This window comes from Silene latifolia, chromosome X (genome assembly GCF_048544455.1).
Source record: "Silene latifolia isolate original U9 population chromosome X, ASM4854445v1, whole genome shotgun sequence".
Taxonomy (NCBI): Eukaryota; Viridiplantae; Streptophyta; class Magnoliopsida; order Caryophyllales; family Caryophyllaceae; genus Silene; species Silene latifolia.
This window is the reverse complement of record NC_133537.1, coordinates 13,782,387-13,854,475: the sequence shown is the minus strand read 5'-3', so window position 1 is coordinate 13,854,475 and position 72,089 is coordinate 13,782,387. Positions and strand designations below refer to the sequence as shown.

At 39.7% G+C, this 72,089-nt stretch overlaps 4 protein-coding genes and 1 long non-coding RNA gene across 5 annotated transcripts in view; 3 read left to right on the top strand and 2 right to left on the bottom strand.

The window, feature by feature from the left end:
• The first annotated feature begins 25,809 nt into the window (after positions 1–25,809).
• LOC141621231 (xyloglucan galactosyltransferase KATAMARI1 homolog) lies at positions 25,810–27,840 on the top strand. The gene has a single exon (XM_074437883.1). It carries the CDS (start codon positions 25,810–25,812, stop codon positions 27,838–27,840), a length of 2,031 nt encoding a protein of 676 aa, XP_074293984.1.
• A 4,831-nt stretch (positions 27,841–32,671) lies between these two features.
• LOC141622948 (multifunctional methyltransferase subunit TRM112 homolog A-like) lies at positions 32,672–34,826 on the bottom strand. The gene is made up of 2 exons (XM_074438976.1): positions 34,738–34,826; positions 32,672–33,267 (listed from the first exon to the last, which is right to left on the bottom strand). Exon 2 carries the CDS (start codon positions 33,215–33,217, stop codon positions 32,849–32,851), a length of 369 nt encoding a protein of 122 aa, XP_074295077.1. The 5' UTR covers positions 33,218–33,267; positions 34,738–34,826; the 3' UTR covers positions 32,672–32,848.
• A 17,201-nt stretch (positions 34,827–52,027) lies between these two features.
• Positions 52,028–55,036, bottom strand: LOC141622947 (uncharacterized). Its single transcript, XM_074438975.1, has 4 exons — positions 54,264–55,036; positions 53,532–53,635; positions 52,459–52,588; positions 52,028–52,336 (listed from the first exon to the last, which is right to left on the bottom strand). The coding sequence occupies exons 1-4, from the start codon at positions 54,372–54,374 to the stop codon at positions 52,298–52,300; spliced, it is 384 nt and encodes a 127-aa protein (XP_074295076.1). The 5' UTR covers positions 54,375–55,036; the 3' UTR covers positions 52,028–52,297.
• A 4,911-nt stretch (positions 55,037–59,947) lies between these two features.
• LOC141622946 (oxysterol-binding protein-related protein 3C-like) lies at positions 59,948–65,950 on the top strand. Its single transcript, XM_074438974.1, has 11 exons — positions 59,948–60,322; positions 61,261–61,354; positions 62,010–62,126; positions 62,224–62,296; positions 62,379–62,497; positions 62,675–62,796; positions 63,452–63,628; positions 63,865–64,009; positions 64,453–64,631; positions 64,872–65,128; positions 65,507–65,950. Exons 1-10 carry the CDS (start codon positions 60,222–60,224, stop codon positions 65,116–65,118), a joined length of 1,374 nt encoding a protein of 457 aa, XP_074295075.1. The 5' UTR covers positions 59,948–60,221; the 3' UTR covers positions 65,119–65,128; positions 65,507–65,950.
• A 4,901-nt stretch (positions 65,951–70,851) lies between these two features.
• The window catches only part of LOC141622945 (uncharacterized), a 2,763-nt gene continuing 1,525 nt past the window's right edge, over positions 70,852–72,089 (top strand). Inside the window, exons 1-2 of the long non-coding RNA XR_012533146.1 lie at positions 70,852–71,301; positions 72,084–72,089. The exon at positions 72,084–72,089 is cut by the window's right edge and continues 83 nt beyond it. This is a non-coding gene — a long non-coding RNA (uncharacterized LOC141622945). The remainder of the gene's footprint in view (positions 71,302–72,083) is intronic.

Here is a 72,089-nt window from a genome sequence, read left to right as displayed (position 1 = left end):
GTAACAATCTCTAACTCTCCATCATCTCCAAGCCACTCCCTTGCCTCTTCATACCCCCCACTCACACCTCAGATGCTAACAAAGTAAAGCTTTATTATCTTCATTCCCATCACCTTTGATGGGCTCCTTTCAACAGCACCATCTTGATGGCGCCATTTTTTGCACGACCAGAGCTGTCACGGGATGTCCTAACTTCCCCATATTTTGCATGTCAAGTTTAGGAGCGATTGGAAGGTTCCGAGCTCATTCTGTGTTGTACGTATAATTTGGCCCTGAAAACTATATTATGTGGCTTTGGATTGGTATGTGTGCCGATAATTAGCCTTTTTCAATTAATAAATACAAATTTGAATTAACTAAATAATGGTGCTTTAATAATGGCGCTGAAATAAATTTTCGGTGCCGTTTAGAGTTAGAGCATTTTAGACCAGTTTTCTGAATTAAATTTTATCGGAAGTGTTGTCTTTAAACTGAATTAGAATTGGTGATTGGTCTGATGCCTTGAATTTGCGTGTGAGAATTTTTTTTTTCTTTTTTTTTTTAAAAAAAAAAATTAATGAGGCTGCAATAAATTTTTAGTGTTGTTTAGAGCTATAGCAGTTTAGACCGCTTTTGTGAATTAAAGTTTATCAGGAGTGTTGTCTTTATATTGAATTAGAATTTGTGTTTGGTTTGGTGCCTTGAATTTGTGTTTAGCTATTGATTACTCAGAGGCGTGTTGTGGTTTCAGTTTTAATCTGAAATTGATATCATAATATAATTAGTTTGGGTCTGCAATTTACAATTTTGAAGAGTTCAGTTTCAGAGGGTTTTATGGATTACAGTTTACAATTAGTCATTTATAAAGTTGTGTATAGGTTTGTAGGTAAGGAATGATTACACATAAATTTTTGGTGATTGTGGTAAGATATGGGCAGTAGTTAAACGTGCAATGGTAGATTAGAGATATGGTTTACGTACTTGTTATTTGTTGGGAAAAGGCAATGACCAGTGGTCAGAGATATGGTTTATGTAATTGTTTAATTTAGAGCTGTGTAGTTTTCAGTGTAGCTTGTTTAACTTATGAGTTTTTAGTTTAGTGGTATCTTATATTGGTACTTGATTGATATTATAATTGTTTGTGTGGATTAGAGTGGGGTTTGGGTTAAGTGGTGCCTTGTAGTAGAGCAAAAAATGTAAGGTGAGGTGACCTTTGGTAGAGGGTTGCTTCTAACCATGTAAATTAAGCAACGAGGTAGGGTGTGGTGATGTAAGTGTACACTACATGAATAGTACTTAGAAGGGGGTGTGTTGTCTAGGCAGCTCTATATATGTCTACTTTGATAGTAACAAAAAAATCAGTTTATTCCTCCACAAGCCCGAGGTCGAATTTTATCTAAGGCTTTAACCCTAATCCTTTTATTTGCTTTTGTCGGTTTATAACTTGATATTTTTTTGTGCGGTTTTGGCAAGTTAGTAATTGAAACAACACTTAGTGCAGCTCGGGCCAGAGGTAAAAGAAGAATTGCTGTTAACTTTTTTTATATGCGATGATTATCACTTGTTAACTACTACTTGTACTTTTAGGCGTGTGAGTTTTGGAGAGCGACTTGTTGTGTTGATATTGGCGGTGTATAGCATGTTTTTATTACTTGGGTAGGTTTAGGGGTTCAAATAAAGTGTCCAATATTGTCTATATACAATTGGGGATGGTCGTTATATTATGGTGGTTTATTTATATTTGTAGTTTGTTAGCTTTAATTTTGCCAGCAAGTGTAAAAAGGCAGTTAGACTTGGTTGGTTGTCAGTTGTATGGTTAGTTTAATTGTGGTTTCAAGTACGTTGGATGTTTATTGTTGTTGGGATGTAGGGTGTCCTAGAGTCAGAGTACCACACCTTTCATGTTGAGTGTGTGGACATGGGGCCACGGGGGCGCTTGGGAACAAGCGTTTGCATTTGTGGAGTCGCCACCAATTTTTATGGGAAATTGGAACCGTTCGAATACCTCGTGTCATGTCAAGACACAAAGTAGAGACATGAACACCAAGAACTCGTTACCCTTAGCATTCTATGTCTAAAATGACTCTCGTGGATGCCAATGAACACGGATGTTCACAGAGATCTGGAGTAAGGGGTGAGGGTATACGTATTAGGAAGCTCTTTTGATCGAACACCTAATCCCGCCCGCCTCGATAGCGGCCTCTACTAATGATTAGGGAAGTTATTCATACTCGATATATTGTCGATTATATGCATGCAATGCAACATCCAAGTTTTGATCCTAACATGTGAGAATTAGGCTAAGTCGGTGAACAAGCAATTTAATCATACAATTAATGTCAAAGTAGAAATTTAAGGTTAATTACATGTGAAGGCATACAAATGATACAAAATACAATGATAAATACAATAAAGGAAAATTACAATAATAAAAATTACAATAATTACAATGGGTTTAGCGATTTATGTCGAAAATACCTTTAAAACGGATAATTTGGGAAAAAGAAGAAATGAAAGAATTAACGAACAGAAATTAGGGTGATAATACGGATAATAGTTAATTATAAGTAAGCTAATTAAACTAGGTCAAGGCAGAACGGAAGTTCAGAGACAAAAATCAACTGGAGCAGTATGATGAGGCTAGCCCTTTGGAAAGAAGCGCGAAATTACTGCGTCTGTTCCAAGGGTGAGTTCTGGCTGTGAAGCCGGAACTGCAAATCGTTAATATTAATTGGTGAATTTAATGATCGATTAATATATTTAACTCGGATGGAAGTGATTTAATACATTAATTACATATGAATGAGTCATAAAAGCAACGAAACATGGATGAAACGAATGCAAACGAATTATTTACATGAATGAAGGATCGATTAGTGACATAGGTGAATTAAATAGGTTAGACACAACGAATTAATGAAGAATTAATGACGAATATGACGATAGACAGATGAAAATATATCAAAGATCGAATTCCAGAAACCCGATATGAACGAATCGAATTTCTACAACCCGGATTGATTTTAATGACGAAAACCCGCAAATATGAGATTATAAGGGATTTAAGTCGAATCTTAATGATGAACAATATGTGTTAATGATGATAAATAATATACATGTGAAATTATTGTGCTATTGTACCAAAGAAATGACGAAAACAAATAAGGAAGACGAATTACAGAGGACGAAGGAAGAAGAAGAAATGAAGCGAGAATGCGCGGCCTCACGAAGAGGCGCGCGAGCATCTGCGCTCCTTCGAAGAGGCGCAGCAGTTGCTGCGTCCTTTCTCGACGGTTATCTTCTGGTAATCCGTAAAAAGGGTTTAAAACGTAGTTTTATAAATCGGTTTTAATAAATATTTTTGACATAAACCTTACATTAATGATACAAAAAGTAAAGAACAATAAATAAAGAAGGATTTACACCCTCAGACTTACATGTTTGACGAAACGAGATGAACTAAGTTTACGATTAGTGATGCTCGACTCGAATGTAACGAAAGTGCCCTCGTAAGAGGAAAACGATTTAAGTTGATTAGTTGTGGAGTTGGTCAAATTGGTCGGTCATGCAAACGAGGCTGGTACTCAGAAGGATCCGAGCTTACGTGGTCGAATGTTCAAGCACGTAGACGCCAAAAAGTAAGAACGTGGTCTAGAATTCAAAGGGAGCAGAGAAGGGCGGACACTCGCGTGAGAAATATGTGAGACCGAAGGTCTCTATTTATACTAATCACGGAATTAGGGTTTAGGAAAGGAGAGAAAGATCCGGAAACAACCGACTTAGGTTAAACGCGGAAACTTGGACAAAAAGAAAACCTTGAGGAAAAGGCGCAGCAAGAGTTGCGTCTCTTGGAAGAGGCGCAGCACTTGCTGCGTCCTTTCCTCAGCGGGTTCCTCCTGTGCAAGAAAGCGCGTTTGACAGTCTGTCGTATTTTAGGCATAACGTTTTCTAAAAGACTCGGAATAAGGTGATTTTGGTGGCGTTGGAAAGCTAAGAAAGAGATATAGAACTTTCTGTGAAATAGGCCCGACCCAAAAAAGTCGTTATCACCTCGTAAAACGGGCCTAAAGTTCGGGTTATCATTTTAGCTAAATGAAATGCACATTTTGTAATGTAAACTTTTAGTTTAGCCTAATGAAGCGACATGTGACTCAAAATGAGATATAATCTCAACATTTTATGACATACTAACCTTAGGTAGACAAGCACATTGCTTTGACTCGGGATTTGACGGTTTTAGGAAATGAAGACGGTTTTTGACCCGGACTCCAAATGTACTCTAATTACTGCCAAAACGACCGTAATGACACCTAGATGACGACCATGAGGTAGACATAAATGTTTGAGCGATCACTTGACGATAAACTTACGAATTATCACAAATAGTTCCGTGTACCAAACATGCGGCCCAATCATCACCGGGTGGTTTGCGGGAGGTGCAGAAACGAGGTGTCTACAGAGTGTTAGATTGTGAGGTTTTCTTTGCCAAGGGGGTGGTGCTGGAGGGTTGTTCCACTGGATTTTGATGTTGGATTTGGGTGTGTAGCATTACAGGCGATTGTGGTTCAGGGCGTGACTTGTTTATTGGATCTGCGGTTTGATAAATTTGTGGCGTTTTATGGTCTGGTTTGGTCGTTGTTAGGAAGTGAGTGAATACTCGGTCTAGGGTGGCAGTCTTGCAAGCCTATTTTTGAAAAAATCCATGGTAGAGCAGGCAATTGGTTATTGTGGCTAGACTTTTAATTTGTTAGTTCACAGGTTCAGTTTCAAATGGCGGGTGAGAAAATGGAGTTTAAGATTTCGTTCCGCGGACTATTGTTTGATGTAACTAAGGCACTTAAGTGGCCAGATCCGATATACAACCAGGCCAACTTGGCAAGGACCAAGGCTAATCTGGTGCTGTCTAGAGGCCTTGGGCCCAACTCATGTTTGTTTAGAGGGGAACCAGGAAGGGACCTAGCTGAATCTGAGGAGCAGGCGGCTGAGCAAGCAGTGGATTTTCTTGTTCAGAAAAAACAGGTCATTATAGAAGACATCAATATAGAAATGAGAAACATGTATAAGTCTTACTGTCAGTTCTTTATGGAGAAGAGCACGATGTTGGAGTCTATAGAGCAACCTAAATCCTATGGTAAGCTGGGAATCGATAAAGAGAAAAAGGTCAATGTGCCTGCTTCCCTACCTAAGATTGTCAGTGCAGATCTGTGGGTCATTTGGCTTCAGGTGGTGGTGGCGTACAAAGTTACTGCTGATGAAGTGGACTTCATAACCCAAGCAGACGGTCGCTATGTTTGTTGTTTTACAGTTACCTGGCCTGACCACGCATCCAGAGAGAGGTATTTTATCGGAGATAGCTGTTACACTGTGGACAAAGCAAGGCATAACTTGGCCAAGAAAGCGATACAGTACTTTCAAAACCTTTATGGGTTCTCTGTGAAAGACGCCAACTTCAATAAGATGAAGTGTTCACAGATTCAGTGTGGGTTTCAGAGGCGTAGGTACTTATTTGCCAGATAACGCCACATTTGTCTACCCGCTGATTTGGAATCAGTGCCTCTCTTTATTACTGATGGCTACCACACCCTTGAAGGACCCTCATATGGTATTCGCTCGGGTTTAACTTTACCACAACCCCCCAAAAAACCTAGGGCTGTTGCAATGAACCCATCTTCGGGTACTGGTCTGCGTGAATCATCAGGAGTCGCTGCTGCAATGCAATGCAGCGAGGCTGGCAATGGATCTTAGGGTATGTTTATTCTCAATATTCTGTGTTAAAGTATGTTTATTTAGTCGGATAACTGTTAGGGATGGATCTAAATATTTAAATTTTGGATGTACCATGCGTTGTCTTATCACGAAAAAAATCACAGGTCAAAATCTATTGATCATAATCTTCCAAAACCTACTGTTATCTTTTTCATGTTATACATACATTGGGTATAGGTAGTTTATAAGTATACAAACTAGGTTCTACCTAAAGCTTCACCTACTGAAGGGAGCTACACTTAAAACTATACTATACAATGAACACCTAGAAGTCTTTGAGGATGCTATAGACGATGGTATGGAATATGAAATAAACAATGTGGAGGTGGATGTGTTAACTGTTCAGACCTATGCAACTCCAGAAAAGCCAGTGTATCACATTTACTTCAACAGTAAGACAACCATTCAGCCTATTTATGGACCTGATTCCACATGTTTACCTCAATACATCTTACTCGCATCTATCCCAAGGGAACTGTCACTTGGTCATCGATACGGTGAGACATCACTAAACATTTCTTAGATTAAAAATTCAGTATTGCTTACAAAATGGATCACCATATGTAATTGTTCTATTTCTAACTAACTAACAATCAAACTATAGATGTCTTGGGAATTGTTGTATATGTGAGTCAAAAATACCAAGTTTCGACACACACTGGCCGGCCACGAGAGACCTGTGAGGTTATCATCATTGATCACAGGTACAAAACTTCATCTATAGCATAAACATAGAAACAAAAGTGAACACCATGGCTCACTTATCATGTTGTTTTGTAATGTAGTTCTCAACAGGTAATGATAGTAACAGTTTGGGGAGAGCCAGCCACTAACGCATACAGAGCTCTGCAATCCATGGCGACATCCTTTCCAGTTATTGGATTCACGGCTCTAAGAATGTATTATGAAAAGGGTAATTACTCTTAATCACCATAAAATTCAAAGATTAAGTACCACCCCCACAAAAATGGGAAGCTGAAACAACTGCCTATGCTAATTATGTAGGGTTTTCACTTGTGATGGGGCATATTCTGCACCCGCTGACCAGTCAACATATTGAGCAAGGTCAAAGATATCCACAACAAGTCAACGGCTTAGACAAATTAACAAGCGAGGCACATCGGCGGCTGACAGATGGGTCCCGGCCGGGGCAACCAGCCAACCGGGGCACACATCCGTGAACTCATATCCAAGACCCCTCGGCGGTGAGTCAACAGGGCCCGCCGGCCTGCCATGGGTCCCTCGGCCGAGGGGTAGGTCAGTCTTTCCACCTGCTAGCCACTTGGCCACTTGGCCACTACGTGACAAAAGGTGAAAGTCTATAAATACTCCTCTACTCTCATTGAGTAAAGGATCCAGAACTTAACCTAAGAATCACTATTCATCTGGTAATATCTTCCTTATCTCTCTACAATACGTACTTTGCCAAGTAACAACAACTTACCTCTCTAAGTTACTGACTTGAGCGTCGGAGTGAGTTCGCTCGGTCCAAAGCCGAGCCCTCAGTTTGTTCATCGTTTCAGGAGACCGCAAGGAGGAGTTAACAAAAGACGTCATTCTACAAGCACGGGTGGTAACATATAACTGCTCTGGAATTACACCCGGAACAATTGGCGCCGTCTGTGGGAAAAGATACTAGAAGCTAGTCGCATTCATTCCCAAAAAAAAAAAAAAAAAAAAAAAAAAAAAAAAAAAAAACAAAACAAAAACCCACCCACAAAGCTAAGAAGATGTCGAAACAACCAGAGAAGGTGTTGGTGGAAAACAAATTCTACCAAGACGACACATTCCACAACTCGTAAATCGGGCGGTCCCCACCGCCATATCACCGATACGACGAACGGGACGCCAAAGGAACAAGATATACCGCTGCCCGCCGACCAGGTCACCGTCATGGGACATGTGGTTGATGCAAAGAAAGTCCGAAGCTACTCCTGGACATAATTGCTAGTACGCGCTCACACTGTCACACCGACAAGAGCGGCGGAACCCGTCCAGGAGACCAGGGCCCAGAATGTGACTCCAAGAGACTTGAATGGAGCACTGGAAGAAGCCGGCCCTGTCAAGACGCCGGGGGAGCCCAGAGCGCTAGTGGTAGACCTTAGTCCTTCCCGCACTCGCGGAGGATGGCGTCGGCGCAGCGCGCCGACGAGGCACCCCCAGAGGAGTGAAAGAAGTCCGACTCACCAGAGTCGGAGAAGAAGCCCGACTCACCCGAGTCGGAGAAGAAGCCCTTCCCGCCACGGGGAGAGGAGCCGGACTAGGGATGCGAGGAGCCGATCGCCGTGTGTCATTCGACACATGGTCGACACCCCCTCGGCGCCTCGTCCTAGATACCCCTGGTGCGACTAAGTCAAGTTGCCACCTATAGCATACAAAGAAGAAGGCGACCCAACCGACCACGTCGAGGCTTACGAGTCTCACATGTCGGTATGGGAGCAACCCGATGAGGTTTGGTGCCGAATCTTCCCAACGACACTGCATGGGATGGCACAAAGTTGGTACAAGGGGCTACCCGACGGGTCGGTATCTTTATTCGCCGACCTAAAGGACACGTTCCTAGCCCAATATTCTCGCAACAAGAGGAGGGCCGTGGAGACCTCGGACCTCCCGACTATCGAGCAGGAAGGAGGCGAATCTCTCCGGAGTTATGTGAAGAGGTTCGACGCCAAGGTTCGACAGATTCGTGAGTGAATGCAATGAACCGCGACCTTGAAGGCGATGAAAGGCCTCCCGAGAGGAGACCTAAAGAATGAGCTCATCAAGTGCGGCGGCCAGAGATTAGACTCCGCCAGGAAAATGGCCGATCAAGCCATTAAGGTGGAGGACTACCACAAAACCAGGTAGGCCCCGGCGAGGCCGAGCACTCGAAAAAAAAAGCCGGGAGGACAACCGGATGAAAGACGCCGTGACGATAATAGGTCACGGTGCGACAGTCCACCAGGGAAAGCGAACTCGGCGGACGCCGGGAGTTCGGGAACGAACCGCCGTAGGCGGTACAATGATCACACCCCCTTGGCCGTGTCTCGCCGCCGAGGTTTTCGCCCGAGCAAGAGCGAGGGTCGGGAAGTGGGAGAGGCCTCCCGGTAGCCGAGGAGTGACGGTGACACGAGCGATCTTGTGAGTACCACGGCCACACCTGGTCACCTTATCGACAACTCGCGCATCGAAGAATGCCATTGAAGAGATAATCCGGAAGGGGAGCCTCGGCAAGTATGTTGCCAAAGGCCAAAAGACTAAGGCCGGCGGTTCAAATAAGAAATCCGTCTTTGAACGGATAGGAGTGATCCATGTCGTCATCGGGGGCAACGAGAATGGTGGGTCCGCTCATGGGCACAAACGACACCCGAACGAGTGTATCGGCCATCAACTTTGTGCCCAAAACAGGTCCCCCCGCTTCCAACATCCCCGACATGACTATTGGGAAGAAGGACTACGAGGGAGTCATCGCCCCTCACAACGACCCACTTGTAGTCCACTTGGACATATCCAACCACCTGTCAAGAGGTGCCCGATTGACACAGCGCCTACACGAACATCATGTTCGGGAGTGCTTTCTCAACCTCGGTCGAAGGTTGAAGACTTGAGCCCCGCACCAATCCGTTGTATAGCTTCTCCGGGCCGACTGGTACCCACAGGGTTGATCAAGCTGCCGGTGATGTTCGGCGAAGGGAATGCGGCGAAGAATGTCCTATCTGAGTTCGTAGTCATTGACGGCTCGTCCGCCTACAACGTCCTCATAGGCCGCGTCACTATGAGCGAGGCTGATGCGAAGAATGTCAATCCGGCCCGACACGATGTATGTCTCGGACCGGGGAAGCGCATAAGCTCGTCTCTCAAGGGCGAGAAGGACGAGGTGGTCAACACCCAGGATATCCGCCAGAGGGTGCAACATGCAGTCCCTCAAAGTGGCAAAGAAGTCAGGGAAGGGGAAGAGCCCATCCTTGCAGCAGGAGGGTGACCCGATGAATACCGACGTCGGCATGGTTGAAGGAACCCCGACCGACCAAGAAGAGCCGCATCCCGGCGTATGGGAAATAACTCATCGACGGGTCCCCCACGGCGAATGCTCGGAGGCTACCATTCTTATCACCAGCCCAAACGGGGACGTGTTTGAGCACGCCTTGAAACTTACCCTCTCGACCTCAAACAACGAATCCGAATACGAGGCGGTGATAAATGGAGTCGAGTTAGCTAGGGTCGCGGGCGGAGCACGTCGTGGTGAAGACATGCTCACTTGTTGGTGGCCAGCCAAATCGAGAGGAGAGTGTGAGGCTCGAGACGACGGATAGTAAGATACCTGGAAAGGGTAAAAGCCAACACCACCGAATTGGAGTCCTTCCAGATACAGTACATTCCCAGGTCCGACGATCCCTCGCCGACACACCGGCTGACAGACATGGAGGGTGCACCTTTGATGAGCCATTAGGGCACTGACAATCTCGGGAAAAATTTTGTATAGCGGCGGAGGTGCCCAAGACAGCTGTGGGCACCCCAACGCATGTTTATATCTAATGAAGAATCGTCCAAGTTTTCCATGAAAGTGTTCATTTCCCCCCATAGTCACTATCAGAAACAGGCACCGGCTCACACTGTCATGCCGACAAGAGCGGCAGCCATCATCAAGAAACAGGCATCGGCTGACACTGTCATGCCGACAAGAGCGGCACCCATCATCAAGAAACAGGCATCGGCTCACACTGTCATGCCGACAAGAGCGGCAGTCATCATCGAGAAGCAGGCGTCGTCGCAGTCACCCCAAGTAGTAGACGCTACGGCAGTCACCCCAAGAGGTAGACGCCGCAGCAGTCACTCCAAGTGGTAGACGCCACGGCAGTCATCATCGAGAAGTAGGCGCCGTCGCAGTCACCCCAAGTAGTAGACGCTAAAGAAATCACCCCAAGAGGTAGACGCCGCAGTGATCACTCAGTGGTAGACGCCACGGCGATCATCATCAAGAAGCAGCGCCGTCGCAGTCACCCCAAGTAGTAGACGCTACGCGCCGCCCAAGAGGTAGACGCCGCAGCGGTCACTCCAAGTGGTAGACGCCACACGCGATCACTCCAAGTGGTAGATGCCACTAGCGATCATCATCAAGAAGCCGGCGCCGTCGCAGTCACCCCAAGTAGTAGACGCTACGGCCGGTCGCCCAAGAGGTAGACGCCGCAGCGAGTCCTCTCCAAGTGGTAGACGCCACGACGACCATCATCAAGAAGCGGCGCCGTCGCAGTCACCCCAAGAGGTAGACGCCACGCGATCACTACCAAGACACTGGTGATACTCGCAAAAAGCGATCAACATGCCTTAGGAACATTAAACAGTTGAGATACGCACTCTAGACTGCCTCGGCCAGGCCGAGGCGGAAACAAAAGAGGCGCTCAATTAATAACGTAAGAAGACAACTCAGACGAAGACGAGAAAAGACCTCGGCCAAGCCAGAGGCAAAGTGAAAACGTTAAGTACAGTTGAGATGCTCAACTATTAGCGCAAGAAGACAACTCAGAAAAATGAGGTAAAGACCTCGGCCAAGCCGGAGGCAAAAGAAACGAACTCTTATTAAGAATGATCAAGTTACAAAGTGAGGAAAATACAGATGACGGCCGTCCCCATAAGGATAAGCCAAAACACAACCTACCAAAGTTGTACAAAATACAAGGGAAAGAAAGGCAAAAGGTTACAGACATGTCATTTAAGCGCCAAAAGATGGCAGGGAGGAAAGGCTTAATAGTTGGCCCCCGAACAGCTAAAGCTATCCGAGACGCCGGGTGAGCCTGGTGACGACCGCCCGTCTCCCTATGCCTGTTGCTGCTTACCATCAGCAGCGTTAGCAGCATCGTCCTTAATGGGCGACCCAGAAGCTGTCTCAGCCGTCTCAGCTTTCTCAGCAGCCTCAGCCTCAGCGGCCTCAGCTGCCTTCATCCTCTCGGCTTCCTCTTTGGCCGCCCTAGCCTCCTCAGCGAGGGCTGCCTTCTCCGCGGCTGCCTCTTCCTCCTTCTTTACCCTTACCTCCTCCTTGGCCTTTTCCTTCGCGGCTTCCTCCTTAGCTTCGAGCTTGTCATCAAACAGCTCGTCAAATCTGTCCCACGGAAAGGAGCCATCAAGAGGGAAGAGCTCCTCAATCACTTCCCTGGCGACTTCTTCGGCCGGTCCCGTGTTGGGCGCACATGTTAGGGAGAAGAACGGTTTGGAGTCTCTCAATGTCCTCCTCCCTTTGGGCGATGATAGCATCCTTGTTCCGGACCACCTTCCCCTGGCACTGGAACAAGTCCCTAAACTCGTTCCTCTGCGTAAGGTAAAGGTCGGCGTGCTTCTGAACGAGGTCACGCATCTCCCCAGACTTAGCGGCTTCACTGCCGCAGCCTCGGCCTTGGCTCTCTCAAAGAAGGACCTCCTTTTCAGCGTCCTCCCGAGTTTTCTCTCGACGGACGCCTCTTCACCTCGGCCTTGGCCCTCTTAGCCTCCTTGTTCGCCGCGTCGAGTTCCGCCCTTAACCGCTCGAGCGTGGGGCGGCCTCGGCCATGGTCCTCTCTTGCTCCATAATGTGGGAGCCGGCTAGTGAGTCCATTTCGCCGACCTCTTGCCTATTCTCATCCCCTCCGCCACAAGCTCGGTGGGGAAACCTTCGAGGTAGGGGATTGACGGCGACATTTCTATCACCCACCTTCTCAGTCGCTTCTCCAATTGCCGCACAGTGAGAACGGCGGCTGCCGATGGTTGATCTACAAAAAGACAAATTAAAACATCCGTGTCAGTATACATGGACGTATCGGAAAGCCTGTCATCAGGAACGCCTAATTAACCGGCTAAGCCTGAGCCACAGGATGTATCTGTACCATGCTTGGCCTTCTTGCTCGGAGGACGCATCTCCTCGCCGACGATTGCGCGATGGCAGAGCAGTATCGGCGGCGGGGGTGGGCTCTTTCCTTTTACGGATAAGGGGAGATCCCTCCGCATCGGAGTCCCCCCCATCGGTAATATCAACAATCTCCACCGTCTCCTTCTGGACTGAAGGGATGGAAGGTGGAACGGATGTCGATGCCGTCACCGCCGAAGATTTTGTTTTCCGCGTTCGGCGCGGCATGTTACTAGCAACCCTCGCACAGGCGCCTCCACATTCGGGCCTTTCACCGGCCGATCCATCGATCATTCGGCGACGTCCCGCGATCACGGGCGAGCCTTAGGGTGCAAATCAAGAACGGTCTTATCCTTGTGCGGCCCCATCCTCCGAAGGATATCCTCGAGGTGTCCGGTCCAAAGTGGTGCGAAAGAAAACAAAGCAAGGTTTGAGTAGAAGAAATAAGTCAGAATTCAAGAAACAGAAACATTGAGAGTAGAGATGGGCCTCACGCCGACCCCACTCACCTGCGCCGCCAGCCGGGTATGAGGCCGACATGGCGAGAAAGGCTCATCATCCTCAAGGATGATCTGCGTCGGGGGGATCCATCTTTTCGACACCCCACTCTTGTCCGTCTCAAAGAGCCTCATCGCCAACCTCTCATCCTCATTAAGAGGGACCTTGTCGGCGTCCATCTTAAGCTTTTTCCGTTTAACCCATCCGTGTCATGCTCCGCCTCGTCTCGCACCGCAAATTAACTTGGTGCTGGAAGGACCGGGGCAGCGGATAGTCATCCGGCACCTCAATGTACACCCACCGATCTTTCCAGTCTTTGCAAGAAGACAGCTTATCAACGGAGACGTAGTCCGGCTCCATTTGCACGCTGTACCATCCGACGCGACCAGAAAATGACGGCCGAAGGTGGTGAAGCCGACGGAATAAATTAACCGTTGGGACCTCCCCCTTAAAGAGACAGAACCAGACAAAGCCGACTATGGTCCTAATAGCCAACGGGTGCAGCTGGGCCACAGCGACGTTCATGGCCCTAATGATGGCCATAACGTAATCATTCAGCGGAAACCGGAGCCCGTACTCCAGGTGCCGGATATATACGCCGGTGCAGCCCGGTGGAGGACAACAGATGGCCTGATCCTCCTCAGGGATAACAATTTTGTACCCCCTGCCAAAGTAGAAATGGCCCTCGAAAAATGTCTCGCCGGAACAACTGGCGAACTTATGGGTCCAGACACGGTCAAGGCGGACCTTACAGGCCTCGCCGTGATCCATAACGTACTGCCTCCCCTCATTAGGATGAGCCCCTTCAGCATCATCACCGAAATCGTCTCCGTCGTCATCAACATCATCATCATCCTCCCATTCCTCCAAAATTTGAGGATCAACTTCAGGAGAAGGAGACCTAGGGCCCCCAGACCTTAGCGGGATGGCGTCTAGCATCTCCTCCTCATCAAGACGCGATGGGGAACCCCCCGGCGTCGGTTTACTAGTTCCGGCATCAGCGAGAAGACATGTTTACAAAGAAAACTCACAAGTTAAAAAGAGAAATTTGTTGGTTTACCTTGAAGAAAAGTACTAGCCGGAGTAGTGACACTGAAAAATAGAAGAGAAAAGCCCTTGAAGGTCTAAAGAAAATTTTTGAGAAAATGAAATTGGTGCCCAATTTCAGGGATTAACTGCCCTATTTATAGGGGAAAGCCCATGAAGAAGGACCAATCAGGGCTCAGCCCATGAAACGTCAGCCAATCAACAAACAGACACGTGTCGAGCATGCAACCACGGAATGTCAATCGTTGCAACAGTTGAATGTCAATCAATGCAACAGTGACCAAGCGTCTTCAACACGCCCCTTCATATCTCTCTGCCTGTTCATCTTCCTCAACAAATTCCTAAGTATCCGTTTCTCCGCCGGCCACATGATCAACCAAGCCGAAAGCACCGGCCGGGGGGCAATCGAAACAACAACCGCACTCTCCACCCTGGTCTCGGCCCGGCGTCATTGCCTTTTCCACATCGGATGTCCATTACACAACCACGTGGAGGGGGATATGGTACGGCCTAAGCGAGCCACGCCGAGGTAGAAGAAGCGGGCGAGAAAATTTTGTCTTACGCGAGAATATCGCTCAACATACATCGGAGCCCATACCACGGCATAGACTACGGCTGGGGCAAATTGATGGGGCATATTCTGCACCCGGCCGACTCGATCAACATATTGAGCAAGGTCAAAGATATCCACAAGTCAACGGCTTAGACAGCCTAACCGACGAGGCCTGTCGGCCTGACAGATGGGTCCCGGCCGGGGCAACCAGCCAGCCGGGGCACACATCCGCGAACTCATATCCAAGACCCCTCGGCGGTGAGTCAACAGGGCCCGCCGGCCTGCCATGGGTCCCTCGGCCGAGGGGTAGGTCAGTCTTTCCACCTGCTAGCCACTTGGCCACTACGTGACAAAAGGTGAAAGTCTATAAATACTCCTCTACTCTCATTGAGTAAAGGATCCAGAACTTAACCTAAGAATCACTATTCATCTGGTAATATCTTCCTTATCTCTCTACAATACGTACTTTGCCAAGTAACAACAACTTACCTCTCTAAGTTACTGACTTGAGCGTCGGAGTGAGTTCGCTCGGTCCAAAGCCGAGCCCTCAGTTTGTTCATCGTTTCAGGAGACCGCAAGGAGGAGTTAACAAAAGACGTCATTCTACAAGCACGGGTGGTAACATATAACTGCTCTGGAATTACACCCGGAACAACTTGAAACAACTTATTTAACATTTACCAACTTATATCCACAAGGGGAGGATGCTGCTTCACTGCGTGCTTGGTAAAAATTCTATAACTCATTTTCTGCTTGCATTGCACCAAAATAATCTGAGTTAAACAAGGAAATGTAACAGGGGAGAGGCAAATATACATCTACTCACTTCGAAGAACCAACAAATCTCTAAAGTGCACCGTCCACAAACGCAGCGCATAATAAACACTATACAAACCCTCCTATATAAGAAAGTAAGTGTCCATCTTATTACCATAAAATTGCGTGAGAAGTACCGGCTGATAGCTGGGTTCTATAGATAATTGCAAATGTTCATTGCAATTGATAGGTTCAAAACACTCTACAGGAAGAACGCCACTGGTTGCAAGTGCAACTGAAAGAATTTGACCATACAAGACTACGCTTATATCTGGGTTGCAGCCACTGCGGAACAGGGAATAATGAAGACATTGGGGTTGTGTATACATGCACCAATTGTTTCACAGAAAATGCTATTTCAACTCCTAGGTAAAGATTCCATAAACCAAAAATGTTCTCGAACCAAACTATTAAATCTAATAGAGCAGGACAATTATAAATGCAGGATGGCCATAACATTTGAAGCAACAGATGAAACTTGAGCCTATTTTTTCACTGCATTGACTAAGAATGCAAAGAAGCTACTAGAAGTGGATGCAACAACCTTATACAAAATGCTTCTGTAGGTACTTTCCATTCAAAGTTTGCGTAATAAATCCTTCTTATTCTACCCTAAACACAGTGCCTATTTCAAGAACTGCAGCAATTCAGGCACATATAAACAGCCCTCGTGCCTTTTCACGCTTGTCACCCTTAGCACCGCACAAATTATATATAATATCTGACTAATCATCCATATGAATCATTTTGGATGTAGATAAGAGAAGACTACCTTGGCCAAGTTGAAAATCAGATTAGATGTAAGCCAATTTACATCGAGGTGGCGCCTAAAAATTCTCTCTCTAGGGCACAAGTACTAGTGTGGTATCTCAAACAAGTGTCTCGAAACTAAAGTGGCGCTTTGAAGGCCTGCTAGGAAACTTTTGACAAGCTTATGCTCCCAGTGCACATTTTGACATGCAACACCCGCATGTTTACTACTCCGTATTAAGGAATAAATTCAGTGGGATATTGCTGAACTAGGCAATGGTTAGTAGTATGTAACTGATTAAAACCGCTATGTTATGCCATGTGTGACAATCCGCACATTCCGAACCCTTAGATATATTTATGCTTATGTAATTTCATTTTCCTTTGTACATTTGTAGTAAATACTCTCTTAATCTAGCATAGTTTTAGAATAGGTTTCCATAAATAGGTATATCGCTATTCTGCACTAGTTTTGAAATTTCAATGTTTCCTGCTACCAGGATGTAACTATCATATTTCCCTCTTTAGGGAGTACTAGTGAATGAAAATCTGCTTCCTACCTTGTGCCTTCGTATTGCTTGTTGTTGCTTTGTTGTGAACGACTATTTGTCTTCACTTTACTAACAAGTCGTGTTTGTGGCATCGACACTAGGATCCCGACTCACACACCCGAGACCGATTACGAATGCCTAGTGCTTGACAAACACTAGTGCTTGACGCTCTCGTTGCAATCCTGTCGAGTGTTGCCGAGACCCGAGGATCGTGCTAGTGAGCGATCCTTCACTAGTACGAAGATCCTTGTCGCTTGCATCTTGCCTTGAGACAGGAAAGGGTGCGCGCCACGATCCGGCAAAAGTACCGGACCGTGACATTTGGTATGAGAGCCCGGTCTTCGGACGGGTTTCTGCAAGCCGCATTTGTTCATCGAATTCGAAAAAATGGGCGAGACTATAGAGGACCGAGTGGATGCCTTAGAGGAATCATTCGACGTCAAGTTTCCAAAACTCGAGGGCATCGTTATGCGGATGGTTGCGAGCCTCGAGGAGTTGCAGAAGACGGTTTGTGACCTCGAGACGAAGGTGGACGGGATGAACACCCGCATCCGAGCGATCAGTGGTGCGATCCCCGATGATCGGGAGGAAGAGATCAATCATCTGCACCGAAAGGTCAAGATGTTAGAGAACACTTGCGCCACGCTCGTGAAAGCGGTGGCCAATGACGGGAAATCTGTGGGGAGCCATAAGGTGAAGGCACCTCGTGCCTACGGTGGGGCGAGGGATTCGAAAGCGGTCGATAACTTTATCTTCGATATGGAGCAATACTTCCGAGTAAGTAGGCTCGACGAAGACGCGAAAGTTGTCACGACAAGCATGTATCTAGTCGACGATGCCAAGATGGGTGGAGGGCTAGGTACAAGGAAATCGATGTGGGCACGATTACGGTGACATCGTGGGCCGACTTCAAGAGGATCTTGAAGGATCACTTCTACCCCGAGAACACGGAGATTGTTGCTCGGAAGAAGTTGAAGTAAATCAAGTACACCAAATCAATCCGAGAATATGTGAGGGAATTCTCAGCGTACATGCTCGAGATTACCGAAATGTTCGAGACGGATAGGACATTCGAATTCATTGATGGGTTGAAGAGGTGGGCACAACAGGAGGTCATGAGGCAGAATCCCAAAACTCTTGTCTTCGGCCATATCGGCCGCGGAGCGCCTGCTCGACTTTCATAGGGAACGAGAGGCACCAAGAGTTGTGGCACCAACGGGGAATACTGGTGCACCACAAAGTGGGTACAATGGACAAAGGCCACAAAATAGCACCATCTCAGTTGGAACAGTCGGCTCCGCTCGCAAGGAAGTCAAGCCCAATCGGCGAGCACTACAAACTCGCCCTCAAGCTCGTCTTCGAAGGCGGGAAACTCAACTGCTTCCATAACGAAGAAACCGTTCGCGTGTTTTGTGTGTAAGGGTCCTCACAAGATGGTCGATTGTCCGAACAAAGCGGAGTTCAATGCCATGTTCAAGAAGATGCCGAAGGGGGCTCAAGAACGTCTTGATGGGGCGTTGGCCGACTATCACCAAGAGTGTAATGAAGACTCGAGTGATGGTGAAGACCAACCACGGATGGGCTCACTTCAAAGGATTAGCGCGATGGGGAAGTACGAAGATTCCTGCGCCAAGAAATCCAACGGGCTCATGTACGCGGACTTGATGGTGAATGGGAAGCAAGCACGAGCCTTGATCGACTCGGGCGCCTCCCACAACTTTGTTACGAAAGAGGAAGCTGATCGGTTGGGGCTAGTTCTGCGGGATGCTAACAGCTGCCTAAAGCCGGTTAATAGAAAATTGAGACGCGTCCAAGGAGTGGCTAAGAAGGTCGCGGTCCAAGTGGGTGAGTGGGCAGGGAAGCTCGACTTCACCACCGTTCCGCTGGATGACTTCAAGTTAGTACTCGGGATGCAGTTCTTTCAGAAAGCATTGGTAGTATTGAAACTGAGTGACGGATCGATGCTACTAATGGGGTCTATCGTAGTGAAGACGGTAGACAACGACGAAGACAAGGGGCAGCATCGAATTTCGGCTATAAGGGTGATACCGACGCCGAAACAAGGGATGCGACCTTGGAGAATGCCTAAAGGTTCGATGGAGCCGAGGGCGAACAAGACCCAGGCTAACTACGCTGCTAAGTGGCCTGGGGGACGAAAGGAGAGTCTACCAACTCACCAAGGAGTAGACAATGAGGGCCGAGATGCCCAAAGAAGTAGCCCTTGTACCATCAGGGGGTCGCGTCGATGTGCTGAATCGAAGTCCTGGTTTGAGGGCAGCCGACCCGGGGGAGAAGGCCTCGTACCATCAGGGGGGCCATGCCAAAATGTTGATTCGGCGTCCTGGAAAACTCCCGCGTTCGGTAATGCAGGTGCTGAAGTGACGAGAGACAAGATGGAGGTTCGTTGGAGCCAGTACTCAGAGAAATCCCGAGAGAGGTCTTTTCAAGCAGCGGCAAAGTGGACTTTCCCGGGAGACAAGGAGCACGTGGTGGACTTGGAGGACATGATGTTCGGCAACTTCTATGTCAAGGAACTCCAGCCTATCCTTGAAGGGACGAAGATGCCAGTCATTGTTCAGGACGAAGCACACATTCAAGCCGAGTTGTACAAGACAAGCCCCAACACTGCATGGACAGTCAGAGCTCACCGAGGATGTGTCACTGAAGCACCATTCAAGATTTTTGTGTTGCCGAGGGCGACAACATATTAGGTGGGGGAGAGTGTGACGATCCTCACACTTCGAACTCTTAGATTTATTTATGCTTATTTAATTTCATTTCCCTTTGTACATTTGTAGTAAATACTCTCTTAGTCTAGCATAGTTTTAGAATAGGTTTCCATAAATAGGTATATCGCTATTCTACACTAGTTTTGAAATTTCAATGTTTCCTGCTACCAGGATGTAATTATCATATTTCCCTCTTTAGGGAGTACTAGTGAATGAAAATCTGCTTCCTACCTTGTGCTTTCGTATTGCTTGTTGTTGCTTTGTTGTGAACGACTCTTTGCCTTCACTTTACTAACAAGCCGTGTTTGTGGGATCGACACTAGGATCCCGACTCACACACCCGAGACCGATTACGAATGCCTAGTGCTTGACAAACACTAGTGCTTGACGCTCTCGTTTCAATCCTTTCGAGTGTTGCCGAGACCCGAGTATCGTGCTAGTGAGCGATCCTTCACTAGTACGAAGATCCTTGTCGCTTGCATCTTGCCTTGAGACGGGAAAGGGTGCGCGCCACGATCCGGCAAAATTACCGGACCGTGACACCATGCTACCCAAAAAGTATTATGGCAATAACACGTAATCTGTGAGTTATGATTATAAGCTGGATGCTTTCTTTTTTCAACATTCTAAGTTTAAATAAAATCACTGATATGTTACAAGGACAATTATTCAATGTATAGTAAATTCAAATGACCATAGGCCAAGAAACCATTCAGTGTACATGCTCAAGTTATCTTTTAGGCAGCGAAATAGAAAACGACCAAATTAGTTACGCTAAATACAATAATGAAAATGTTTACGCAAACTAATGAGCGCCAGATAAAAAATATCAACGAAAGTGAAACGTCGTAAATTAAAATATCTTGGGGGTACCGCGCTCGCCGTGGTGCAACCAACTAGTTCACTTAAAGTGAATATGATAATGTCTTATCATTAATATAGCACATATTCATTAAATAACATTGCCATATTCACTTAAAGTGAATATGATAATGTCATATCATGAATATAACATTACATAATACTTAATGTGAATATGATAGTTGTTACCGCTTTTAAAAGTGAGAGTTAATTTTCTATTTTTTTTTTAAAAAGGAAGTTGATAATAAAATAGAATAAAATTAAATTAAATAGGAAGTTGAGAATGAGTGGGGAGTTGGAGGTAGAGTTGGCAAAAACCGACTCGACCCGATACAATCCGAAAATTGGGTGAACCGAAATCGACCTGACTCGACCCGATAACAGATAGTAGGCTTATTTTTCCCAACCCGAACCCGACCTAAACTGAGCCGACCCGACCCGTGACTCAATATTTTCTCAACCCGATAGTTGACCCGATTATGAATTAGCTTAATAATGGAAAAAATAACATCAAATTGACATTCATCTTAATTATTTTCACTCAAAACTACAATTAATATACCTACCTATTGTTTAAACATAAAATTACCATTTAAAACTAAATATAAGATAAAATATATGCTGATAACCTGACCCGACACTGACCCGCTAATGACCCGACCCGACTTGTTACCCATTGATGTTCCGACCCCGAAGATGACCCGACATGAACCGAATCGACCCGAACCCGTCACTAACCCGACATAACCCGAACCCGTTATGACCCGACCCGACCCGTAACCGACCCGAGTGACCTGATTGCCACCTCTAGTTGGAGGGAATATGGAGTATCCTACACATGGTGTAGGATATAAGACTTTGAAGATCATTGTTATGGTGTTTTTAGTACTTCGAGGTACGGAAAATGGATCTCTCAATTTTTCTCTTTTTTATTTCATTTTGTCACATTTACGTTATGTTTGAATAACAAAAATGGAGGAACAGGAAGGGGAATGAATGATGAGTGTTTGGATACAATTTTCCTTTAAATCTTGTTTTTATGTTGAAGGGATTTTGTTTGCCTTAAAACAGGGAAAATGGAGCCCTCTAAATCTCATTCTCTCCACTTCCCTCCGACCCATTTTGTTATCGAAACAAGGCATGTCGTCGGAGCGAGCGGGTGTATGGGGAAGATACCTTGAATTCGCGTCCGAAAACTAAAATATGTACCTTTAACTGCTCCACTAGCTACTCGCGTCGGGATGAAACTTTTGGAATTAATACTCCCCAATCCACCATATCATACCGGTAAAAGATAACAATCATGCTTGCACATGTTGTAGTAATACCCGTGATTTTAATTAGTGCACTCGACCGAGTATAGCGGAGTACTCGACCAAGCAGAGGTGACCGAGTGCATTCTGGGTTTAACCCATGTTTTGACTAGGTGGCACTCGACCGAGTAGGTGGTGTACTCGCCCGAGTGCAGTGCACTCGACCCAGTGTCCCCGAGTACTTGATCGAGTACTCCGGTTCAGGCCCAGAAATGCGGGATTCTGTACCGTGTTTTGGCCCAATGTTATATAAGCCCGTGAACAATGTTTTATCTCTCTTATTGAACCCTAAACATTCTCTCAAGCCTCTCAAACCCTCTCTAGAACATTCCCATCATCTTTTGACAAGATTTATCCTTGGATTTGAAGATTTGGATCATCTTTCACCTTTTCCATTGCCTTTTCATCTTGTGAGTTTTTGTTTACTCTTTTAATCTCTTTTGCTGTTACCCAAACCCTAGAATTTGGGGGGAATTGGGGGTTTTGTCTTTTGATGTTTTAATTGGGAATTTGTATAATTAGATAGTTATAATAAGGGATTATATGTATTATACTGTTGTAGGACATGTTTGTGATAAAAATTGCTTGATTATTTGTAGGAAGAGACTTCGTAGAGGAGGACTTCTAGTATTTGCGCTTGTATTTGTAGATCTGCTAAGAGGTAGGGTTTCTATACTCGGTTTTCGATAATATGAATGTTTTCATATATCCTTATCGTTGTTAATTTCATATTAATTATTAGAATTGCATCATATGATGAGAATTGACAATTGTGTCTTAAAAGATTGTGGTAATTGTTGGTACATAAAGTCATGGCATACTTGGTATTCATTATACATGTGAAAATGATATACTTGGCATATATTGTGTTGCATATTGTGGATGTTGCTTGAGTTGTGGTAGTGTTGTGGTGGTAAGGAGAGTGAGGTGGTTCGAGAAACAGTCTCACGCCTGGGTCGCTCCTTGAAGTTTCCCACTTCAAGGAGGACGTGCACGTTAATGATTTGAGGAGGAGGGATTCGTGTTGCGATGCGAATCTGGCAGGGGTCCGGGTCGCGAACCGGGCTCGGTATACCGTGTTGCGATGCAGATATTTTTTCGGGATGCGGGTTCGGCGGGGTGGTGGCGGTGTTGCGATGTCTTCACCGAGTGGAGGTGAAGTTGGAGTCAGGTTTGGAGGAGATTTATGACATGTGTGTTTCATTCCTTGCATTCCATATTCATATATACATATCATCTCGCGAGCACTTGTATTATTGAGACTGACCTTTAAATGTTTTCAAAAATTTTGGTGAACCATATGCTATTTTCGGTCATAGGAGATCAGTTGATTTGACAGGTGGAGTTGTTTTCTAGACGACAGGTTGGAGGCTTGGAGCAGTTTTTCACCTAGAGAGTGTTCACCTGGTCTCATATTAGTCTTGATAGAATTTTGTTATGGTTTTGAGTATTTTATTTTGGGTTTGTAATTTTGGAAGTGTGTTGGATTTGTATTTACATTTCACTTAACGCTTAAACTTATTTATAATAATTGTTTTTCTAAATAGTTGGTTTGTAGTCTTGTACTCATTATCTTGGGAAACCGAGATGGTAGCCTTGTCGTTTGCTAGGAAGGCATTGTTAAAAGCTTCCCAGTGAATGAGGGGTGCTACACCAATACACCATCAGCTTGAGGTACATATGTAACCGCTTCGCCATCTAGTGAGTATCCATTTACGTGAATATTTATACCTACCGGGCACTCAATTATCCATCCAATGAGTGTCTATTTAACTTGCTAGTACTCGATAAACTTAATGTATACACACTCGTCGCTAGAGCTGGCAAACCATGATACGACACGAAAACACGACACGAACCCGATACGAAATTAATGGGTTTGGGTTGAGGCTCAATGATCCATTTATGTAAGTGGGTCGACACGAACACGACACGATATTTAAGTGGGCTGGGTTTGAGTTGAGCTCTCTAAACACGAACCCGACACGAATGACTTGTTGACTAAATTAATCCTAATTTTTGCGATCTCTATCACATAAATATACTTAAACTTTCCAAATATGGACATGACACGAAAACCCGACACGAACCCGACACGAAATTAACGGGTTAGGGTTGAGGCTTGATGACCCATTTATGTAAGTGGGTCGACACGAACACGACATGATATTTAATTGGGTCGGGTTTGGGTTGGAGGGTTTGTGACCCGTTTACATGTAACACGAACACGAACCCAACACGACCCGATCTGTTTGCCAGGTCTACTCGTCGCAATTAGTAGACTTACTTTATTTATGGAAATTCTCTATGTTTTCTTATTAAATACTTTCTTCATTTCAATAATTTTTTTTTACCTTTAATTAAAATAAAATATCACTCAACAAAAACAAATGACTATATTAGTAGTTGGACTTACATTTTAGCATCTTTTTTTAATGATACTAACCCATATTAATATTAGTTTCACTCACATTATATTAATATCCTAAAACATAAAGTCACTTAAATTAGTCACATTATATGAATATGATATTATCTCTTATAAATCCGCGAGTTATAAAATAAGAATAACATTCACTCCTTTCTTCATACCAAACCGAGATACACGGTTTTCTTACATCTACTTATAGTTTAGACAAATCCATCTAGAACCTAAGTAAAAGACATAAATCACTCTAAAGTCTAAAGTGGTAGAAAATAGGCATAAAACCATACAAATTTATTTGTATCCAATCACAATCACAATTACAATTTCTTATTTTAAGACGGATACATTGATTTTAAATAGTTAAACGGGACAAATAGATGGATGAACCAAAAAAGTAAAATGCCTAGAACAAACTCCTATATCATCTGCCTTCATGAGGTAGTATCCGACCTATTTTAAACCAGGAAAGTGGTAAACTAGCCCCTTAAGTTTGCATCAATGTGAGAATAATCCCCTTAACTTTACTCTGGTGTAAACAGCCCCCTTAACTTTGCTCTAAAGTGAAATCAGGCCCCCTTCTACTTTTAAGGTCAAAATCTCGTCGGATTGCCAATTTCTCACCAATATCTCATATATTGTACATATTACATATAATTTTCACCCTTTCTACTCTATATATTTATACAAATGCATGTATCCGCAAGATATATACGCCTTATTTTAGCACATTATCCAACAATTCATATGTCCTACCACTCCTTCGTCTTGTCTAACCTAGAACACTCAACACCAACATTATCACTTCTTTTTTCCTTTTCTCAACTTTGCCAAATAAATAAATTTATTCTTAAATAAGCGAGCGAGGAGAGTTCCATTGTTACAGATGATTCAGAGATTTAAACTAAATGATGTCATGACATTCCATTCTCAAAGAGGCGATATCAATATCAACTTTCCTTGTTTTCCTCGAGCCAGTTGTTTACGGACGTAGCAATTTAATTTTGTAAAGGTTGCACCCAAATCTCGGTGTTAAATTATGAGCAATTATACGTAATATTGGTGATAAATTAACAATCCGGCGAGATTTTGATCGGAAAAGTAAAAGGGTCTTGATTTCACTTTATTACAAAGTCATGGGGGTTGTTTACACCAAAATAAAGTTAAGGAGGTTATTCTCACATTGATACAAACTTAAGGGGCTAGTTTACCACTTCCCCGTATTTTAAACTTAAGACGCATATAATTTTAGAATATGTTAAGAATATTATGTAAATAAGTTTATTATTTACTTATTAAAGATGACTGATGTGAGTGATAAAGGCTCTCATCTTTTAATCAAGTGTCTTCAGTACTACGTACACCATTAGTTACAAAAAAAGGTAATTACATGTTTGTCAAGTTTGATACAAAATACAATGTACATTGAATTATTCAGCTCACTTCACTATTTTTTTGCTTAAATTCAAGATCCAAAAAACAGAAAATTAAGCAAATTCATAATGCCAATACACACATATCACACATTTCCAAAATTATTACAAAATTCCCATAATTGTAACTCCTTTTATTATTTCCCTTACATAGTCATTTTTATCATTCATGATACAACTGAACCAAATCTTATGTCCTCCAAAAACTGCAATTTAACTCATCTTGTTAAGGTAGATGATAAATCGGAAACCGCGACGCGACCCGTTACAAGTTAAGAAATCAGCCATGGGAATATTTAGGAGCAAAATTTGGGTAATAGTTATGTCATTATTCACAATATGGTTAGTTTTAATTTGTCTTAATTATACTTCTTTGATTAAAAGTGTAGCATCATTAGCAAAATATTATGTATATTATTTAGATTATGTAGAACCTGTTCATGTTATATCAAATCCGAATTACAATATTAACACTAATGACACTATAAATAATGATCAAATTAATATTAATAATAGTGAAAATGTACAAGAAGAAATATTGGATAAAAAAGCAGAGGAAAAAACAGGGGAAAAAGATGATGAGGAAATTGATAGGTTATTAAATGTGAATATACACGATCTTATAGATCATGAGCATGAACATGATCAACCAAGTGAAGAAAATACAAAGACAAAGGTGGTACCAAATGAAATAACACAACAAAATCCGATTCCGAAGAAGCGAAAAAGAAAAGGGAAACCCAAAAGGAGGAGGCCTAAGAATTTGCCAAGCATGCAACAAGGGAGTTTTGAGTCTAATCCGAGACAAGAATTGAATAAGGCGGTGGAGGGAAACGTAAATTTATCCCCTCCACCGCCACCACCTCCACCACCACCACCGTCTCCACCACCTCCGCCACCAAGGAAGTGTGTCACGGAAAGGACGTATGATGAAAAGTCATGTTCAGGCCGGTACGTATACATACATACTCTTCCTAGAAGATTTAACTTGGATTTACTAAGGGATTGCAAATCTCTTGACTTGTGGATGGATATGTGCCAATATGTGAGGAATTTCGGGTTAGGCCCTAGTCTTCCTAACTCGGACCGAGTTTTTTCTGAACACGGGTGGTTTGCTACAAATCAGTTCTTACTAGAGGTGATTTTTCATAATAGAATGAAACAATATGATTGTTTGACAACTGATTCATCTAAAGCATCGGCTATCTTTGTCCCATTTTACACGGGGCTTGATGTGGCGCGACATTTGTGGAATACAGACTCGAATGTAAGGGATTCAAGCGGGTTTGAGCTCGTGAAGCTTTTGAAGAGGAAGCCCGAGTGGAAGAGATGGTCAGGTAGAGACCATTTCTTTGTTGCAGGTCGGATTACTTGGGATTTTAGGCGGTCAGCAAATTCAAAGGATCCCGACTGGGGGACTAAATTTCTTTATTTACCGGAAGTAAAAAACATGACGGGTTTGGTAATCGAGTCATCACCGTGGAATAATAATGATTTCGGAATACCTTACCCTACTTATTTTCACCCGGGAAATGACGATGAAGTGTTTGAATGGCAAAATCGGATGAGAAGACAGAAAAGAAAAAACTTGTTTTGCTTTGCCGGAGCTCCAAGACCCGACAGACCCGACTCAATCAGGAACCAGTTGATAAACCAATGCGAAAAGTCAAGAAAATGTATGATGATACATTGCAATAATTGGAAAAACAAGTGCCATAAACCGGCGGAATTAATGAAGACATTCCAAAATGCTGAATTTTGTTTGCAACCTCCAGGGGATTCATACACTAGGAGATCAACATTCGACTCGATTCTTGCAGGTTGCATTCCTGTTTTCTTCCATCCAGGTTCAGCTTACATCCAATACTTATGGCATTTCCCTCACGACTTCACTAAATACTCAGTATTTATCTCTATGTATGACATAAGAGACGGAAAAGTAAGCATACAAACCGTGTTGGAGAAGATACCGCCACAGAAAGTTGTCGAAATGAGGGAACAAATCATAAAGTTAATACCAAAGATAGTATATGCTGATCCAAGGTGCAGACTTGAGACATTAGAAGACGCGTTTGATGAAACGATAAAAGGGGTGCTCCACAGAGTAGAGAGGATCAAAGACGATATGAAGGCAGGAAAAAGTGACAGTTTCGAGTATGATGAGACGCAATCTTGGAAGTATAGATGGCTTGGAAAATTAGAGGAACATGAATGGGATCCTTACTTTTCTGGATCATTTGATACTAGGAATTTCACAAATTTCTAAGATTATAAAATTAATTTTTGTTTTCAAATTTGTATTTTACAATTTCAGTAACAACCAAGTACAGTTCATTACTTTAGTCTTTCTTGACATTTGATCAATGCATCTGCATCTTATGCATGGATAGTACGTAACTATTGCATGAGACGGTTTTACACTATGAGACGGTCTCATTACGTAAAAACGATACAATTCATTTAATCATCATTTATTAGTAATAGATGAATGATTCTTTCACATAAATGGAGTGTCTCACACGGTAAAACCGGTCTTATTATGTTCTATAATTTGTGATACATGGATTGTGGATATTAGCATTGAACAACCAGCAAGCATGACAATTCAGTTCAATTCGATCATCAAGGAAAATCACTAAAACTTATGAGAGACGGTCTTTCAATAAATTACTGAGAGACGGATCTTCCGTACCCTTTTATTTGTATTTCGTGATCCTTTTGTTGTTTATCATGGCATAGTAATTTCGTACCTATTTACTTAATAAATGTACTCATTTTATCTTTAATCATTATTTATTTTTTGTGACGAGGGAACCCGCAACCACTACCTTCGGGAGGCTTGAACCCGTGTCTCCTTGGAATTTCACCCAACTTTTAACCACTAAACTCTATCCTACCACTTTTTTTTTTAAATTGTGATTTCAATAAACTTAGGTACCAAGGAAAATAAGGCTGTGAATTGTGACATGTGAGCATATCTTTTCAATTTATAAAGGATATTTTCCTATTATTCTTTCTATAACTTTGTTAGTATTATATTATTACACTTGATTTCCAAGTAACATAATATAGAGTATATTTTTGAGATCCTCTAAAACTCTAGTCTTTCTATATTTTATATCTTCTATATCTCATAATTCTTGTTAGTATTCGTCGAAATACTCCGTCTCTCTTCTTTTTTTTTCTATTGAGGCGGACGTCTCACATAAAGGTAGCTACGTAAGAGAATGGCAAGTAATAGGACGTTAAACTATCTAATAGATACATCCGGCGCAATCCGTGTTGACGAATTTTCTTGGCCTTGTTCTGTCTATAGTGAAAGTGCCCTATGTCCTAATCATATGGTACATCAAGAGGAAAATTGTGTATGTTATGGCTTAACTGTTTCGGAAGCGACTCGTGCAGTTATCAACTTGAAAACTGGTGCTAATATTCCTAAATTGTCGGCAATGGAAGTGATCAAAAATTGTCACGATATTAATAGCAAAGGATACACGGCCCCGATGGCTTTTGAGTGGATTGTAAAAGAAGGAATTGTTGAGGATTCCGTGATGCCTATTGATTTAAATGCTGAATTAGTTAAGGGGAAATCGGAAAATGGCCATCGTTACCAAATTGACGAATGGGAGACAGTTCCAAATTGCGATGCTCATATAAAAAGCTATCTGATAAGGCAACCAGTTGTAGTTTCCTTAAATTGTCCGCCATCACTTTTCAGTTGTTATAACGGGGGACTGGTTGATCCGTATCTAATGCAAAAGGCCAAAAATGCGAACAATCATTCAATGTTGTTAGTAGGTTTTGGTTTTTATGCTTTCCCTAACAAATCGATCAAGTACTATTGGCAGTTAAAAACTTCTATAGGAGATGATTCTGGCGAGAAAGATTATATTTACGTGTTGCGAAATTCTTCTCAACCTGTTGACAAATGGGTTGTATTTCATCCTGTAGTACCTATATATTTGGCGAATGGAGAAACATATAACACGAAAGATTTGGTTGAAGTTATGTCATTGGAACAGTTGGCGGAATTCGAGAGGACTCCGAATTTGGACTTTATTGTTTTGTTTTATGAAAGTGAAAAAGATAATGAACAAATTATTCGGGACTTTCATAGAGTCTCTCGATTCTACTTGCAGGTAAGAGATGATCTGAAATTTATTAGAGTAGAAGTAACCCGAGATGATGTTAATGAGTCAACGCTCAATGAATTACCAGTAATAAAAGTATACAAGCATATAGAAGAACTGGAAGAAGGAGCTCGATGCACACTAAATAGAAGTGAAATGCGTAAGGAGGGTGAAGAGAGTTTCAGAGTCGTAGCCGAGTTTTTACATAAAGTAATAAACCTTTAAATAAGGGATATGTATGCAATGTATTAGAAAAGCTAATTAGGTGTTAATTTTTGGTTAGGCATGTGTTTGTCCCAAGTCTTTCGAAGTACATCCTCCTACCAACATACGGAGTACATAACAAGCAATACAATAAAAGTCCCATTCTTGTTTCAAACACAAATCGAGTCGATTCTCTGAATAGGTATGGAACTTTATAGCCATGGCCACGACCAACAATCACAAGAAGATATTGTAGCCTTGAGAGCATGTATGTGTCTTTAGAGGCCATAAAACGAAGAATGCATAGCCATGTTGAATTAACAAGAACACTTGCATAATTGTGTATGTATGCCCTTGTTGACAAGTAACCATGCCTCTCCATCCAATTCTCTTTGAACATAAAACAATCCAAAGAGGAGATGTCTTTAGATAGCTATAAATGAATACAAATTCTTGTAAACATAAAACGAGTCAAACAGGATAGACGAGACAAAAAAACAAAGTGTCCAAGAATTAGGAAAAGTTTGTCCCATCTATTGGTGAATTGTTATTTAAACTGTTTTAATCTAAAAACGGATAAAGAAAGATTGCATAGTCCATTGGTTAGAATAATTGCCTTCCAAGCAATATACCTAGGTTTCACTTCCGATAGACCATAGATGCAACTAAATTACTAGTATTATTTTCTAATTAAATCTTTAACAAGTGAGATAATTTCTTTTTTTTTTTGGGTTTTTCTAAAATGTGTCAAATAGGCACATGTTAAGATGCTAAAAAAAAAAAATTTACATCAATATATCATGAGAAATTGAAATCCAAACCACTCATTATTTTGGTTCACCATGGGAAGATAGAATTCCCGGAAAGATTAAATTCATATGAAGTTGAAAATCATGTGAATTATAGAAATCTTGTTTGGTTGGATGTAGGAACTTGAATTCATGTAGGAACTCCCACTTACTTAGGGGGGCTAGGTAAGTGACTTCCTACATTATGTAGGAATTGGAGTTCCATAGGAAGTTCTACTTCCCATGAATTGGGCAACCAAACAAACCTTCATTTACCTACTTCCCATGATTTTCCAATTCCTATGAATTTAGAAGGCAACCAAACAACCCCTTAGGTCTCCTTTGGTTGCCCTCTTAAAAATGGGTGAATTGGAAAATCCCATGATTTGGAAAAATGAGGGATGTTTGGTTACCCCAAATCATGGGATTTTCTTTTTCCCATGAATTCCCAACTCCTCCATAATGGAGGAGTTTAATTACCTAGCCCTCCCTATGTAATTGGAAACTCCTGTGTCAATTTAATTCCAGGATGTCAACCAAACGAGTTTTGGGCAATTCACATGAATTGGCCAATTCACATGAATTGGCCAATTCACGTGTTTTGTAAAATCATGGGATATTAATTCCCGTATGACAACCAAACGAGGCCTTAGAGAATTATTGATGTAAATCTTTTCTTTCTTAACATCTTAACATGTGCATATTGGGCATATTTTAGAAAACCCCCTTTTTTTTCTACAAAAGTATCTTCCGCCGACATTGATACAACAAACCCATATAAAATATCTTGTTAGTTTAATAAATAAACCCTTATCAGATTTAAAAAATTTATATTATTAACAAAGTTAGAAATCGATCTAATAAAGCATAAATAAGAATTTTTATCACTCACGTCAACTAACTTTTGAAAATAAGATATCGATTAGCTAATGGCCATAACTCGAGAAGTTATCATTTCGATTTCGCCCACAACAACATAACACAAAAATCTTAAGATACGACACCAAACAAACAAACCAAGTCGTTGGGTGTAAATTGCACATTATCCACACACCACACATTACACATTCGCGCGAATTTTGTAGTTGAAATTCTCATTGTTTTTTTGGAATTCAATTGCATGTTTAAATTGACTATGTCGAATGTCATTTACAGAAATCTCTATCAAGTTTAGGCAGACGGTGGGTTCATGGACGTATCTCATCTCATGTATAGTACTACAGTATGATGATGATTTTTGCGCTGATGTTGGTCTCCAGAATTTCGGACCGGAGCAGCAAGCAGCCAATACCAGTAGTAAACAAATGAAAATGATACTCCACTTTGGGAATCTGTTTGATCATTTCGTGTTCATTTTTTTTCTCCTGCCAGTTTTTCATAGGAGTTTGTTTTACCTGAGCTGGAGTTGAATATATCAGCTGTAGTACATAGAAATCTGTTTTCTCGGCCTTGTGGGTTTCTCCGCAATGTGGTGTGATTAGTTGCAAGGCTTTGATTATACCCATCCTATACTATTCGTGTTTCCAAAAGGTCACTGAATGGTACTCCCTCCGTCCCGGTCATTTGTTGTCCTTTGGTTTTGGCACAAAGACCAAAAAAAGGGGAGGGGGTCAATTACTAAATGACAAGTGGAATAAATCTAGTGTAAATGATCAAATTACTCATCAAATTCATTCTAAAAATAAAAAGGACAACAAATGACTGAGACACCCAAAAATGGAAAAAGACAACAAATGACCGGGACAGAGGGAGTATTCAAAATCTGTCGTCTTCAAAACGGGCGCCACAAGCCCTTTGAAGACATTACACGAACCAACCTTGTGGACATCAGCAAAATGATTCATTAAGCTAGTTGTTCTAATTAACCATCACTCGCAAAACTTGAGTCGATGTTTATCATAGGTCATCTATTTGTCGTCCATATTGTTATCATTAAGGTAAAAGTTGCACACGTCTAACCCTCTCCACGCCAAAATAAAATAAAATGAGGAGCCATTTCAAAAATATTTCGGATTTAAATTTGAGACGCGGCATCTGTGTTCAGTGAAATATAACATACAGACCACTAAACTGGCAAACAAACCTAACATCTTAGCTTTTAGGGAGCGCGTTTTCAAACAGAGAGCATATATCTAACAAAGACACTGAATAATCAAACTTCGTCCTCATGAAGAAGCATATTTGGGATGCCCTTGGTAACAGGGAACTTGCGTCCAGTTTCCGGGCAAATGAGGGCACCTTCTTCAAGGTGAAGCTCGAGCAAAGCATGGTGGAATTTGCCGGCAAAATCTTGGTTGTCGAGTAGAGAAGACTCGGCATCTTCTGGAAGTTCAGAGTACCCCAACGTCTTGGCAGCATCAACGAAGGCCTTCCACTCAATCTTGGAGAAAATGTTCTTAAGAAAGTCAATGTTCAAATCAACCTGCTTCTCCACGACATTTCCTGCCTCTATTTTCAAAGGGAACCCGTTTACCACTCCCTTTATGTTTGACGATAGCATGTTGTGTGTTAGCAGCCTCATCTTTCTCTTTTATCCCTACTTTGCAGCAGTCTAGAAGCAAAGTATGGTTTCTACAATACCCAAGCACATCCAAAACGTTAGAAATATACCAGTCATATTAATGACGCAGTACGTGTAACATCAGCATAAGACACCCAAGATTGGTTTCTCAACAGGCTAAAATATATTAATTAATAAACAAATTCCGTAGCATTTTAATCTCGCATAATCCTCTGAACAACGGAATATGTTGTTGATAATAGTCAAAGACATTGAGAAGACACCGAGTAACTGCAGAGACCATATAAAGTTATCCATGCGAGTATGGGACCTCCTTAAGGGAAAGCAGCTAGGACAGTAACGAATTAAGTATTAAGTCGTAGGCTCTAGATCTTAAGAAAATGATTGATTCTTCAAACATAAAGCAAACCATCTAATTTCAAGAATTATCTCACAGACTAATACTGGATCTATCTAGTTCAATAACTCTAGATGCGCTCTCTACAACATCCCTAAAAATCAATCAATTGAGCTTACAACAGTAGCAGACTTTTATCGCTCTCAAGGCATTTTGATACCATCTCTCTAACAAGATGGTGAAAACATACATGCTTTTTTGTTTTGTTTGCTAAACCGTCAACCGGAGAAAGGGGGCAGCACAGAGCTTGCATTCATAGACATGACTATATGGCCAATCTAAAGGAAACCCTTCATAGACCTTGTTGGGTATCCAGCTAATCTACTTTGAAAACCTCATATCTGAATCATACCGTCAATACAATTTGCTCAAACTCTTAACATTTTTACTACCCCCTCCATCTCATTCATTTGTTTACTTTTGATTAAAATCCCTCACAAAGAGTAAGAGAAGTAGACAAATTATTGGAACGGAGGAAGTAAATTATAGTGACCATCGTATAATCAACCTACAATCTAAATTCAGGAGCAATGCCAGAGTCAGATCAATATTTCAGAGTTAAGAATGCAACAGAATAACTTCGATAAAATCAAAAATTCACATTTTTATCGTTTTGCCGCTGATAGACATATAACACAGTAAGCAAACTAGCTCGAAAGTGCCCTTAAACTCGAGCATTCCCAAATTCTAAAAAAAAAAAAATTTATATAACTTCCTTGAGATTGCTACAAGCCTACAATGTAGCTAATCAATCTGGCACAATAAAGCTAGGGGGGAAATTGAAAGTTTTAATTAAAAATCTCGATATTTTTGCTAGTTTACCTTATGTATTACTCCCTCCGTCTCAATCATTTGTTTATCTTTAATTAAAATAATCCTCATAAAAAATAGAAAAGATAAACAAATGAATGCGATGGAGCGAGTACTAGTTTTTCGCCCTCAACTAAAAATCCTAGTTCCGCTACTGATTCCGGCACGTAAACATACTATCCTATGACAGAAATCGTAATAACATTCAGAAAGCTCAGGTGGAAATTTACATTAAAACACTAATCAAGTGAAAAATAATCAAAGCAATTGTCACCAACAATAAAAAAAAACCGTCAAAAAAATCGAAAATTACCTTAATTACAGAGGAGATGATGAAGCGCAGCTTTACAAAGGAGAGAGTTAGGGTTTAGTCAATTGAGAGTTCGGGAGGGAGAAACAAAAGTTATTGGGTCCTGCTATACGTCGTCGACAAATTACTAAATATCGTCGACAATTAACGTAAATTTCCAAGTTTGCCCTCCATATCATAACTCCATATCCGTCTCACCAAAATGCAATTTCCGTCTCAAAACAAAAATGCAATTTCCGTCTCACTAAAACACAAGTCACCGTCTCACTAAAATATTTCAAACAAAAAAAAAAGTCGGGTTTTGTAATTAACAACATGAACCGGAACGATTTTAACAACGATTCCAACAATGAAGCTAGTAACGAGGTTAGTTTACGATTTAGTTTTGTTAAAAATTTATGTTTTATTATCGTTTGAATCCCGAATTAGGATAGATGCCATGAATGTAGACGGAATTATGATAGAATTTGTGACGGATTTATTTGAAAATGCAATTGAAAAAAAAAAAAAAATAAATAAATAAACGAACTGGGCCTGGACGAAGAACTTTTTCGTCCAGACCTGGTTTTGGACGGAAAAACCCTTCGTCCATAATGGGCCTTGGACGAAGGATTTTTTTCGTCCAAAACCAGGCCCCAGACGAAAAAATCCTTCGTCCAAGGCCCATTATGGACGAAGGGTTTTTTCGTCCAGGCACGGTTTTGACGAAATAATCCTTCGTCCAAGGCCCAGCCCGTGTTTTTTTTTTTTTTTTTTTTTTTTTTTTTTTTTGTTTGTTTCCGACTCGTTTTGTATAAAACATTTAAAATAATTTATTTCCGTCTTTTTTTGTATAAAACATTTAAAATAATTAAATACCGTCTTTATATTATAAAACAATTTATCTTTAATATTTCCGACATGTTTTGTATAAAATAACTAATTACCGTCTTTGTATTATTTTTATATTATTTTTTATTTACTCCGACTCGTTCCGTAGCTAATAATTAATTAATAACTAAATTATCGAAATGCGTGCGCAGGTGATTAACGATGGAGACGGTATTGATTACTCAGATCATTTTAAGACTAGCTTGTTCTTTGCATCCAGTATTGAAGCGTTTAATTGGGCATATGAGATCGGGCTCCGACTCGGGTTTGGTATAAAAAGAGCAAGCAACAAGAAAGTTGGTCGTAACACGAATTTGAGACAACGTTATTTTGTGTTGTCGGATGGGTGGAAAAGGTCCCGTAAATAAGGATGTCGATTCTTTAATGAGGGGTAACACGGCTACCGCGTGGTGCAATTTCAAATTTTCAATGAAAGTTGTTGAATTAGAAGAGAATAAGTGGCAGCTTGTGATGAGATCCGGGTTTCATAATCATGGTTTAACGTTGTATTGTGACGGCGACACATACTTTGCAAAGTTTGATGACGAGGAGTTGGCTTATATCGATGCCCAAGTTAGAGCTCACGTTAGACCGGCAATTATTAGTGCGGGTTTGCATCGGCGAATCCGGAAAAGTCAAGACCTAATCGGCGACAAATCTACAATCGTTCTCAGAAAGTAAGGGCCGAGGAAAGAGATGGGAGAAACCCGACACAACGATGTTAGCACTTGCGGTTCAAAGATAAGTACGTTCATTATTGGGTCACCGATCGAGACCGATGAGCTAACCCACGTGTTCATGGCTCATCCAGAAGCCGTTAAGATGTTTCGATCATACTATTATGTGGTACAGATCGATTCCACGTACAAGACAAATGAATACCGTCTTCCGCTTGTTGAGATGGTTGGAGTCACACCCGTCGGGAAGAGCTTTGTCATCGCGTATGCTCTTGTGACGCATGAGTCCGAGGAGAAATATCTCGTGGGTCCTACGGAAATCCGAAGGCCCCGCTCAATGATGCCGTTCAACCTAATGCTATTGTTACTGATTGCGAGGGAGGTTTGTTGAACGCGATCCCCATTGTTTTTCCCGATTCGTCTCACTTGCTATGTCTTTGGCATATATATTCTAACGTGGAGACGAAAGCACTTTATATCACGGGTCAGGATAGTTGGGCTAAGCACGTAACCTGTACTTTGTTTCAAGCGGTTGTCGAGGCGGAGACCGAAGATAAGTTTAATGTTGCGTGGGGCAAATTGGCAAGGGAATGGGCGGGAGTGGCGGCTTATATTGAGAGGCAATGGTTCCCGCACTTGGAAAAATGGGCCAAGTATAGAACGAACAAGATAAGTCATTTTGGGAATACTTCTACATCCCGGGTTGAGTCGGCTCATGCGAATTTGAAGAGATGGTCAATAGCGCGAAACCGCGGCGATTGATAGCATCTGGATTCGGTTTCATTCTTTGATGGAAACGCAACATGTTGAGATCCGACACTTGTTGGAGTTATCTAGAACGAAGCGGTTGACGGGGATTCGAGATTATTTTCCGAGACTTTCCTATAAAATATCAAAGAATGCCATCATTGAATTGCGTGAAGAATTCGAAAGGGGTGCCAAGATGACGGAAGATGCCTTGATGATCGATTGCGGTTGTGTAAAGGCTACTACACTTGGTTTGTTATGTGCTTGTTCACTTCATCGCATTGCTAGAAACGGATCTCGGGTTCCTGTTGATGTGTTACATGCATTTTGGAGGAAGTTGGAGTACGATGGTTTGGAGGCAATGCCGACTTGTGACGATGATCGATTGGAGGAGTTATTCGATGAAATTCGAATGCGGATCCGAGTATGAGATCATCCATGTTCGATGCCCTTTACTCTCAGATACATCCGCAAGAGGAGGATGTAAACGAGCCTCGGGTGAACGAGAACCCTAGAGGACGTCCGAGTAGGGGAACTCGTAGAGATCCGTCCGCCGTTGAGCATGCACGGGTTCGTGTTCGAGTAGGTACTCCGTCTTCCCAACGTACTCCGTCTAGTACCCCCCCGTTCTACTCCGACGGTTCCTGTTACTCCGTCGTCTACTCCCCGTTCTACTCCGACGGTTCGTTTTACTCCGTATAGTACCCCCCGATCCACTCAAACGGGCCCCGGTACACCGTCTACCACTGCTACCACGACTACAGGGAGTTTCGGCACATCGCATTGCGCACCTCTTGAGGTCGACTACACCATTGGTCATGTGAGGTACTTTCCTTATCGTGACTTTTTGCCTTCATGGTTTCACGAGCATTTAGAAGCGTGGTTTAATCCTTCCGAGACGGTCATTGTGGTTTTCGAGTTATCTCACATGTTTCGTTGGGTGACCAATCTCATTTCACGATGGCTAGAACAGATTTACTTAGGGAAATCTGTAGTCCCCTTTACCGTGAACATATTTATGGGCCAGGGAGATTTGATGCGGAGGTAGCTAGAATTACATTTATGGATCGATATCCGTGTGGCTCGGGTCATTGGATGGACGGTTTCGATCTATATGGTTATGCTACGATGTACAATTGGGTGATATGTTGTATTTCTGCATTTGACGATCGAGAAAGTCAGCGACATTGGAATGGTAGTTTTACTTATTTGCCTTTACGAGCCCCCCCCACCTGAGTACGTACCCCATATGGTGTCTTATGGGTATTACATGCGGGAAACCACTATTTGCGGCTCCGGTACGCCCCTTGTCACCTATGCCTCCAAAGAGCCCCTTGTTGGGTACATGATGCAAGCGTAGCTCATTATAATGGCCTGTATCGACATCGGTTTAGGTGTATGGCGCGATTTCGCGAGTTCATCTTAGCTTTTATTTGTCCGATTATTGTATCTTTTATATTATATATCCGAATATTGTACCTTATATTTTATTTTATTTATCCGATTATTGTAGTTTATTATCTTCTGCATCCGATTAAATGACTTAAAACGTAATTTAATTAAAACAATCCTTAAAACACAATTTGACATATTTTAATTAAAACATTCCTTAAAACGCGTTTTGACATAATTAAAACATAAACCAATAAAAACATAATTAAAACATACCATACCCCAAATACCAAACCCTAAATAGCAAACCCTAAACCCTAAACCCCAAACCCCAAATCCCAAACCCTAAACCCTAAACCCCAAACCCCAAATCCCAAACCTTAAACCCTAAACCCCAAACCCCAAACCCCGAACTTAATTATCTTCCGATGATGAAGATGACGATTCCTTATCTTCTTCATGATCTTGAATCTCAATTTCTTCAGGTTGGGTAGACATATATTGAGTCAACAAATCATTCAAGTAGAGATAAAGAATTCCTTGCCCTGCCACTCTACCAAAGACATAACTCGATAGTCTTGGGTAATCGATCACGGTGAGAATGCGCTCAAAATATGTAAAGATATCACTTTTCAACCTACGAAACTCCCACATCTTCTCGTTTAGTACTTCATCAGAAACAACCTCATCTCTAACTGCTGGAGTTAGAACATGATCCGGGTTTCCTTGTAAAATTATAGAGAGGGTCCCAATTGGAGGTTCTTCAAGCATGTGCCATACAGTGTCACTGGGAACCACTGATTCAAGACGCTCAATTAGAATTGGTAAATTTTGAACAATTAAATCGATTCTTATTTGATAAACTCTGATTTTTTGAGCATTTGTGAGAACCATTTTAGGATTGGATGTTGTGAGTGAATAATTAGTATTGTAGTGAGTGAAGATGATTTGGATGTTGTGATTGAAATTGACATAGAATGGCCTATTTATAACCTATTAATTGTAACGGTTATTTTTGAATTATAACGGTTATTTTGAATTATAACGGCTATTTTTGAATTATAACGGCTATTTTGAATTATAGCGGTTATTTTGAATTATAACGGTAAAATTTGAATTATAACGGCTATTTTTGAATTGTAACGGTTATTTTGAATTATAACGGTAACATTTGAATTATAACGGCTATTTTTGAATTATAACGGCTATTTTGAATTATAACGGTAACATTTGAATTATAACGGCTATTTTTGAATTATAACGGCTATTTTGAATTATAACGGTCACATTTTTCCCTATATAAACATCTACATAATGTTGTAATTTTGCACTCATCTTCAACCTTTTCTATTTTCCAATCATTTTCATCATCTTCCATTTTCTTCTTCAAATCTTTACTTATGTCAACATCATCCTCAATGTGGGGAACCCGACCAATTGAAGGCCTTGATTTTAAGAATCAAATTTGCAATCGTTGTCAAAGAAACGATATCATCAAGATTTCCGTCACTACTAATCCGAAGAAAGCTTTTTTTAAGTGCGTACCTTGCGATCATTTTGTGTCGTGGTTGATCAAGATCATTTAACAATAACAAAAAAGTTGAATATAGCATGTCAAGATGAAGGTGATGATGCATCAAGTGGAAATGTCATGAAAGAGCAAGTGATAGGTATAAAAAAGGAGATTTCGGAAATGACAAAGATGATGAAGTTTTATTTCAAGTGTATCTTGTATTTGTTTGTTTTCATTATGTTGGCCATTGTCATGAAGTAGTTACTATTTCTAGAAATGTATGAATTTGCATCAGTTGCTATGTATTCAAGAAATTTAAGAAATTTAAGAAATTTCAGAATTTAAAACCGTCATGTTTTTTGAAATAAACAACGTTCAAATAGTCAACTAACATAATCATCCAACATAAAAAATGTCTTCAAAAACGTACAACATAAAAGAAAACAAACACAAACTAGTCTCCCGACTACTTATCATCCTCTTGCTCGCTATCAGTGTACACACCATCTGATCTACGCTAAACAACATCACCGGGTGTTTGACGAGGTCCTCGCTGACGTATGATATCCCCAGCCCTCGCAATCAATGGGTCGATGTTCTTCATCATCTTGCGGAGGAAGGCAAGCTGTTTCTTGTTATCCTTAATTCTTTTGGCCTCGAAAAACTGAAACATTAAAGCACGTGCGATCCGCAAATTGACAAAAACAACTAAAACATTATAAACATTATCGAGGAACAATAAGAAAGTTAAACAATTATTACAACAACTCGTAAGTAATATTATTACCTCAAATAGAATATCAAAATCATCATGTGGCGCGGGGGCATCATGGTGGTCGGGATCAATGATGAACGGGTGAGAATTCCCATTATACCAAGCCTCATAATCTGCCCGTCTCACCCGGAAACTAACTCGGGTCTCGATTTACGAGAAAGCCGAACCACGTGATCCCGCCAAAGAATCCCAAAGATGATCAGTCTCCGCAACCCCAACCCTAACCTCGTACCCTATCCCCGAAGCGGACGATGCGCCATCAATCTCATAATGGAATTGGGTATGATCTCGCACATACCCAAACCGTCGTAAACACCGATCAGTGCCGGTACGGCTCCGCTATGTCCATGAAACGAATACAACCGGCATACAAAGTACGAGGATGATACTCCTCCTGACGCGGCCCGTACGGATCCCACCTAATGGAAGCACAAGTAAGCTCATCTAACAACCTCCGATACTCCAACAATTTCTCCGCATTTTGAGCGAAGGGACCAACGGATCTCCAAGAACACGACCGAGGCCGAGTAGGGTCAATTGCCGAAGGTGGACCGGGTCCAACATAGGAAAATACTCATAGATCCACGATTGCAACAAAGTCAAGCAACCACCAATAGTCTTCACACCAAAGACGTGAAGCCACCCCAACTGTCGGTACATGAAGGCAAGTACACCGGCTCCCCAAGCGTAGTCGTGTACACCATCAAGCATCATACACTAAAGGAAACAACGAGGACGTAACCTATCACGATTTGTCGACAAAAAGTGTCGACCCCAACACCGCATGCCAAAAACCCCCGAGCAAAAACAATATCACAATTAGCTCTCGCCGTTTCACAAACTGCATCTACCAATATACCCCCACTCTTGTAAATAGGGACCTTCTTCCTAGAGTTTAACGGCAACCTCAACTGCTCTGATGAAATCCCAAAAAAGCCACAAACATACATAAGGGGATCCGCCAACGTCCCGTCATTACTCTCCACCTTACAACAGTTACCATCAACCCGAACGCCTAAGATCTGCGCAACATCGTGAAGGAGTATGGACATCTCCCCAAAAGGCATGTGAAAACTGTTGGTGTCGGGTTGCCATCTCTCAACAAAAGCAGAAATAAGGGGCATGTTATAATTCTCGGCCATGGAATCTAATAGGTGAGAAAGACCAGTACCGTCATAAATAGTCTTAACGGCCGGAGGGAGTTGCCAACAACTCAACAACCTCGTCTTACCAAACCGGTGGTAACCCGTCAAAACTGGTCGACCGACCTCATTAGGAGTCGACCATAAGGTGTTGGCAATGTGGCCCCAAAGCTAGGAATCACGTGGGGAAAGTCAGGACCACCAGGAACACGATGATCGATCAACCAAGAGACATCCTTACCCGACTTCTTCTTCGGAGCCACCACACTACTAGAACTACCATCCGACCTCCGCAGGAAACGCCCCTCCTCATTCCGTCTACGTGGCACCCTACGCACTCGCTCATAACCCGACTCCTCCTCACCTATCACATCACCAGACCGAACCAGCTCCTCCTCCAACCGCTCATCAGTCCACGAATCGGTACTACCATCTCCAACCTCAGACTCAAACTGGAGCCCCTTTCGAGCTCGAACGTGACGGTCATTTCCTCCACCGGCCATCTATTCAAAAAATAAAACAAAGAATTTATAAATATAAGTTTAAGTAAATTAAAAATTTAAAAAAAAAAAAAAATAACCCGGAACGGGGTTTATTAATAATAATTAATTAATATTTTATGTAAACTAAACGAGACGCAACAAAAATATATTTACAACAACTTGATTACTTAAATTAATAAAACAAAGAATTTATAAATATAAGTTTATGTAAATTAAAAAATAAATAAAAAAAACAAAATATCCCCAAAAGAAGTTTATTAGTAATAATTAATTTATATTTTACATCGACAAAACGAGACGGAAAAAATATATATTTACAACGACTTAAAACCCACGAACGACAATTATTATTAATAATTTATTACTTTATAACGATAACAAAACAAGACGGAAAAAAATTTATTTTTTTTTTAAAAAAAAAAAAAAAAAAAAAAAAATTCTAAAACAAAAGAAAAAAAAAAAAAAAAAAAAAAAAAAAAAAAAAAACGCAAATCTGGGCTGAGACGAAGAATTCCTTCGTCCAACACCAAGCCCAGACGAAGGAATCCTTCGTCCAAAGCCCATATGAGACGAACAATTCCTTCGTCTGGGCCTGGTCTGGGACGAAGAAATCCTTCGTCTCAGCCCAGATTTGCGTCTTTTTTTTTTTTTTTTTTTTTCCGATTAATTGTTTCGATTATTCCGTTTGATTTTCGCGTAACACGACTAAATCCAATTGAAATCAAAGCATCTATCCTAATTCCGTCACTAATTTGGCATCTATCCTAATTCCGTCACACATTTACAAACTAAGCAAAATACTACAAAAAAATTTTAAATCCCGAATCACATACCTTGTTGAATGTTTGAATTCGTGACGGAATTGATGCGGTCGATACGTTTGTGTCGGGTTTTTTTTCTTCAAAATCTGAGTCGGTTTTTTTTTTTCAAATTTTGGAATGTGATAGGTAGTTTTTGAATAAAAAGGAAAATATTAGAGGGAGTGTGAGGGAGGGGCAAATTTGGAAGTTCATTAAAATTGTCGACGATATTTAGTAATTTGTCGACGACCTTTAGCAGCCAGGAAGTAAAAACCTTGAGCAAGTATCAAAATCGGGCTCATAAAAATCACGCTGAACTCTAGCTTGTCTACTAAACTAGGCGAAGAGGGACATTGGGCCGGGTTTGAGTCGGATTAATTCGAGTTCGATTATTCAGGTTTGTAAAGATTTGGTCGGGTCAATCTTTTTTGGGAATGTTATTTTCAAATCTATCTATCTATATTTATATCTATATAAATAATAAAATAATAATCATAACATATTTTTTTTCCCTCCAAAACTTCACTCCACATTTAACATAGATTTTAGAATTCCTTAAAAATAGGCCCGCTAACTAAATAGCCCAATATATAAAATTTATTTTATGTTGTTAACATAAAATTTATACCACCATATTTTATTGTTATTTTTAACTTCTCTATATTTTAAGGTCTCCATATATCATAATTAATTTTAGAATTTGTGGTTTTTTTAAATAATTTTCATATCCTATATACTATATAGTATATACAATTGTTTGATGACATGAATTATAATTTTTGTGCATATGGGCGGAGCAGAAGGGAGTACCTGGTTTGCTGTTTCCCTCTTATCCTGCTTGCCCCCACGTGATAACAGGTGATCCAGATTTCCTCTTCGTACCTGAAACTTTACCTCCTTTCGTAGCCTGAAACAATCTTCTGTCCGGTGCCCGATATCCTCATGCCATTCACACCTCTTGCTGCTGTCCCGGTCGTCATTAGGCCGGCTTTGCGTAGGCGGCTTAGGCCACCTTACCTGGTCACCCAACTCCTTTAGTGCTTTCAACAAACCTTTCATTCCTGTGTTGAATCCATACTCAGCTAATCTGGGAGGATATTGAGAATCCTCCACTTGCTGGGTCTTCTCTGCTACCTTGCTGATGTTTGGTTTGCTGTACGGCCTGGCTCTCTCGTCCTTCTTTTTTGTTGGGATCTTTCTGCTCGCCTTATCGAAGGTTGACGTTCCTTTTCTAGACTGTATATCCTCCTCCAACCTTAATGCCACTGTAGCTCGCTGCTGAACTTCCTCAAATCTCTCAAAGGGATGCATCGTCAACTCCTTGTAGAGATCTGAATCCTTATCTAAGCCTTGCCTGAAGGCGTTAATGGCCGTAGATGTGTCACAACCCCGTATGACAACCTTTTCTGTATTGAACCTGGTGACGTAGTACTTGAATGATTCCCCAATTTCTTGGACAATCCTGTAAAGATCACTTGGCTGCTTTGGAGTTCGGCGGCTACTGGCAAATTGTTGGTTGAAGGCGTTAACTAGGTCAGCAAATGAGGATATGGATCCGTTGGGTAGACTAACAAACCATTGCAGTGCTGCCCGCGATAAGGTTGATCTGAATCCCTTGCACATACACGCCTCTTTCGAGGCTCCCGCTGCTGTAGTCACCATCATATTCTACTTATACTGGCTAATGTGATCACAGGGGTCTGTGGTCCCATCAAAGAGAGTCATCGTTGGGACATTGAATCCTTTTGGCAAAGCGACGAGAACTATAGCGTCGGTGAAGGGCGAATCAGCGTAGCTTTCTGGCGTTGCCATCTCCATGGGTAGTGGCATTCCTGGGACTCTCCGGAGAAGGCTACGTAGTTCCTGGTACTGCTGCTCTATATACGCCTCCCTTCCGGTGAGTTACTGATGCACCTGCGGTTAAAGGTCCATAGCTCCTGCAAAATTATGTTGTCCTGTTGCTGCCGGCTGGTGCATCTGCGATGCTGCTGGACCCGAGCCACTCGTCCACGCATATTCTGATCTGTTCGGGACTGGTTCTCTGGCTAGCGGGGCTGCAAATGTCAACCTGCCTTGCTGATGCTCTCCTATACCTGCGCCAGAGAGGTTGTCAGAACGCATCAAATTATTTGGAGGTAGAGTACCTGACATGGGTGTTGGTTCCTGGCGTGCTGGTTCATCATCTGGTGTTAGTGCCCCCAACCCTACTGGAATCAGGCCTCTTCTCGGCTATGGTGTTGTTTCCATGTATAACCGGGTTACCACGTCATGTGGTAGTATGCGCATCTGCCTCCGCTCTCTGTCTTCCTTTGGTACCGCTCCGGATCTGGCTTCCCGCATCCAGGTCGCCGGACTGGGAGTTTGGTGTCGCAACTCGTTGATCTGGGCCTGGAGGAGATTGTTATCCTCTTCCATCTGGGATCTCATGCTCCTATTCTCGCTTTGCATGGTTCGAATGGTCCTTGCTAGGGTATCTAGTCCGCTTATCATGATACTGGTATATGACTTGGTGGGGTTAGGGCCTGTTGTCTGGGCTGCCCTCCTTTCTCTGGTTGTCCCGTCCCCTGTCTACCCTGGCCGACACCCGAGTCTCTGGTCTGTGCTCTTTCTGGTTGCTTTGGCTCTGTTTAATAGCCGGTACCTGTGTAGCGCTGGCTGGCTGAGTTGAGGTTGCGCGTGTTGTCGTTGTGGAGGGAGGCGGTGCCCGTGTTGTTAGGACGTCGTCTGTCCTACCTGGATTTGCTTCTGGTTGTCCTGACATGCTGCTTTGTTCTGTATACCGACTAACGGAGACGACCATTAGGCCCCACGGTGGACGCCAAGCTGTTTTGGTAAATTTCTACCAATTTAGGGTCAAAGCGGTCTTAGCGTTAGATCGATTTTACAGTTGGTTGATTATTGTGTTTCTGTATGTATGTTAGATTGTACGCGAAGGTAAACGAATAACACAAGCAATTTTGGTTACGCGAAAAACCCGATATGGGAAACAACCGCGGGGGGAGACGGAATCCCACCAAGATTTGCACTATAATTCGATCGGAAGTACAATGTGGACGATTATGCTATATTATGGAGGCTAGGGTTTTTCTTATGTATTTCTTGATGATCCTCTTTGCCTTGCATTGATGCCCCTTATATAGTGGAGCTCCTCGGTCTAGGGTTCCTTTCTTCTTCACCAAGTATTCCTAATCTGGCACGAGGTAGGACTTTCCTTCCTCGGAATATGGTAAGTAATAGGATTTCCTTATATTATTCTCATATAGGTAAATCACCGAATCCGGGCCCACGTCTTCAATGCACGCCGCTCTTACTCTGGCTCCTGACTATCCCGCTTCCTGGCCTGCTTCCCTGGATCAGCCCATATCCAAAATTTGGGCCTAACAAGACCATTTTTGTGTGCACACGATTGCACATTACTCTCGATAGCCATATCATATACTATATTAAAGCAAAAACCAGTTGCTTATTTGAGTGCCACGTGTCATGGCTAGGAAGAAGGCTGAATAATTAATTTAATATTAAATAAAATATTACAATTAGTATTTATTAGTTTGATTGACTTAAAAATGGCAATCATATCAATTGAAACAGAAAAAAAGATTACCACTAATCCACGGTTGATTTTTCCAAAAAGACATAAATTTTAAATCTAAATCTATTTTAAGTACGAAAAGTATAAAATCCTCAAAAAAAAAAAAAAAAAAAAAAAAGATTAAATAATCATGCATAATCACAATTATTTCTTAATTGGATATCATTCTGGGTAAAATCTCCTCCCCAAACGGAAATGATTATGGTTAACCATAACAATCCACCTTAATGTCCCATCAAATAATCATGCATAATCACAATTATTTCTTAATTTAGCATATATATTTCAAATCATGATATTTGATACTCCATGTAATTTATAATTATACATTGTAAAGTTATAAGATGTTTTATGATGAGGGGATTATTAAATGCGTCGTGGACGAGTAACGAGTAGATACAAGCAATCCACCAATATCTTTTCTTCGTTCAATTCGGATATGCAGAAACCTTAGTTTCTTCGCTTATCAGTTATCACCATCAAATCATCAATCACTATACGACCTTTGTTATCGTTATCGTTTTTAAAAGTTTTTGGTATGAACATTTTTAAGATCTCTTATTTTTTAGTTGTTAAGAATCTAAATATGAATTTACTTTACAATTTCTTTTATTTGTTTTATTCACAAATTGGCACATTTCGTTATAGTTACTGCTATCTTTTGAATACATTAACGAAATCAAACTTTTACCGTAATAGATAGTGTTTGACGTGCATGGTTTGTTTAAATTGTTCCCAGGATAATCACTGAATCATTTGGGGGTTGGGGTTGGGGTTGGGGGTACTATTCATCACACTTTATAATTAGAGTTACTGTAATAGATAGCTAAAGATATTTCTTAAGTTGAAAAACTCTTTAATCCAATTTATAAATAGATATTTACAATAAATGTGTTGGATTTTTTCAGTTACTGAAAATACTAAAGTTGTGGCCCATTATTTTGGCAGTCAAAATATGGACTCAAACTGCCCTATTTTGTCTCCCACTTCTTCAGTCAACCACTCACCCATTTCTCTATGTTTCTAACTGATCTTTGATGGCAAGATTAGTATAAATGCAACACAATTTCTGATTAATAAGGTCATCAAACCTACTCTCCCTTAAGAAAATATACACCATCTAAATCAGTGAGAAGGAGGGTTCGGAACCGAAATCGAAAAAGGCACACTAAGCAGACGGGTTTTACAGCAGCAAGGGTTTATATCGGAAAGACGGAAACGGGTTTATTTCTTTATTCGGGTTTTAAAAGCTGTTCAGGAATACCGATAAGCAATGGCTGGAGGTTTAATTCTCGATCTTTATTTATCGCTTCCGCAATTTATATATCGTATATTCATTTAGTAATTAGAATATACATGATTAATAATTGAATTAAACTTACAAAATAAACTTAAAAATAAACATGTCGATCACCACGAGTTCGGGTTATATGGATCGTGTCACGATTAGTACACAACAAGTTTAAAACATTTTATGACGCTTTTGTCTTAAGTTCATGTCGTATTTTAAATTCATATTTAATCATATCATTTTTTGCCACTTAATATATATAAACTAACAATAATTCAATACTTTGTAACATTCATGACTTAAAATTCGTTAAGAACATCACAAACAATATGTTTTTTATTTTAATATCTTGAACACAATTTTTTTTTTGACTCGATGACAGTTGTGTCGGTTGGCTCTAAATCGCTGAATCATTTGAGTTTAGGTTGTTCGTGTTATGGGCTACGAGTGAATATTTACGGGTTATACCTTAATAAAAAGGGTTATTTAATGGGAATACTTCATACTATTGGAGTGCTTCTTAAAATAATATGAACTATATTTTAACTACCAATATACCCAACTATTACACGCCTTCTCTTTTATTGAAACGGGTGGAAGGGCTACCTACTAAACAAGTTGCTTCCTCTTTTTAACCTCTTTCTTCTCCAAAACACCATAACGCCATTGATGTTCTCCGAAACGCCATTGATGTTCTCGTCTTCTCCACTTATCTTCTCCAAAACATATAAAATCATCTAGACAAAGTAATTAATCCTAAAACTAGACAAAGTAATTAAGACTAAAACTAAGCAAATCATCAAAAATATTCAGACCGTCTCTAAAATCAAGTAATTAATCCTAAAACGAAATACCCAAATAACTTTAATTGTTCTAGATCTGAAATATTTCCTTCATAAGGAGTATCATTTTACTTAGATACTAATAATCCCAACATCCAAAAAGCCTTAATTTATGAGATAAATTAAGACCCAAAATGGAGCTATGAATCTTTATCTCCATGAAATAATAATAATAATCTCAGTGAACACCACCACCAACTTTGACTCACATAGCTGTGAATCGAAATCGGCGAAACAGACGAATAATTATCATGCTCTTATACGGTCATTGATGCCTCATTCCTATGTTCAAAGGGTATGTTACCAATCTTTTTTGAAGAGGGGTTTTTAACTTTGGTATTGTACTGTAGTAAATACCATAAAAATCTACCACTTTTTATTCGGTTCAAAAACCCATAAAAATCCCACCATTTATGTAATTTATGAATGAAAAAGATGATTGAATAAATGAGTATTGTGTAGAATTGATTAAATTGAAGTTAAAAAGTGTGATTTAATTTGGGTGTTTGGGTTTGTTGGGCGATGAAGTCGAAAGAAGTTTTACAAGTATGAATAAAAAAGACTAATTCTTTTTATAGATATAGATAGATACTACAGGTGAGGTGGGCTTGTGTGTAGCCAACAATAAGTGAGAGAAAAAAAGAGGGGAATAGTTGTACAAAAAAAATCTGCAGTTTAACATGAAAGGGAGGAGGAAGAAGATGAAGATCTATCTTTTACCTGTTATTATAGGTTGACGAATGACCAATTCTATTAAAAGAGAAAAGAGGTAAAAGTTGGGTATATTGACAGTTAAAATAGACTTTGTAGTATTTTGAGAAGTACTCCAATAGGTTGGAGTATTCTTATTAAATAACCCTAATAAAAAAGGGTCAGATCAAGTCACGTTTTGGCCAGTCAATTCAAAATTAGTTCGAAATATGAAAAGAAAAAATGTTAATTGTTAAATTGATATTACGATAAAATATTACTCCAGAGGAAGTGGAGGAGTAATAACTCAAAAGTATAACCAATACAAACATATAGCAAAAAATGAGTCATTTTCGTAGCTTACGGAGCTTGAACATTAAGAGAATATCATTTTGTCACTTATTAATCATGAAACTATTATATAAAAGAATGGAAAAATAGTTAATTAAAGTTTTGTGAGGATAAATGACATAAAATGGTTCGGGGATCAATGAATCATAATAACCAACTGACCAATAGAAAAAAGAAACTAATTAATTTTATTTCGAATACAAGTTTGTTACTTGTGTCAAAATATAAACGACGCAAATAATTCGAGGTAATGGGAAAAAAAGGTTTATGACTGATAAGTGGAATACTAGGCAAAAAAAGGGTTATTACTTGACATAAAAAATATAGTTATTTTTTTTTTTTGGTGAAAAAAAAAAGTTAGTTATTAAAACCCAAAAAATATATGTTTTTAGCATATATAGAGATTTTACCAGTTACATTTAAGTTTGGTCAATTTGAATTGTTACTCTGTATATATTTTAAGCATATCATTATTTCACACCTAAATATATGAACATTAACATTTTAATAACATTTATAACTTCAAATTTGTATAGAATACTTCTTTTATCATATATCATCATATATTTGCGTTGAATCAATAATCAACCCAAACAACTTAAAAATAAGTATTTTTATTCATCATTTTTGGGAATAGGCTTTATAAAGTTTTAGTTTATTGGTTAAACAGGTTAAGTGGGTTAAAAATGTCCGCTAAAAGATAAATGAGTTAAACATGACTGGATAAAAGATAAATGGGATAAACAGGTCATGTTGGGTTATAGAAAAATTAAATGGGTTGGGACAAGTGACCCATTTTTGTAATTGGGTTGAGTTAGAGTTGGGGTAGTGGTGACACGTTTAAAGTTGACACGAACACGACACGGCCTGATCTGTTTGCCAAGGCTAAGTGGAATAGAGGTATTGGGCGGTTGAGGATTAAGTGGGGTCTCGAGGTAGTCGACCAGTGATGGCCAATGCTGATTTCAAACTTTCAGGCGATAGTAGTGGGTGAGAGAGGAAATGAGAGAAGGTAGAGAATTGTGATCGAGGAGAACAAAGGAAAGGGGTAATTTGGTCAAAATATATATACTCCAGTGAGTAAAATTAAATGTATACTGTGTAAATAAACACGTTACGATATCTACGATGATCTTATATACACTTTTTAGATTTCGTCTTTCATAATTTAAAAGGTCTAGATAAAAAAAACATGTCAGAGTAATCTGATAATAATTTTAAAAATATAAACTTTATTAATTTAATAAATAAAAAAATATGTAAGTTATACTTTTAATCCCACTTTTTATTACCACCCGTGCAGTGCACGGGTTTAAAGACTAGTTGATACAAAAGGGGGCACTTTTCAGATAAGTTGTCATATTATCTATGCAAATTGTTACGTTTATAAAAATAAATTGTTCAATTACGGAATATATTCATTTATGTAGTTTTCTTATACGGTGTACGGGACTTTTTTAGGGGATAAGAGTTGACATTTAGAGTTATATACAAAATACAATACTCCCTTTATCTTAATCATATGTTCATTTGCTCAAATTTCTCATTACAAATAATAAAAAAAACGTAAACAAATAACTCGGACGAAAGGAGTATCTTTTTGTGATTCACAAAAAAATTGGAAATTGACTTAATTGGCACAAATCTGCATGAAGAAGGAACACTAGTTTGGCTTTATAGCACTAGATTTGCTAATCGGGTTTCTAGTGTTACTCAGTCAAGTAGCTTGTTAGGTAACGTTTGGGATGTGGTTAGCTGTCCTTTTTCTCTGTCAAAAAAACAAAAAAACAAAAAAAAAATACTGGACTTGTTTGCTTTATAATTTGGACAGTGATAGGGTGTCACCGGGTAACGTCCAAATTGGGTGTCACCTTCTCACATGCATTCTTAATTGAAGGAGTCCCCACTCACCCCATGTGAGAGAGTGGCGTCCAAATTGAGTGACACCGATGACGCCCTTTCATTTTCCTTATAATTTTTTTTGTGTCCAATCCGAGAGACAAAAGTGTTCTCCAGTGCTTCATTCTAGGATCGATCCCAAGGGCCACTGGGCCAGTACTCGAAACTGTACCAGATTACTTAGATTTGAAGGAAATATGCAAGAGTTAACCCACCAAAACATTCATGAATAAGCAAAGTCAAAACAAGCAACTACGGAGCATTCCATAACTCAAGAAGCTGCAGTTTGTTTCAACACTGTAACAGCTACCAAAATAAATTGTTAAACAAATACATTTGGTAAAGAATCGTCTAACTCTTCACAGTCTCTTCAGTATGTTTGTGGCAAACCGGTAACGAGTAATATCTGATGCTTAGTTCACTGAATTGTCGTGCTATCAATGTGGAAGATTTGTAACTTGTTGCTGCTATCCAGCCAATCAAAAGTGAGCCACGCTGTATACTAGAATCCACGAAAGCTGTAATAGGGGGTGACAAGACGATGGTTTCAGTAACACTTCGTCAATCATGTATTCAGGACGGAACCATATGTGAAATCCTAGAGATAAAGTGTGACGATAAATATAACAAAGGGTAATACCAAAAAGAGTGTGATGGAGGCAAAAAGCCCCTCTTGGAGGAGAGCTCCATGACCACCGTATTCTTCCTCATCAACTTTGAGTATCAATGCATAGTAAGCGTAAGCGATGGCTGATGAAAGTCCCAAGTAACTGTATTCACAATCCATCAAACGACAAGAAACCAATCATTACTCAATCACAAGACTTATACAAATACTCTCTTCGTCCAGGTCATTTGTTGTCTTTTGGTTTTGGCACAAAGGCCAAGGAAAGAGGAAAGGGCCAATTACTAAATGACAGGTGGAACAAATTGAGTGTGAATGATCAAATTGCTCATCAATATCATTCTTAAAATAGAAAGGACAACAACTCACTGAGACACCCCAATATGGAAAAGGACAACAAATGACCGGGATAGAGGGAGTACAACGTTATGCACGCCTCAAGGAGTCCAGGACTCCCATTCTCGGACATTTAAACCAATTCATTACATTTCCATTTAGGGTAAGATACTACGCACACAAAAAAAAGACTCTAATGTGAGTATGGGCCTCTTTCTTCTCTCACATGTTTTTCATCTCCAACAACTTTGGTTCAAAGTCAAACGGAGAAGATCCGAGTAAATGTCGGGACTCAGGAGTGCTTCACTATGAAACTAAGCACGATGAGATTAGTGAGCAATTTAGCATAAGTCCAAACTGATCGCGGACCAAAGAAAGAACAGTGAGCCTTTAGCTAAATCAGAAATGGAAACAACCACATTCATCAGATGAGACTACAGCTCAAGACATAGCAGCACTGCAGCACACATCAAAGCTAATCTTTAACTCGTCATACGTCAAATAGAAAGAACAGTGACAAAAGCAAGTCTCTATTTCATCATATGTCGAATAGAAGGAAAAGTGACATTTTTCACTTCATGGTATAAAAGCAATCTCAAGAAACAAAGAATTGCTAAACATGGTATAAAAACAATATCTAAAGCATCATATTCCACAGTTTTCGCCTTTTCGGTGCAGAGTAAATGATTACATGAAGGCATAAAAACCAAGTTATGATCCATCAAGGAAACTGATAAGCTGAATCAACTTACAGCATGAGCCAAAAACCTCCAACCAAAGGAATTGCACCCCAGGTTAATCCACAAACAATCGCCACCAGTTGTCGCATCCAATGTAGAACGTCTCCTAGTTGATCCTGGACCCAAACGATAGAGCAAACATTACTCCTATGTGAATTACCTCTGACTCAAACTAAAAACCCTCCTTCATTCCCTATAACCAATAACACATCAATGGGTAAGTGTGCAATTTTTTGTGGGATACTAATAGCAGATGGCTTCAATAAATAATGGAGTAACTCCGACTAATAATACTAAGCTCCAATTAATCCACATTCTCATCTGAAACGATCTAGCGATAAATTTAACATAAAACCGTCTCAGACAAGACTAACTATTGCCATTACAGACGATTTTAGGTTATCTACAGTCAACAAAATAGCAGATGATCCAATCTTCTTAATCACCTACCACTATTAACATCTTCCATCAATCAACAATCACGAAACCAAATCAAACCCAGATTCTAATTGCAATTAAATATTAACCCATCTCTACAATTCTAATTCATTCTACAAAATTATGTAACTTCCCAAAAAACTAACATAGAGTAAAACGGATCCAAAACCAACAAATGTGGGTACAAAAACTTAAAAAGCGGTTATCAAAAACCCGCTTTACACAAACTCTTATGTAAGACCGCTTTTAAGTAACAACGAAAAAATCAGTCAGCTCGACGAAAAAATAACTCTAGGGGATCCGAACCTTATCCCAAGAAGCATCGGGATCAAACAAATTGCCCAATTTAAAAGGAGCAGAATGACCATTCTGAAGTTGCTGTTGTTGTTGCAATTTCTTTGGCTTCTTATCTTTCATCCCTAAAATTAAACAAAATTAACAACTTAAAATTGATGTAATTTAGGGTTCTATGAAATAATTTTATCCGGGTAAATCAGTCACAAAGATGGGTCTTTTCTTGGGGATTTGTGGTTGAGCTAAAGAAAATGATTGAGAAATTAATTGGTATAAATCTAATCACAACTTGGGTGAGAGTGAGGGCAAGTAGTGGATCTGAAAGAGATTGATTGATGAGATTAGAGATTTAATTAATTGATGATTTAGGAGATTACGCGGGGGTTTAATTAATTGAGTTTAGTAGATGTTGGAAAGAGAAAGTGTGATTAGATGAGGGTCTTATGATTTTTTTTTCTTTTGTTAACAACAAGCGGAATTAACCAAAAAAAACGAGAATGGAAGTTAACACACAAAAATTAAAAAGCATTAAAAAAGAACGATCCTAGGCCACGATACGCCTCCTGCATCCTATTACATCAACCAAAATGGGTGGTTCAGTGTATCTCCAGGTTCCTAAATGACCAGTTGTTGCGACAAGATCACCCTACGATTCGCAAATCAAGCAGCGCAAGCATTTGCTTCCCCACAGATATAGATATGAGTTCAATTGTTGTTGAATTAGTAATGACAATCACACAATGATACAACACAAATTATTCTTTTTTGGTGTATTAGGGGTGGTCAGACATTCTGGTCAGACTGAATCGGAGTCGTGCTAATCTTAGCTAGGTGGAGCCCGAAACTGGCCCGGTGCAAGAAACAGGCTTGGTCAGGCCTTATAGGGGTCTACCCGGAACCGGCATCAGGGTGGGTCAACAACGAGTCGGATCTTATAGGGGTCTGTCGTTTACCTATTAACTTGTTTTCAATACCCCAAATAAAATCGTATTTACTGTCAATAAGGGATACTCTTCTTCAATACCCCACTCTAATTTACTGACAATTTTTTTTGTGTCATTTACGAAAACAAATATGAGACTATGAAATCAATTATCGTTATTTGAACAAAATTGTTATCTAAAATTTGTTCTAAAAACTTTTCAACCCATTGACATTTGACACAAAATATGTGCTCTTTTATTTGAATCTGTCTACTAATAAACAATAAATCCATAACTTATCAGTTTATATCTTACATTTTTTTTTACCTCATTTTTGTGTCTTTTGTATTTTTTTTCTCTCTTCAAACTACCCACGTGATGTTTTGCTTAACTGCATTCACATATATTTCATGATACTTTAAAGTTTATATAATAAAAATAGATTATATTGACCAAAAGATAAAACATTAGCATGACAAAAACTTAACAAACGAAACATAACATTGTCACATATAAATCATTTAAGCACCAAACAAAAAACATTAATTTAAATATAAAGCATACAATTCATAAAAACCAACAACATAACAAATTAAAATATACTTTATAGACACAACAACAACAACAACAACAACAACAACAACAACAACAACAACAACAACAACAACAACAACAACAACAACAACAACAACAACAACAACAACAAAACGAACGATAACAACATTGTTAAGTGTTAAGTTTATAGAGAGTGAGATAAATGCATAAGGGAGAATTGTATTATTGAGTTGTTGTTTTGCATCGATATGGTAAGGTATTTATAATACCTCCCAACTTAATGAAACCCTAACCCTAAAATGGTCAACCCTAATGGTAGCCGGGCCTAGTATAGGCCCAGTATCCTAATACCCTCCTGCAATTGTAAAGGCAGTGTATTACGAACTTTACGATTGGAAAACAAGAAAAATACAAGCAGATAATAATTAAAATAAAAACATGGATTTTCAAATCTTCACGAATCTTCTTTATGAAAAACTTCTCATCGTCGCAAGGCAGTAGATATTGCGTATAGGACTCGCCAGACACTTCTTTTTTGGGTGCGTATAGGACTCGCCAGACAATTTCTTGCGTAACTCGCCAGTCTTTTTGGGTGCGTAACTCGCCAGTTTTTTCAGTGCGTAACTCGCCAGTTTTTTCAGTGCGTAATTCGCCAGTTTTTTTTTCAGTGCTACCTTGGTCAGAATTGATGATTTTCGAAAGAGAAGAATCACGATTTTTTTTTTTTAGGTTTGGGCAATTTATTCTAGGTAAAAAAATGGAAAATCGACAAAAGTCGAAACACAACGCACAAAATTAGCACCTCATCATCAGTCATCCCTTCAATAAGTAATGATGAGATGAAAACAAATCATATGAATGAATGAATATGGCTGTATGCGCATACAATTATCGGCACTAATATTTTGAGAGTTTTTTTTTTTTAAAAAAAAAAAAAAAAATCCCGCCGGAGAGCACCCTAATTCATTAGTCCCTCCGGCAGGGCGGCGGAAGATCGTTTTTAGGCCTCAAGAGCGTGAGGCTCTGATACCATGTTAAGTGTTAAGTTTATAGAGAGTGAGATAAATGCATAAGGGAGAATTGTATTATTGAGTTGTTGTTTTACATCGATATGGTGAGGTATTTATAATACCTGGTATTTATAATACCTCCCAACTTAATGAAACCCTAACCCTAAAATGGCCAGCCCTAATGGTAGCCGGGCCTAGTATAGGCCCAATATCCTAATAAACATACAAATATATTTGTACTCACCATAATCAAAAGAATAAATTAAAGCATAAAATATATAGCCCACAACTTAGAAACTCGTGGACAAATGGAAAATAGGTATTAAATAAATAAATGAAGGAATATAAACTACGGATAATTCACGCGGTACCCCTGAAGTTGGTCATTTTGCACAAAATACCCAAATTTTTGATCCGGAAAACTTAAAGAGGACATAACTCGTGTTTACGAACTCATAAAGTGAAGATTATTTTTTCAAATCGATTATCTTTCCGAGTACTACGATTTGAAAAAAAATTTTGACGAGTTTGGAACTCTTGACCAGGAGATATGCTCACTCGAAGTTTGTTCGGTCGAAAAAACTTTGACACACAATAACTCCTAGTAGCGGAATCCAAATGCGACAATTTTTTTTTCCAAATTGTAGTTCTCGGAAAGATGAGCTATTTGGGAAAAAAATTCGTCACTTTTGGAACTCGTAAACATGAGTTATGACCTTTTTAAGATTTACGGATCAAAAATTTGGGTATTTCGTGCAAAGTGGCAAACTTTAAGGGTATTTTGTGGTATTGTGGAATAAGATAATTGAATGCCGAGAAATTCAAGAGGTGAATTAAATAAGAAATTTTTTTAATGAAAATGGTGAGGATTAAGTAATATGAAGAGTTTTAATCAACTTATTAATATATTTTATTATAAAAATTAATTAAATAGAAAAAAATATTAATTAATTTGGTGGGTGTTAAGTATTATAAAGAGTTTTAATCAATTTATTAATATGTTTTATTACAAAAATGAATTAAATAGGAAAAAATATATAACAAAAATGATGGTAGCAAGTAATGTAAAGAGTTTTAATTAATTTATTAATATATTTTAATACAAAAATTTTAAGTTGATCCTCGTCACATTAAAATTTGACATGTCATGTATAGTAAATGACGTGGTTTTTTGCTAACGTTAGATGTAATTTAATTGATCTGTATATTACTTCCTCCTATTCTAAATAACTGTCCTATTTGCCATTTTCGTCTATTCACATAACTGTCCCATTGCCATATTTGGACATGGTTTTTTTACTTTCCTACCCTTAGCTCTTTTCTTTATTTACCACCCCAACCACCCATAACCCATCATATTCAATACTTTTCATTATTTAACTCATATATTTTTACCCCTATACAATAATTTTCATTATTTTAACTATATTTCTTAATTTTCGTGCCATTGTCCAAATGAGATACTTATCCGGAATAGGAGGGAGTACATTTTAAATTTCATTTTAATAAGATTGTATAGATAGATGTGCAAATGAATGTATGATCACCTCATGCCGTCATGCGGTACAGAAGCATGAGTTGTATGATCACGTGAAGTCGCTAACGAAGTCATTGTTGTCAATTTGTCATAGTGTAGTTTTCAATAGTCACATAACAAAATATCAATATCATTATTCAACAAAGTACAACTTACCAGTCAGGCAAAGTTGAAATTTGGGTATAGAATTTTCGTTGACTATTAATCTCTTTGGTGTGCTTGAATATTCGAGAGACGGATTTTTATTTAAGACGAATATCTCTATATTAAAACTTAAAATGAGTTAAAATAAATGAGATAAAAATAAAATGATTGCGAAACTAAAAAAAGTTTGTTTCATCGAATCAAGTGTGACATTATTTGACATGTTTTACTTTTAAGACAAGCATCATTTTTTTCCAAAAAAGATATATGGAGGATTTAAACATATTCGTCAAAACGAGACAAAGTTAAGTGAGATGTTATGAGACCAATTGGAAAAACATTACTCACACGAGGCCTATGTAGGATTAAAAATACCTTAAGCTTAAGATACGTGTTTTCAATCTCACGGTTGCTAGAGACAAACACACCACTCCCAAGTCCCAATAACGTATCTTCCTGTATCTAATGTTAAGTTTTTCCGATTATTTTATCAAATTCCAAGTATCATCCAATCCAAATGAAAATAACAATTTATTATAACTCCGTATTTGTCAATGCTTTTTAGAAAGATTTCAAAATGGTTAAGTAATGAGTAAGCGATGATAAAACAATAAATTTATGTCGAGACCGTCTCTCCAGAGACCAATCTAATCTCATTGTCTCAATCATTTCTTCCCCGTATGTTTTACGAATACAAATAGATTTTCGCAGTACACATTTTACTCATTACAGTACTTTTTACACCAATTTTTCCATTTCTTTACCCTTGACTAAAAATCATCAAATTTAATTATTTCTCCCTTCTCTCTATTGCTAAATCCTTAACTTCCTCCAACCCCTTTCAAATTCTTCAATTATGAATGATTATTAATTTATTATAGAGCATGGATTTAATTCACTTATTCATTATTAATAATTAAATTGACTATTTATTAAAGTTTTGTAGCCTTTTTAATTAGGGTTTATGTTCAAATTAATTGGGGAATCACCGTCCTATTCTTTCCACAAGATACTACAGCCTCATTTACTTGAAAACCTACTTTCTGAGAAATAAGTGTAACCTTCAAACTCAATTTAAAACTCAAACTATCACTTCCCCTCAAAGGCTCAAACCAATTTTCACTTTGTGGAGCAAGGAGAGCAACGCAGTACGGACTATGGAGTAATTAGTTTAATTAGCTTTTTTTTTTCAACGAAGTATGAAATAACGGGTTAGATTTATTTTTCAAGGTAATACGTAACCGTATTGTAAATGCATTAGATGTGTTTGTAAAAATAATTTATCAATACCGTGAATGTGTTTGTGTAAAATAAATTTCAATGAAGTACATAATTTATCAATGCAGTACATAATTTATTTACGGAGAATTAGCGTGCTTAATTAGAGAGAACACATTAGAGAGAGATTAGAGAGAAAAAATAAAAAGGGAAATAAGAAGGGTATAATTGTCAAAAGTGTACTATAATGAGTAAAATAGTGCGAAAATCACCACCCATAAATAATTAAGACATGAGTCGAAATAACAATTTATTATTCCGCATATAATTAATTATTCGCATTATTTAAAAGGATTTCAAAATGTTGAAGCAATTAGTAACGATAATGAACGAATTAATAATGATCGTCGTTTGAAATAACCAGAAAATTTCGACGAAGCCGCCTTTCCAACTATATAATCACTTCAATTTTCGATCGATCTAGGGTTCCTCATCTTCATCAATTCCCAATTCAATTCAATTTAATTTAATCTGCACAATTATTTATCGATTGCAATAAATTATTATTATTACGATTAAGAAGATGCCGAGCCCTAAGAAGAAATTGGAGAACAAAGGATTTTTCGCTTCCGTATCTTCTGGATTCTCCATGTTCAGTAACGCCATGCATAGATCTGTCAACGGGTGAATTTCTTATCGTTTTCATTTTTTGTTTGTTTATTTGATCATGTGTTGCGAATTACGCTTTATACGGAAATTAATTTTCGATTGTTTCAAGTTTAATTTGAATGTTTTGGTGAATCTTCTTAGTTATAGGGTTTGAATTCGTTGTTTTTCGCCTATTTTTAGTGATTTTGAGCTTAATTCTTATCGATGTAATGATATGTTTGAATTCGCTGTTCGTTGTTATGGAAGAATTTAGGCGGAAAATTTAGTAGCCGTTGATTTTTGACCGATTAAGTTTGATTTGAATGTTTTAGTGATTTTGAGCTTAATTCTCATCGTAGTTGAAGTGATTGAATTCGTTGTTTAGTGTGAATTAATGTTCGTTATTATGGAAGAATTTGGCTGGAAAATTTGATATCGATTGATTTGCATGATACGTTAAATTATACTACTAGTTTAAGTGCTGGATTGTGATTTTTCTCAACGATTTTGAATGAAATAGAGCTTAATTTGCGTCTAAGTAGCTGATTGTTCGATAAATTGTGTTTAGATTTGATTGGTATCGTCTTAACTACCTTAAGCTTATTTCGTATTGTTGTAGGCTTGTAGCTTACTTCGCTTTTTTTTCTCGATCATGCTAGTCTAAGGGTTGGATTATGAGTTTTCATCAATTTTGAATGAAATTGAGCCTAATTGGCGCCCAAGTAGCTGATTATTTACATTGACTCGTGATTGCATTTGTTGATTGGCGGTGCCGTTGCTGAATTTGAGCTTTATTATTGATTTGTTATTATGTTGAGCTTAATTCGCATTGTTAGAGCTTAGTTTGTGTTTTTTTAATGAAATTTAGTTAAATAGTTAAATTTTGTGAACGGGTTAATTTTAGATATTTTGTCACAATTGCTATGTAGTATGATACATTTGATTTATGTGTATGATGTGAGTTTATTGTGTAGTTTACTTGGATATGAAAATCTGGAAGTAATAAATCCGGAAGGAGGGCAGGATGACGCTGAAGAAGAGGCTCAGAGAGGAAGGTGGAGGCAAGAGGTTCATGTTCTCTTTTAGTCAATTCAATTAATTAGTTAGCTATAATGCTGTATTCCCGCTAGCAACCCCTATCTGTAAGATCTTGAACTTCAGGCACCTGGTTCACATAACTCGTATAAATAATCCCTCAAACTCGGTGATTTGCTTTGGGGTTTGCAATAAGATTAATGATTTTGATGACATCATCTCATGTTGGATTATTAATATGCCACTCGTCGCCTTATTGAGAAGCTCATGTAGATTTAATGAATTGTCCCCTAGTCCTATGTTGTCCCTAGAAGTATGTTGTGACGTTGCGAGTTAGGAAAATTAGAATGACATGCTTGTGTTGAATGGTAATCCTTCCCTGAGTGTCTCTATGGACAAGTAAAAGAAGTGGATTGATTTTGTTCCTATATTTTAAATTAAGAGATAAAGCCTAGCAAAGGCCCGTTTGTTGCACAAGTTAATTATTAGAACTTGAGTTATTCTTTTGAAACCCATCTGTTTGGTTAAATATTTTTAGCAACTTGTTACTCTTTTAAGCATGTAGACACTGAGAGTTTGAGACAAATCTGCTTAGTTGAAGACTTGGAGGCTGGAGCTGGACAGCTATTTACGGCTGCTACCGGAATCAGCAGTCAAATACTGATTCGTTTCAAGTTATTTATTACAGGACAGAGATAGTTACTGGAGAATGATGCAAAAATATGTTGGAGCAGATATTACATCAATGGTAACACTTCCTGTTGTGATTTTTGAGCCTATGACTATGCTGCAGAAAATGGCTGAGGTTTGTGTATCCTCTTTCTCCATGAGAGTGTTATGTTGGCGAAGATAGCTTGTGTTGGACTGTCACTAATACCATACCTAATCTGTTGCTCTGGCAGCTTATGGAATACTGCTACCTGTTAGATCAAGCAGATGTTTGTGAAGATCCTTATATGCGGCTTGTGTATTCTGGTGAGCAGGGTTTTTTGTGGAGTTTTGAGTCTGCTCTATTATCATTTGATAGTAAAGTTAATGTTCCTTTTATGATCTGCAGCATCTTGGGCAATCTCTGTGTACTATGCTTATCAACGCACTTGGAAACCTTTTAATCCCATTCTTGGTGAAACCTATGAAATGGTAAATCATCATGGGATTTCTTTCATATCGGAACAGGTATAATCTAATGTCATCACTTACTATGGACTCCTGTCATTTTGCATAAACCTGAATGTAGCTTTCAATGCTACACAAATCCTAGTGCCTTGAGCATTGCTGCTCAGACCTAAAAGTGTTTAAGGGGACTAGGTTCTTCTGAGTGATAAGTGGTGGTGTTCTGTTTTTGTGATATAGGTGAGTCATCATCCTCCTATGAGTGCCGGGCACTCTGAAAATGAGCATTTTACATATGATGTTACATCAAAGCTGAAAACCAAATTTCTGGGCAATTCTGTCGATGTCTATCCTGTTGGAAGGTAAATATCATTTTTTTCTTTGAAGTATTGGTGTTTGGTAATATGAAGTAGCTGAGAATTAGGCTTCCGTTCCATCTGTGGCTTGGGTCGCTTTGCGAAGCTAGCCCTTTCTTTGTTGTATTAATATCGCATGCTCCTCTCAAGAATTCAAGGGTGAATCTGGCCATGAAAATTCAAAGAAAGTTAGTTCCCATGGTCTGAATTGCGATATGTATTAGTTCCATTCTAGGAGGTAGTCGTATGCTTATTTCTTATGTTGGAAGCATAGTGAAAGTTTTCTTATTACCTATCTTTATTTTTCGTGTCCTCCTAGTCAGGGTTCCTTTTGAGACTAAGACTTTTGCTGTTGTGCTGCTTCTAATCCTCTCTAAAAGTCTAAATTCTAATTCTCAGAATCTAATTGATATGATACTCAAAGCTGTTGCCCGTCAATTGTACATTGTCGGAAACGTTTGATGTTTATGTTTTTATAAACTAGTCATTTTTTATTTATTGTTAGGATTGTCTGTTATCTTTTCACCTGGATTGATAAATGATATACTGCTGGTATGCATAGTATTTGGTGGAAGTATAGTAGTTTGAGAAACACCTAAGTTGAAACCATCCTTGTTTGTAGTGATGGTAATATGTTTTCTTGTGTTAATGATGGATGCAGGACACGTGTGACGCTGAAAAAAGATGGCGTAGTTTTGGAATTAGTTCCACCTCTTACTAAAGTCAACAACTTGATATTTGGTCGAACATGGGTTGATTCACCTGGCGAGATGATAATGACTAATTTAACTACAGGGGATAAAGTTGTGCTTTATTTCCAACCATGTGGCTGGTTTGGGTATGTTTAACCTATTGCCTGCAAAACTTTTGGGGCCTTTCTTGCAATCTTGCCACTTCTCTTTTTGTTGGTATAACACTGATATAAGTTTGTTGGAGTATTTGCTATGAAAAGCCAGTGTTTTGCTAGCTATATGTTTATCACATTTGGCAATATGCTAACACATCCTTTTTGAGTTTCAAGACATTTTGTCATGTTGTGTATTTTGGCTTACTTGAGCTCACATTTCCTCGCAGCGCTGGTCGTTATGAGGTGGATGGATACGTGTATGATGCTAATGAGGAACCTAAAATTTTGATGACTGGTAAATGGAACGAGTCAATGAGTTACCAGCCTTGTGATGCAGAAGGGGAGCCTCTTCCTGGCACGGAATTGAAAGAGGTTAATATTTTGGCAGTGCCTGTTTTTTTTTCTTTCATACGTCATTTTTTTATGAGGAGAAGTCATAACTCGTCTGACTTCAAATTTGAAGGCTATTTTCTATAATCTAGATTTGTCAAGAATTGGTCACTTGAGACTGATGTTTTTTTCCATCAACAGTCTACACAGACATTGAACTCATTTTATAACTACTGTTTTTATATATATTTAATCTACTTCGTACATGTTAATCGACACCTACTGGCTACGAGATGCCTTCATCTCATCGCTGTTGCAGCTAGCCCCTCGTATTTTATGAGTCGCGACTGCTGTGCCACAGATCTAACTACCTTGATCTAGCTACATTGTAATTCAATGGACTGAAAGACTTTTTAATGTTAAGCTTCTCCTAGTTTGATCATCATTCATTTTCCATATCTGCGTGTGATTAGTTTGCTTTGCAGGTCTGGCATGTGGCAGATACCCCCCAAAATGACAAATTTCAATACACTCACTTTGCTCACAAGATCAACAGTTTTGAGACAGCCCCTAAGAAGCTATTGGCATCAGACTCACGTTTACGGCCAGATAGATTTGCTCTTGAGATGGGTGATCTGTCCAAGGCCGGTGCAGAGAAGAGCAGGTATTTTGCCTTGCTATTTTTCTTTTGAATACACTATAAAAGTTTTTCCAAGTATGAAGGGATTTAAGTCTTGTGGTGTATACTGATGTTCCCATCGATTTTTTTTTATCACATGTGCATACTGAAATTTCTTGGGATACAAACTTAGGTTGACTATCAGTCTCTCCTGGAAATAGATACCTGTTATATGATGTAAATTTTTTCTTTTTTTAATATTTCTGACGCCTTTCCCGTTTTCAGTTTGGAGGAGAGGCAGAGAGCAGAAAAGAGGATTCGAGAAGCCCAGGGTGATAAGTTTAGCCCAAAATGGTTTGACTTAACTGAAGAAGTTACAACTACCCCATGGGGCGAGTTAGAAATCTATCAATTTAATGGAAAGTATGCTGAGCATCGTGCAGCTGTGGATAGCTCGGATAATGTTGAGGTAGAAGATGCTCCGAACAAGGAGTTCAACCCATGGCAGTATAGTGATTCATCTGCTGCATGAGGTGCATGAGGTGAGTTTTCTGTGCAATCTACTCCAAGATAAATTACGATTGTATCATTATTCTTTGTAGCATTAGGCATGTTACGCCTTTTTTTTTTTAATCATCCTTGTTGAGCCAAAATCTAAAGGGCTCACTGTTTTAAAAAATAATAATAAAAAAAAAAAAAAAATCTAAGGGCTTGGGAGTTGAGTGATCCTGTGTAATAAGCCAAACCAGGGTGGGTAATCAATGGTGCAAGAGGGGATTAATTTTGCGAATGCCAGATTGACTGTTTTACATTGGCTGTTTTACATTACCTTTATCCAGAGGTCTATTGACGTCTATTTTCTCAACTAATGCTTTAAAACTTTTTTTTAATTCATTTACCAACAATTTTCTTCTTACCAGCATGTCTACATCAAATCTTAAAACTGTGCAACGAAGAGCCAAAATATGATATTCCTTTTGAGGCAGTCCGAAAGTCCCTATCAGTGAAGGGAGAAGCGTGACATGCATATTCATATTTGTATAGCCCATCATATTATATTGAGGATGATCGCTTTGGTTCCCCTAGTTATGCATCCTCCCAGATATAACTTTGTTTTGTTTCGTCATCTTTCCGACTTGTCTAATTGTATTACTGACATTTTCTTGCTACTTATTAGTTATACTAGGTTAGCTTTACTTTTCTGGCATAGTGCTTGTATGTTTTGTATTTCTTAGTTTCTCCAAAAAATTTAGGTCTTTCGATATGGTGTTTATTAATGTCTTTCGAAGCTGTAATTGCTTTTCAAGATTGAAGTTTGACTAATGTCTTGTTGCACCTTAAATAAAGGGTTATTTTCCAAGCAATGGTTATGTTGTCTATAGTATTTCTAATATGTTCTTTCCGATTCATCGTAAGCCTGGCAACTGTTAATAGTTTGAAAGGGCCATTCCAAGAATCTATAATTCGACGCTCTCAGCAACAAGCCTAGAATCATGTCATTAGACCAAAAACCCGTCAGATTGAAAGTTACATTTTCGAATTCCGCATCTGCTTTCTCAAGTGTAGAGATATAGCCACTACAAATTACGGAAAATACTTGCGTCCTCCCTGCACTCAAAGGAGGATGACCAAAATAGGAATTAAATATTGTAAAATCCTCATTTGAGTATAGGGAGGACGTCCTCTAGGAGGACGCAAGTATTTCTCACAAATTACTTGGTGCCCTATTACCAGTCTACTCCGTATCTGTTTATTCAAAATTTAAGCTATTATAATCTCACTCACATATGTAGAGTGGCGCTTTACATTTTTTTTTTTTTTTTTTTTTTTTTTTTTTGTTGTGGAAATGGAGTTATAAGGGTAAATATGAAGCTGACGGATTTAAACTCAATTCGTGGATCACTTATAATTCTGTCAACTAATCGACATATGCATGGTGAGTTGGTGACGTATTACATTTTAGAGTATTGGAAAATTGGATTTATATAGAGTAAGACATACGTAAAAGTCAAAACCAATTTTCATACTCTACGAAGACTAGATAGGGGTCGGAGATGTGGTACTTGGAAACATAGATCAACCAGGTGAAAATCCATCTTCTTCCATGGTCGTCCCTCTTTTGAATTTGATCGCACCACGAATTCCTCTATACATCTTTTTTTTTTTTTTCACAGAATTGAAATTGAGATGAGTTTGAGAGCGATCAACACCAGCAGGGCTTAATTTACAATTTAGGGTTACAGATGTAGAGATGGGGATGTCTCATGTATATGTTTGTCTGGGCTTTATGTCTGCCGCATTGTTATAAAGATATTTAATGAACTTCCTATTTTGCCAATGAATATCCTTTCCTTATTCTGGGACTGGGAGTGCCTAATGCTCAGGAAATTGCCGGAAACCGGAGTATTCTCATCCGAAACAGCTAACGATCTCACTAATATCTCCTGTTCCCTTCAGTATCACATCACCAGGACGATCACCAGGACACATTCCTAGCTGCTCCAAACATTCCTTCAAATATACGGCTGCACTGTTACTCCCTCCGTCCCGGTCAATTGTCGACATTTGGTTTTGGCACGAAGACTAAGGAAAAAGGGGAGAGCCAATTAATAGATGACAAGTGGACCAAATTGAAGGAGAACTATCTCATCAAATACATTCTTAAAATAAAAAGAACAATAATTACAACACACCCGAAAATATAATAAGACAACAAATGACCTGGTCGGAAGGAGTATATCAAAAGGTTGGTGACGGATACCTACAGGTGTTAATGAGACGAGACAGCTCGCGAGCTACTTGAGATCGACTCGGTCAAAGCTTGGCTCGTGCGAGCTCGACTCGAGAGCTTAACGAGTCAAGCCGAGCAAAGACTGGCTCGACTCGAAAAGCTCGCGAGCGGCTCGAATTTGTGTGATTACATAAGATATTACTGATATTTAATAAAAGATATTTTATCAAATTATATTTTGTATCACGCATATCAAATGTCTTGCTGATTTGCCAAATACTTTTACATATAACCTACGAGCCTTGTTATTGAAAATATCGAAAGAAAATAAAATAAAAAAATAAACAGTTTTATATAGGCTCGATTTGAGCTCGAGTTTCTCGAGCTCGCGTTAAAATTCCCAAGCTTTATAACGAGCACATTTTTTTCAAGCTCGGGTAAGCTCGAGACCGGCTCAAGCTCGAGTTTTGGTTCTTGAGCACAAGCCGAGCAAGGCCAAGCTCGGACTCGGCTCGGCTCATTAACACCCTTAATATTGATACCCCCTACAAGTCCTGCTTAGTAATGTTGAATTGGTTCGAGCGAGTGTGAGGCTATAAGCTGCAACAGAAATCTTTTTTTATTTTTTTTTTTTTTTTTATGAGGGAACCTGCAGCCATCTTTAATAATTATAATAATGTCGTGTGCCGCTAAGAGTTGTATAAATTAGATCTTGAGATTCCAACCATTAGTTGGAAATGGTTTCTTGATATGGTATCAGAGCCACCTGATTAAAAGGTCACGGGTTCGCCCCCAATTTCTAAAGTGGAATATTAAGCACCAGATATGCGGAGGCCTGTAGTTGTATTTACACCTCAAGCTCAATGGGCATTCGTGTGAGGGGGCGTGTTAGTAGTATAAATTAGATTTTGAGACTTCAACCATTAGTTTAAGCTTTTGGTGGAAATGGTTCTTAACAGCAACCACATAAATGTGACTATTTTATGATAAAAATGAGCATTTTATGTTAAAAAGTGACAATTCCTTATTATTATAAACGATCGCTTTTTAAGATAAAATGATATTTTTTAACATAAAATTATCTTGTTTTTACTCGTGGTACTATACGACAAATTCGACCCGGATAACAACTAAAAGTATAAAGCGGTTGGAATGATTCACGTGACATCAACGGCCCAATAGTGGTTTGCTACTTTGGCTGTATCTTCATTTATTGATACTTCTGCTCCAAGTTTGCGACTTTGACTATTATTCAAGAATTCAAGAAGTAGGTCAATGGTAGGGTTTAGTACTTTAATAAATACTTGTTGGCTACCAAACCTAATTAAATATTTATGTAACATTTTCAAATATATTTAGCTTACTAGACACGATTATATAACAAGTGGATTTAATTTAATACGAGAAATTATTAATCCTTTAAAACTGAGTCCGTTTTTGAAATAATGCTCAAAAATAAAAGAATTGTCGTTTTAGGTCGGTTTTGAAAATATTTATCGAAATGGTGTCCACGTAGGCTCGGTTTTGACGAGCCTGTATGGGGTTTAAACACGCCATACGTATTGGCGTGTTTATTTCAGAAAACACGCCATTGTATATGGCGTGTTTAATCAGCCTAAATTCAATCCCAAAGTCAGTAGCTGAACAAGTGAAACAAAGGAAACACGCCATAGCTAATGGCGTGTCTTGTGAAGATAACATGTAATACTACGGATTTCTTAGGCTAAGTACTCGACCGAGTAGAGCCTACTCGGCCGAGTAGTGTAGATGTGTAGTCTGTTTGGCTACTGCCAAGGAATACTCGGCCGAGTATGATGAATACTCGACCGAGTATCCGGTCTGGCGAGTAATATTTCAGCGGTTTGATGCGGGAGTGTTTAGGGATTATTTATTCGATAAAGCAGTTTCTAAACATCATTTTACAAAACCTAATCATACGTACGACATCCTAATCACTCCCAAATCTCTCCTCTGTGTGTGTGTGGTCATCGTAGCTTTTGCATTCAATCTTTCATTCTTCCGTCGGTAAGTCCTTATCCCTATGTCATTGATGATTAATTCTAGGGTTTGCTTTATTTATGAATTTGGGGGAAATAGGATTGTGCAATGTGTAATTGTGTTATGTGATTATTGTTTAGGCGAGGACTTCGTAGAGGAGTCGTTCTAGTGATTGTCTCCATCGTTGCTGATTGTTGCTAAGGTAGGGTTTTCCTACTCAGTTACTGTTAATTGATTTAAGATTGTGTTTGTTTTGTAATTGTTGTTATCTGCTGATCATCGGAGTATGGGTGTTGTGGTGACGGTGGTGATGTGGTTGTGTTGTGACGGTTGTGGTGTTGTGGCAAATTTGTGATCTTTGTGGTGTGTGTGATTGTGGTGGAGTCACTTGCGGGAGTGGTTTCACACCCTAGTTCGCCCTCCGTGGAACCCGTCACGGGAGGGGATGTGCACATTAAGGGACAGGGATTGATAGTCGCTCGTTGATGAGCTGGACTTGGTGGGGATGGGCTGCGGTCCCCCACTGGCGGAGTGGATTACCTGTTGCGATGGGTAATCCGGCAGGGCTACACACTTAGGTGTGTAGTCCGTTACTGTGGAGGATGATCAGCCGGTTACATTACTTGTTTGTCTTATCTTGATTGAACGGTAATGACCCCGTCGTTGTTGTTTTATAAAACCTGCGGTGATCCATTCGGGGATGGTGAGCAGATTGTGACAGGTAATGCAGATGTTTAGCTATGAGACAGTCATGGGGAGTCATCACTCGAGTCTAGCTTCCGCCGTCAAGAGACTTAGCTTGCATTCGTTGTAGTTGTTAGACCTTTCACAGTTATACTTTGGTTTGGTGTTGGAAACATGTAATCACTAACTCTTTATACTTTAATAAAGGTTGTTTGAAATTGGTAACTTTGATATACCAACCTCGGGAAACCGAGATGGTAACAGCCTTTCATGCTAGGGTAGTTCTTGGTAAGGTACCTTGGTATGAGGGGGTGTTACAAACACTAGTACAAAAAGTAGATTAGGCGGGAAGAAAAGGCTACGGTTTCTGTTATTAACCGTAGCCGTTTATCAAAGGCTACGGTTATTGATAAACAGCCGTAGCCATAAATATCGGACAAAGGAAAAAGCTCATAAATACTATCCTACAACTGGTTTTATAAGAGCTATGTACAACCGTGTCAAAATTATCGAGCTCTCACACAAAGTTGTTGAGTTATTTTACTGAGTTATTGAAATTTATTTTACGAAGTTATTGAGCTTAATAATTATTCTGTTAAGCTCAACAACTTTGTATCATAACTCGATAATTTTGTTAATAGAGCTCGACAACTTTGTAACAAAGCTCCACAACACTGAATAAGTTGTATATACAACCGGTTGTATAATACATTAACTGGAAAAAGCTACGGTTCCATTTAAAAACCGAAGCCTTATATGAAGAAAAGGCTACGGTTATTGTGAACCGTTGCCGAAAGTTTATACATATTAAATGCAGCCTAGTATAACACAAACTGCTTTGTGACTTTGTCTATCCATCTTCCTAAATCAGCCCTCACATACCCGCAGACTTCGAACGCCTCTCCTTCATCTCTTAATCTCTCAACTCCCATTTCTGTACATCCTCTTCCATTAATCAATCTACTACAAATCTCTTCCTTGAACTACCCTTCAATTTCTACCTTCAAATCCCTCTTGCATCCGCCTAATTGTCCCCAATTCCTCTCATTTTTTTGGTATTTTAAAACAATCATCAACATATTATCACCATTCAAGTTTTCTAGGGTATTAATGATGTGGAATTGAACAACCAGATGGTGGTGTAACATTTGGTGCTGCCAAACACCTCGATCTCTTTGTCTTCCTTTCCCTTGATTTGCGATTTCTTGCGATTTTGAAGATGAAATTCGAGTAGCAAAGGAAATTGGAATGGGTATATCTGAGCCGATTGCTGCGATTTCTTATGATTTCTATGCCGCAAAGGTAATTCCTTTTTTGATTTCTATCAAGTTATGTTAGTTTTGTTTGATTTTTACTTTTTAGGGTTTATGTTTAGCGCATTGTCGTTTATAGACTAATCTTTGATGTTAGGTTCCTTGAAAAGCTTTGTATTTGTGGTGTATTGGAATTTTCGCTTTGTTGTTGCCGGTTTTATTCATTTTTAAGTCACTTTCAATACAAACTTACAACTTTGCAAGTGACGGATTTGGAATTCTAACTAAAGTGGGTTTGGATTGAGAAACATTCGTAAGTTATTAAGTTTATGTCTTCGTATTTTGACAAAAATAATTGAAAGAGTTAGAAGAGAAGCCTTTAACTGAAAAATTTATAAATTACAAGGATCCAAAACTGTTTATCTTGCTCTTAAACTCATTTCTTATATGTGAATACTGGTTCACAACCACGAGGCGAGGAGCCGAATGTTCATTTTTTTCACTGAAATGTATATGTACTTAATAGTCAGCCGGTGTCAGGCCCCTCCAGACTTGATTAACGGTCATGCTTCCTCCGTCCAACCATTTGTTTACCTTTGATTAAAAAACACCCATCACAAAGAATAAAAAAGCGGCATGAGTATCTGATTGCTTGGCTAGCATATCTAGTGCCAGGGTGGATCCTAGATTACCTGTAATTTTTAGTAGCTACTTAGCTAAAGTTTGTATTTTCATAACTAGGCTTAATGTGAATTTGCCAATGCCTATTAATATGAATTAGGTTCAACACTGTTCTAATTCGGTTTATACGGTCTCTTTTCAAACGTGCAGGGTGAC

Excerpts from the sequence above, each read along its gene's own strand:
- LOC141621231 (XM_074437883.1), top strand. The coding sequence starts at position 25,810 with ATGATAAATCGGAAACCGCGACGCGACCCGTTACAAGTTAAGAAATCA.
- LOC141622948 (XM_074438976.1), bottom strand. The coding sequence starts at position 33,217 with ATGAGGCTGCTAACACACAACATGCTATCGTCAAACATAAAGGGAGTG.
- LOC141622947 (XM_074438975.1), bottom strand. The coding sequence starts at position 54,374 with ATGAAAGATAAGAAGCCAAAGAAATTGCAACAACAACAGCAACTTCAG. Across the intron at positions 53,636-54,263 it reads CCGATGCTTCTTGGGATAAG|GATCAACTAGGAGACGTTCT; the intron begins GTTCGGATCCCC and ends GTTTGGGTCCAG. Across the intron at positions 52,589-53,531 it reads GGAGGTTTTTGGCTCATGCT|TTACTTGGGACTTTCATCAG; the intron begins GTAAGTTGATTC and ends TTGTGAATACAG.
- LOC141622946 (XM_074438974.1), top strand. The coding sequence starts at position 60,222 with ATGCCGAGCCCTAAGAAGAAATTGGAGAACAAAGGATTTTTCGCTTCC. Across the intron at positions 61,355-62,009 it reads GAGGAAGGTGGAGGCAAGAG|GACAGAGATAGTTACTGGAG; the intron begins GTTCATGTTCTC and ends TATTTATTACAG. Across the intron at positions 62,797-63,451 it reads GATGTCTATCCTGTTGGAAG|GACACGTGTGACGCTGAAAA; the intron begins GTAAATATCATT and ends TGATGGATGCAG.